At 40.6% G+C, this 72,089-nt stretch overlaps 3 protein-coding genes and 1 long non-coding RNA gene across 11 annotated transcripts; 1 reads left to right on the top strand and 3 right to left on the bottom strand.

The window, feature by feature from the left end:
- Positions 1–21,464: 21,464 nt before the first annotated feature.
- On the top strand, positions 21,465–45,824 carry LOC131228559 (DUF21 domain-containing protein At2g14520). 5 transcript variants are annotated; one of them, XM_058224309.1, is made up of 12 exons: positions 21,468–21,868; positions 23,893–23,969; positions 24,059–24,142; positions 25,001–25,114; positions 25,257–25,343; positions 30,855–30,994; positions 31,094–31,181; positions 32,030–32,103; positions 33,376–33,500; positions 44,898–45,166; positions 45,484–45,528; positions 45,637–45,824. In XM_058224309.1, exons 1-11 carry the CDS (start codon positions 21,691–21,693, stop codon positions 45,523–45,525), a joined length of 1,278 nt encoding a protein of 425 aa, XP_058080292.1. In that variant the 5' UTR covers positions 21,468–21,690; the 3' UTR covers positions 45,526–45,528; positions 45,637–45,824. The 5 variants fall into 5 exon arrangements, with proteins under 5 accessions (XP_058080295.1, XP_058080294.1, XP_058080292.1 ...); XM_058224308.1 differs by having other exon boundaries at positions 21,469–21,868; positions 45,484–45,824; XM_058224310.1 differs by lacking the exon at positions 24,059–24,142 and having other exon boundaries at positions 21,469–21,868; positions 45,484–45,824.
- A 1,945-nt stretch (positions 45,825–47,769) lies between these two features.
- On the bottom strand, positions 47,770–52,177 carry LOC131229803 (pentatricopeptide repeat-containing protein At3g49730-like). The gene has a single exon (XM_058225841.1). It carries the CDS (start codon positions 52,116–52,118, stop codon positions 49,635–49,637), a length of 2,484 nt encoding a protein of 827 aa, XP_058081824.1. The 5' UTR covers positions 52,119–52,177; the 3' UTR covers positions 47,770–49,634.
- A 3,206-nt stretch (positions 52,178–55,383) lies between these two features.
- On the bottom strand, positions 55,384–56,933 carry LOC131229806 (uncharacterized). The gene is made up of 2 exons (XR_009163604.1): positions 56,362–56,933; positions 55,384–56,091 (listed from the first exon to the last, which is right to left on the bottom strand). It is a non-coding gene; the product is annotated as an uncharacterized LOC131229806 (long non-coding RNA).
- A 1,039-nt stretch (positions 56,934–57,972) lies between these two features.
- LOC131229804 (uncharacterized) lies at positions 57,973–65,788 on the bottom strand. 4 transcript variants are annotated; one of them, XM_058225843.1, is made up of 3 exons: positions 65,512–65,788; positions 64,088–64,130; positions 57,973–59,939 (listed from the first exon to the last, which is right to left on the bottom strand). In XM_058225843.1, the coding sequence occupies exon 3, from the start codon at positions 59,892–59,894 to the stop codon at positions 58,143–58,145; it is 1,752 nt and encodes a 583-aa protein (XP_058081826.1). In that variant the 5' UTR covers positions 59,895–59,939; positions 64,088–64,130; positions 65,512–65,788; the 3' UTR covers positions 57,973–58,142. The 4 variants fall into 4 exon arrangements, with proteins under 4 accessions (XP_058081826.1, XP_058081828.1, XP_058081825.1 ...); XM_058225845.1 differs by having other exon boundaries at positions 64,088–64,127; XM_058225842.1 differs by lacking the exon at positions 64,088–64,130 and having other exon boundaries at positions 65,512–65,787.
- Positions 65,789–72,089: the final 6,301 nt, after the last annotated feature.

The raw sequence follows: 72,089 nt of genomic DNA, 5'->3' as shown, positions 1-72,089 counted from the left end.
GATGATCAACACCGTCCAAACATTGTCCATGTAAATCAACGATTAAAAATTGTTGGCCAGTCACACAGACATGATCTTGTGCTTGTGGCCCATCCGAGACTTGGAATATCATCATTTTCAAGCAAAGTATATATTTCGCCAGGTTTATTACAACCATTGTGTCAAACATTACATACTTTCACTAATTACATATATTAAAGTTAATTTAGTAATTAAATTCAAACCCATGTAAATATACCATGTATACTTTTGGATTAAAGTTAATTATGAATCTAGGGTGCCAAACACAATAGGAGGATTTCAAATAAGGGGGTTCCAAATCCACGCTCCCAAATAGGGAGAGAAGCTGGATTGAGGTTAGGCTGATGGGCTGTTATACTTAGCCTGAGCCTTGCCCATTTTAAAACGGACTTCAAATTCAGGCCTGAACCCAACTCGTGGGCCTGACATTATAGTCCTCATTGGCAGCTCGAATAAGGATCCACATAGACAGTGACTCCCATAGAGAAATAATTTATAAGTTAATGGAAGAACCGTGCATTTCAAGAACTCATTTTATGTACAACAAATCAAAACTCTTTCTCATCATATATTGAAAAAATAGTCAGGTTGATGTCGTTTCCATATTCTTTTTTATAGCCGTAGATCTCACTTCAGTCAAACGATGGTCCTCATTACCCGTTTGACTGATATACCTGCGTCTAGTATTTTTATATGAGAGCTGATCCGCTACTTCTGCATGCATGGGATAATCCATGTCTCACACGCGCAATACATGCATGAACTCAGAGCCGTTAAGTAAGTAGGCCCTGAATCCTTACCAGCCCCAATACATGATGGGCCATCAAGAGATTCTAACCCTTTAATCGAGGCATATCAGCAATGGCTCACGTTCAGCAAAGAAGCAAGTAATTTATTAGATGGTTTGGGGGGTCCGACCAAAGTTCTTTTCTTATTAACCGTCCATCAATGGCAGAATCCATCAGACACATGGTTCGGATAATGCATGGAACAATGTGAGAGAGAACACCCACCCTTGATTTGCATAGGGACACACCCGAATTGCAAAACAGCCTGAGTTTTTCCCTAAGCCTTGATCTAGACCAGATGAAGGACCAAAACGGCCTAGAGTTCATTTACACGGTGTGCTCTCCATGCAAATCAAGGGTGGGCATTCCCTTTCAACTTGTATCCCATGGTGTGGTCCACCTGATTCACGGATCACCCTAAATTTTGAGGTCTATGGGTAACATATATTGAAACATCTAATAGACGGTTTGGATTTCATCACGATCACACAATCCACACGATTGCTTTGTATCAACATAGCTTATGGTGGTAGTGGTATCACAACAGCGGACCGCACTTTAAAATATGATCCCAGAGATGATGACTCAAGAAAGCCCTTTTTAATTTTTATGCATACATTAAGACATGGTGTGATGGATTATCACCTTGCATCTATTTTTTAGCTTCTGTCGTCCACATTATAACCAAGGGATGAATATTTTAACTTAGGGTTCCTTTCATGACATCAGACGGCACAGATGTTAACAATATCATTATCCTAGTTAATAAAAGGAACACATTGCCCTCTCATTATCCATCATATTACCATTATTGTCCTTTTCGTCAATGATTTTGTTGAGGAATCATCACATACATCATAAAATCAAGCTGTGGGGCCCACCGATGATGTGTAAGTGCCATCCAAACCGTACATCAGATCATACACCAATGTTAGGCCTAGACCCTAAAGTCCATCCCAATCTATAACTCCGGTGGGCCAAACTGATGAAAGATGTTGTCCACCGTGTTGTCCATATGTCATCCAATGAAGTCATCAGGGACCCAAACAAAATCAAGCTATTCTAAAATTCAGGTGGACCGTGGGCCATGATAACTGAATTTATATGTTTTTAAGAATGATTGGTAATTATTTCAACATGAGTAGTTATACTAGATGGACGACCTGGATTCAACATAGACATCTCAGGTGGGGCCTGCACTGATCCAACATATGTTAATTAACAGGTGATCCAATGCCTCTCTGGAGATCCAACATATGTTAATTAACAGGTGATCCAATGCCTCTCTGGAGATCCAACATATGTTAATCATGTGATTTGTTTATTCATGTGACAATACATGTTGGGAATAGACCAGATCACTCTCCAAATATTGAAGTCTCCTACCTCTAGGATAGTGGGGTGGCAAAGGATATTTCATTTACCGGATTATCATGTAAAATAACAAAATCGGCAGCTTATGGATAACTGAAAATCAATGGTAGACTCGTGGCTAATTATATTTATGAGGTTGATTTCACGAGGATATCTACTCATGGCTCAGTTGTAGACTCCCAAGAATTTCAGCGTCCGAATGTATGTGTACGGATGAAGCTTATTTTTCTTAGGCCTTTGTACATTATCTCTCCCATCGTAGAGCTTATGTAAGGAGCATCATTGGTAGAGAAAGATGCGTCATTTTAAGGTATTCATTTTCTGATGTATTTCTTGTACATGTGTGAGAGATAAATCTAATATTTCTATTTCTCTTGTTTATAATGATTTTTTTTTTTTAATTGCTTGTGGAGAATGCATATTACTAAATCACATAAATCATTGTACATGTTATCTTTTGTTTTATTTTAGTTTTTTTGACTTTTGTTTTGACTCCTTTTATATTTTGGCCTTGTTGATATTGATCAAGTGCAAGCATTTTTTTTACAATAATTGGTATTATAGTCAAAGGTTGAGAAACCTTTTAGCACAAGATTAGTGTTGGCATTTATTTAATAATTGTGTATCAGATGGTTGGATTGAATTTTACTAAATTTGAGGTATCGAAATTTGACAAATTCAATTACGCATTTTGAAAAACTGAAGAGGGTGAAAGAAGGATATACAATTACAATTCAAGGAAAAAAGAAGAAGAAGAAGAAGCCTGAAGATATGTGTCACGCCCCCATACTTGGGATATAGAGTGTATACCCTCACACTCGAATTACGGTCCATGACTCATACACAATGTGTACATAGATCCATCCATTAAACATTTGCTTCGAAGCATGCTTTAATGTAATCTAAGTTCTCACCATACAATTATTTACACCATTACATAGTCTTTGTTATTACTTATCCTATCACATTCTCAAACACAATGTAAAACACCAAAATCAGCCATGTCCACCCATTTGGGACTTTTATTCAACTTATAATATCAACTATCAGCTTTAAGAAATCATAACTATAAACTATAAATTATCCCATATAACATCAAGGACTAAAAGAATAGAAAATTAAATCTCTATCAACTAATTTCATAAATATAATCATTCATCAATTGCGGCTAGTTCATCTTCCGCCAAATGGGGTCACTAATCTTGAGTTTCATCCACCAACCCGGTCTTGTTCTCTGGTACCCGATTTGATCATCCTACATCGTTCGCTTCTGTACAATTGTTAATACACAACAATAGCTGGTTAGGCTAGTGAGTGAACCCAACATGGTTCATACATAACACACTCAAATATAACACAAAAAACATGGATAAATATGTATGCAGGATGAGTTTGAATGCAGAGATGTCATGAGATGCATGTCAAGTGGGATGATCGCCCACTTGCTTAAGTTGGATATCCGTCAACTCAAAAATTGTACCCCTCAGACATCTACCATAGGTAGGCATGTGCAATTTGTACCCATCAAACATCCACCTAGGTAGGCACGGGCAATCATACATCTACTCCATGAGTAGGCTTCCACTATCGTGGGCGTCTGGCAATGAATATATCAAGCGTAACCATCCAAGGAGATCTCCTAGGAACCTATGCACAATATGTGCATGCAATCACGATGGATATATACAATGTGTGCTCAATATCTATGTATCAACATATGTAGTCTATATATACTTCTCTCTTCGAGAGGAACAATGAATTCTATAATATTAATGATTGGCATGTTGTCATGTTCAATATTAGGAATCTCTCAAAACATGAATCATAAAGCAATAACTATACAAGAAGTATAACATGGCAACCATATCAATCCAAACAATCATAATCATCAAACATTTATCTTAATCGTATAGATATGAGATACGTCGGGATTCACTCACCTATTCATATTAAAGTTAAAGAATGCTTGAGAATCTAGGCTCCGAATCCCTATTAATATCATTCAACATATTCTAATATTAATTAGACAATCTCATTAACTGGGGACTACCTTTTATCAAACTAATATGACCCACCATGATCCCTTAATGTTCTTATCATTTCATAAATTTTATTTGAAAGTCAAAACAAGGGACTGTCGATCAATGTTGTTAATTGATCGACCACTGATCGATGAATTTCAAATTAAGTGGATTAAGTCTCGGGACACTTTTGACCACCTTAGATTGATTGAACCCTACTCATTGATCAATCGAACTCAATTGGATTTAATTCAGTTTGCATACTGGACAATTTTGGTCATTCTCGATCGGTGTCCTCAATCGATGGACACTATTCGAGGAGATTCTGGATCGATCAAACCTGGACTTCGATCAATTGAAACTAGTTACGAATTTATCTTTTTGGTCGCTGGACAAAAATCAACCACATCAAGTGGTCGATCGAAGTTGGACGGGTTTTATTTTCAACACAATCCATTTTTCAAAAATTTTAGGGTTTCTTGTAGTTTCATGAATTTAATTGATTCTAGGGTTTGGGTCCAACCACCCAATGATTTTTCTCATCAATAATTTTGGATCAACCAATGGATTGCTCAGATCCAAACATTTAGAAATCTACGATAGTTGATGAAAATGGTTTTACAACATGGTCTAATATTATTTTTACACTATATAGATTACTGTGGGAAATCTCCCAGTCGAATCACATTAGGATTTGAAATTATGATACAATTTAACTTTATGATGCTTCTATTCGAGTCTTATTAGATTGATACGACTAAATTTCCCAGGGTCAATCTCCCACAATACAGTATTTTACTTGAAAATTAATTCTTTTCATAAAAAAAAAACTTCTCTACAGACCAAGCCAATGGGCGTAACACCAAACCATCACGTCCATTGGTTGGATCTAGGGATTTTATGTAGAGAAAACAAAAAATTTACAGAAAAAGAGGTGGAAATATTACCGGCGGAGCCTCCTCTTTCACAGGGCTTCTTTCTCTCGTAAAGTAAAAAAAGAAATACAGTATTAAGAGTTAATCCCTTAACTTATCCTTTCACCAAGGGTATCTCTACCGACTAGTCTAAGTGCTTAGTTTTTGTTGATGATTATAAATTTATTAATTTGGTTAGTTTGGTGCTCATATAGGTCTAAAAAATTAAGGTTGTTACAGTATGAAAGACGATGTATTTGAGGAGAAAAATCAATTAACCATGTTGGAACTTATTCTTACTATAAATAATTCGGTTTTATTTAACGTGTTTGATAAAACCACTGCAAAATGTTTGTGGGACAAATTCTGAAACCTATATAAAGGAAAATCGATGTCTGATCAAACAACTGTAAAATATTTGTGAGACGAATTGTGAAACCAACGTAAAAAGTTTGTGAAACAAACTGGGCAGTCTGCTATCACCAAGTTACAATCCCAAGATTAGATTGGTCGAACAATCCTAACCTCTGATTCACGACCACTTGTTCGTGAAAACATGAATGCCGGATTTTTAATTTTAACAGTCCAATAAATGTCCAACAATCCGTTGGTCAAATAGTCAAATGAGCTTAATGTTTGTTTCCATAGGGTACCATAATTTGGACAGTTTAATTTAACTACTTGTACCCATATGTGCAATATTTCTAGTAATTTTTAAGTACCTACTTATCATCCATCACATTCTACTAAAGTATCAAATTTTTTCTCATTATAGTACCTATCTCACTAGGTATACGCATGTGAGATCACCATATGTGGTCGATCGACTGTCCAATTTGGTTGCACATTATGAAAATGGATGCCGTAAAAATGGGGCTGATCCAATTATCAAGTGGGCCATCACATGAATTTGGAGGTTCTTGAATGGTTGTCCATTTAATTTTTATAATATCATCAAATCTGATGGTTGGATCAAACCGATTCTTAGGCCACCAATGTTTACGATGAAGCTGCCTAGATAAACGGGTTGGATACCATACATGTAATACCCGGCCTAACCAGAACAGTGTCCTGAGGCGTCCACGTGGGAACTGCCGTAGGACCGCTCAATTAAACCGTTCGTGTGAGGGATACCACCAATAAATTAAACAGGGTCATCCCATTAATGCAATCGAGTTGATTTATGGCTGGACTGAGTCCGGGCTGTTAAGCCAGTCAGTCTAAATGTATTTGGAAACTGTCAATGGAAGGTCAGAAAAATCTAAAACTTGGGGAGACCGTGGACCTCGCTGGGCTTGTGGTCCAACATGAAGTACAGACCCAGAGGGCGCCTGGAAGTGAAATATCCACTCTATCCACCGGCACTTGCCAAGCACGACTCACCCCAGCCTTGGCCCAAGGATTAAAATTTTAAACCACTAGCCCTTTTAATGAAACTGAGATATTAGGCAATGCAGCTGTCAGATCTCTTCTAAATTTATGTTGAAGGCCGAAAACATTTCTCTACGCCCGTCCACAAAATCCAAACCCTAATCGTAGAGCGGTGACCGTTGATTGCAAATCGGCCCATTACGGTAAAACCCCGCATCCGTTTGCCTTCAAATTTTGTACGGCCCTTCATCGGGCTATGGAGCACCTATCCTACAAATTTTATGGTCAGGGGGCCATCAGAGCAGCCCCAACAACCAGAAATGGACCCCACAGGGCCATTTAAAGATCGGACTCGTACGATAAAATCCCGCATCCGTTTGCCTTCAAATTTTGTACAGCCTTTCATCGGGCCATGGGGCACCTACGCTACAAATTTGCTGGCCGTAGGGGTGACAGGGGAGCCATAGCCGCAAAAGAGGGGTCCTATAGGGCCATTGAAGGGAAATTATGAGAACTTAAGGCCATTTGGCCCAAATTTAGGGAATAAAACCTTCAAACTCTCTCTCTCACCCACTCCCACACCAAATTCCAGTAATAAAAGAGAGAGAAGAGAGAAAGAAGAGAGGAAGAAGAGAGAGAAGGAGAGTGTTGTAGGAGGTGGGGCCCAAGGAAACTTGGAACCTTAGAGAATCTCCTTCCTTTTCCCCATATCCACAACTACAAGCGCAACTCCCAACCGATTGGGGAGGTAACCACTCATCTTCTCTAGGAATCCTTCGTGTTAAGCTAGGCTTTGCATGTAATCCTAACATGCAAATGCATTTGACTCAGGACATCGACAAATCGACCTGTGAGTTCGGCACTCCTAGGTCATTTCCTCAAGCTCTCAATGATCCATAGGTGCGAACCATTATCCTTAGGTGGCCAAGTACTAATTTTAGGATAAATTTAATGATTGTGAATGTTATAGTGATGTGTATGAGTGTTTTGGGAAAAAATCTAGCTAAAAACCTACAAATAGGTCCACCAACATCCATACAACGATAAATTATTGTTTGATTGTTCTTCAACATGTTTGTGCATAAAATTGGTGTTGCATGTTCATCTCACATATGATTCTTGCATGATTTTCCTTGTAACATGTATGATTGCATTGTTTCATGTTGTATTCTTGTACTATGAGTGATGTGTTGTCCTTAGTCTATTTGGTAACCCAGCACCACACGCACACACGTTTAATTCATGCTATTAAGAGTAGTTGCATTTATATTAACAGCTGAATTTTCATGCTCGATATATTGTACGTATGATTTCACTTATACTAGAAGATGAACTCTTAATTGTTGAAGTGTCAATGAATACAAACAATTTTCTAGGTTGGTCAAGGAACTGAGATTGGTGAAGGTGGTCACGTAGGTAGGACCATCCTGTGACTAGACTGACGGATTTGGGTGGATGCGAATGGGCGACAATAGTTGGACTACGTGGGTTGCTTACACCCAATGTCATCTGTTATGTACTCGCCTGAACTTGGACGGTATAGTCTACTTACTGATCAACCATGCTTGTTAACTATGCCTATTCAAGCCTGTATGGAACCTGGAACATTCCTCGTTCACTAAAGCCCACTGACAACTATTAGAAACTGATCCACTGTCTCGTGAGCTGGGCATGGTGGAATGAGACGCTGTGATCGAGTTGTCGGCCTACACGGAGGTGACGAGCCTCCCCATAGTGATCAGGAGCGATCCCACTTCTCAACACTCCTCATGTGCTTGAAATCGGGTATGGGAACCCTAATGGGATCAAGGATAGTGGAGTCCTGGCCTCGCAAATGGTTGAGAGTATTGATACCGTAGGGTGTACCAGTTTTTTCAATTTATTGGATGAATGAAATTAATTAAAGACTCGGCTAATACGATCACGATCGTATCGCATTAGTTAGGTTTGCGACTCGATAGTTGAGGTCACAATGAGAGAGCGTTGGTCATGCACGATCATTAGACAAAGTCGCTCGAGGGAGTGTTGGTACGAGGTCATGTATCATACCATAATTCATGCATATGTATTAACAAGATTAGTTAGAGATTTGTTAATGTATGTTTTTCATTAAATTCATCATAGAATTGATACTTGATGTAACTTAAGATAATGACGCGCACTGAGTTGATCACTCACTCCCACTCTGGGACGGTATTTTAAAATACTAACCAGACTCTTCAGTAGATGTAGGTGATGCTAAACTCGATGAGTCAAGCGGTGCGAGCATAGATGAGGAGGATGAGCTATCCTACTTCCAGCTGATGGGCGGGTCACCGTATATTGAGCAGGCTGATTATGGATTGCTGAGTAGTAGACTCAGCGCACTATTCTTTTAGACATCTAATTTTTTGTATTTTGTCGAGCGACGCCTTGTGCGGCTTATTGATATTTTTTGTAGACTCGTATACATTAGTCACTTTCATTTCAGTTGACCAGTTGTGATTGTGGTTTGTGTTCCAGTTAATTCCATACTGCTCATTAAATTAGATTTTATGCAAAATATTAAAATATGGTAATAAGTGATACCCGGAAAATTGGGAGTCAAGTGTATGCTCAACCCCCCAAATTTCAGGGTGTTACAATACATTACTCTAGCCTCACATTATTTAATGTGTTTACACTTGATAATATTTTTGTCATCTAGTACAGTTTATTTTTGGCACAAGGATGAAAGAATGAGGTATTTATAATGGGTCGAAACTCTTAGGTCCATCGGGTTGGACTACAAGGTTCACTCAACAGGTAACTCCCAACCTATTAATGTGAAATCCAACCCTTTCAATAGGTTGGCCCCCATCATGAAGATCATCTAATGAAAATATTAGCCATATCTGTAAATGCTGGAAAATTGGCGCCCACGTAGATTTATGTTTGTCTTGGTGTGATGTGGGATGATTTGGATTGTTGATGTAGACTTGGAGTCACCATTAGCCGATTAGCTCAAAATCCCGCAATTTGCTAGAACCTGTAGAATCTGTAAAAGCCACAAAATTCGAAGACTCTCTTGCTTTAAGTTGACTCCTGATCTGCGACTTGAGATTCTAAGTAAGGGACCTTAGTTACAAAGAGGGAAGGTGTTAAACACCCTCTTTGCTCGTATGGGTGTACGGTCTCTACTTTGTGTGGTAAGATGATCTTAGGGGATAAGATGATAAGATTGAAATGAGACTAGGTAAGGTCCGAAATTTCGGCAAGTCGCAGAGCATACGTCCAAATAATGTCTAGAGGAGTTTTTGAACATATGTGATGATGCTTAAATATCATTAAAAGATGACTAGACTACCATGACTTTCTGATGTGACAGGATCCAGTGTTCGGTAAGTCACAGAGCATACATTCAATGACAACTTAAAGAAGCAGGGGGGTTGAGAAGAGAAGTAATAATGCGATTGATGAAGTATAAATGCTAATAATGATTGCATGATCTTTGGTTTGCACTTGAAATGGCTTCGATGTTTGAATACACCATGATTGGGAATGATTGACCCAAGTAGGATTGTAAGGCTAAGAGATGGCTGGAGGAGGCTAGAGGGGACTGAAAAGATGAGAGCTTGAGAACTTAAGTAGTCCCTCTCCCTCTCACTCACTTGCTCTCTCTCTCTCTCTCTCTCTCTCTCTCTCTCTCACACTCTCACTCTTGGTGGATTGGTAGTTGATTGTTGGTTAGAAATGAAGAGAAGTGAAGGGTATTTATAGCCTTTTAGGATGGTCTTTTGGTAATTCTTAGGACCTTCGAGGATGAAGGATGATGTGGTGGCTTGTGATTGGTTGAGAGAAGGGTAATGCCACATGGTATTCTCTTATAGGCTCTTGAACTTGGTAGGATGGTAAATAAGGTAAGTTTTAGGGTTAATTGTATGGGAGAGTTGACTTTGGGAGGGAGGAACAGTTGTGTGCCTAGATGACACATTTGTTGAGATAGAGCGGTAATCGGATTACCTCCTAGCTCCATGTACATTTTTCGAGAGCGGGCGAGTCCGATTACTGCCCGGGTACAGTTGCTCCCACAGTTTGACCAGTGGGCCTATTTCAAGCTCAGAGAGTGGCCCAAAGCTCCCTTTTAGAATGGCTCGAAATTGAGTTGATTGTGACTAAAAGTGGCTCGAAAAATGGATTGATTATAGGTGAAGGTTTGGACATACTTTGACTTGGGTGATGGCTTGAGATCGACTTAGGTTTAGGAGATGGCTTAGGTTTTGGGTAGGGTGTGAGGTTTAGGTTCAGCTCCTAAGGATCATCCGTGCCTTATCAAGTTGCTAGCCTGGGGGGGTGGTGTCTACAATATCTACCCATCAAGTGGGCTACACCATGCAAAATAATGTATAGCCATTAATAAATAGAAAATAAAATTTTGGTCCACTCAATGAGTGGATATAACCGATTTTAATGAATCAAATCGCACCATCTCTATAATAGGTAAATGCCTCCTTTTCTCCTGAAGTTGTCAGAATACTTCCTTAACCTTCCGGCACTGGGCAGGCGTCAGCCCCCATACATGGTCTTACAGTCAGCTCTACCCCAATGGAGCTTCGGAGTCTGCCGACAACGCAGTTTCGAAATTGCCCCATCCGCCCCAAACCCCATCTTGAGGTTCGATCCTTTGTCATAATTCATCGAGTTGATGAGTTCTGATTTTCCTTTAGCCTTCTTCTTAGTACTCCTAAGGAAGATCGAAGTATTGAATTCCTCCTCATGTCCCTTCGGTCCAAATATTTTTTAACCCGTCCTAATAGAGCCCTGGTGTAGAGCTCGGTAGTAGTTTGACTTCGGGAAGAGAATGGTCGGAAAGCAGTTAGGGCAATCCTCATATGGTGTTGAACCTATTAGACGGGTTGGATGTTCCATGTGCTTAATAGGCTGTAAGTTTTCTTTTGAGTGAATTATAATTCGTGGTCCAACCGGTTGAACGTGAGACATTCTCATTTAAATATATATCCTCCAATTCCCAATATTATAAATACTTTTTGGATAATTTATAAATACCTAAGGCTAAGGCTACAGTAACTAATAAAGTATGGAAGGAGTTTCAAAAATATCACCAATGTATAACAAGCTTTCCTTTTCTTTTTCTTTTTCCACATACATTCACTCACACGCACATTCACCACATGAGCACTCGAACCCATGAAAAAACAATGTACAACAATTGATTATATATATATATATATATATATATATATATAAGTTTAGTCCACTCAATGAGTGGATATGGTTAATTTATGCACATGGTAATTCTCATGTGGTGATGGGTTGTATGTTGCATGGAGGTGCGCATCGAGTCGATTCGGACCAGATTGGATTGAACTCGACTCGATCCAATTTTTCCAAGAACCTGACCAAACTCGATCCGATCCGGGACCGAGTCGAGCAGGGCTGACTCGATCTGATCCGAATCCTTGCTGGCCTGACCCGAACTGAGTCCGACTTGGTCAGGGAAATCAAACCGAGTCAGATCGAGTTGAGTCTGTCCGGTCGATTCGGAATGGGCTGAACCAAGCCGAGCCGGAGAAAACATGAGGGAAATGGGGAGAGAGAGAGAGAGAGAGAGAGAGAGAGAGAGAGAGAAGGAGTGATGGGAAATCGAGAGAGAAAAAAGGAGAGAAAGGAGGAGAGAAATCGGGAGAGAAAGGAGGAGAGCCAGGGGGACGGTGCAACCGAGCCAACGAGGTCCCGAACTCGTGCGGTCCACCAGCGAGCCAGGGCGGGCCACCGCTCCACAATACACGATATATATATATATATATATATATATATATATATATATATATATATATATATATATATATATATATATATATATAAATGAAACCTACGGACTACGGTACCTACCTGATCAATGGAGAAGATGAACGAATGGTGCTAATGGGTCCCAGCCTGCTGAGTGGCCGGATCGAGATGGGTGGGTACGGGTCGTGCGACGCTGCTCATTCAGGTAGAGAAAGAGAAGGGATTAGGGCTTCGTTTGGGTAAGGGTAGGTAATTTTTTTTTTAAAGGTAAAAACATCTTATATAGGTACCCAACCGGATCAGATCAGATCCAATTGGATCGGATCAATCGATCAATCTGGATTGACCACTGATCCAAACTCGACTCGATGTACGATCGGATTTGAGTGGGCCTACTTGATCCGACATGATCATGGCCTTCAGTTAGGATCAGATCGGGTTGAATTATGCCCAGCTCTAATGTTGCACATGCTTGATAGGCTGTAAGGTTTTTGTCGAGTAAATTGTAACGCAAGGTCACACACTAGCACCGTATGAGCACTTGACTCATGACTTTGGTATTAAAATGCACTCTATCTACTACTGAGCTATAAATTTAAATAAAATATATGCTAAACTTATTCTACATTGTTACAACTGTGATTATAGGCCCAAGAAAAGGTTGATCCAACCTTCACATGAGCCACCAAATGAATTAGGAAGATTTCCTTGGATGTCGTTATTTTCTACATGCAAACAACTTAATGATTAAATAGACCTGAATTTTGGGGTACTCATCCACTTGATGCATGGGCTAAATCATAGACAATATGATCAAATAACATTTACATGCAAGTAAATGTCTCTTAAGTACTTGTTTCCAATTTTTGCCATGCTAAATCATTTCAACAAAGGCTTAGAGAATGCCAGACTCAATGTTTGGAAATATTTATAAATATCAAACTGTAGGGAGTTATTTATAAATGTCACGGACTAGAGGGTATATTAAATTGGGCCATCACATATGTCAGTCCAGCAGACAAGTAACATCCAATCCATCCGTCAGAATGTACCATTACATAGATTTCCTTGATCTAAGAATCCAGTCAGTCAACTAGTCAAGTGAGCTATAATTAACTAAACAAATGTATTATTATAAGACGTAAAATTTCAAACTTTTCTAACCTCTCAACTTATTTAATGATATCACAGCACCCTAACTAATGGACCACCTTTACCTTCGTGAAGTAACGTGTATAGGGTGGAGTACACAGAGTCGATTAAGTGTTACCTGTGTAATACTGTAAGTGAGTGTTTCTTTGACCTAAGGTCCCATGTTGTATATCCATAATGTTTATAAGGGTTTTTTTTTTAAAAAAAACCTTATCTTAGGGCATGGTCTCAAAAATAGAACAGACAACATCACATGAAACATTGGTTGCTGAAGGAGCATTAAAATCTTCCTACGACCCATCATAATATTTATTTGTTATCAACCTATTGATAAGATCACACTGACATAATTGAAAAGAAAACATAAATATCAACTTAATCCAAAACCTTTCCGGTTTCCAAAAAGGTTTTAATGATTGACATTTAATCCCTGCTATGTGGTTCACTTGAGATTTGAATCGAAATAATTACCAGGTGGAACGGTTCAAATAAAGAATGGTCTATTCGGAATCTGCTAGGTGATTAGAGGTGGGAATCTCAATAAGAGAAAATGAGGGACCCTATGCCTCAATATATGCATTGTATATCCATACCATCCATACGTTTTTCTATATTATCTAAGGCATGATCTCAAATGAAGCTTGTAAAATTTTCAGGTCGGCTACATCATAGGAAACAGGAAACTGTGGTCATTAAAAACCTTTTGTAGGTCACAAAAGTTTTGGATCTGGGCTTTTTTTATATAAAAAAAAAATTCATCCATGTAACCATTATGGTAGATCTTAATAAGTTTTTAAACCATAGGCATTCAATAACTTCTACTGTTTCATTTTTTCTAGTCCATGTGAGATTTCTATCCGCTTCATTACCGTAATCATCCCCTAAAACAAGTTGCAAAAACGGGTGAACGGAATGGATGTACAATGCACACATCGAGTTGGCCACGGTAAGACCACCTCGCCGGTTCCCGGGTCCAGATAAGTCGGGTCTCGTGTGATGCGGATTGCGAACTCACGGGTCAAGAGCAACGTGGCTACTCAAAATGCTTGTGGGCCCCGCATGATAAATCTGTTTATCATCCAAGCCGTTTATATATATATATATATATATATATATATATATATATATATATTCGGATTATTATAGAGCATCGAATCCAAAAATTAGGGAGATCGAAATCTAGAGTAGACCACGCCACAAGAAAATAGTGGAGATTGAATTCCCACCGTTTAAAACTTCCTTAGGCTCACCACAAGAAAATAATTTACGTCCGTTTTCTGAGCTCGCTTTAGGACTTGAGACCATAAATGAGAAGGATCTAAGACTCAAGCGGGCCGCACTAGAGTAAAAGGTGGATAGGAAAATTCCTACCGTTGAAAACTCTTTGAAGTAGAAAGTGACGCTAACATTAAATCCATATCGTTAATAATATCGTTTGGGCTGAGTTCAGTATTGGATATGTTAATTTTTGGCATATTATCCTAAAAATATCTCCGAAAAAAGGATGGGTAAGGGTAGATTTCTTAAAAACATCGTGTTGAGCGCCACCGAGTTTCTAGCACGGGAACTTCCTGCGAAAGGCTTCCTACAGAAATCCGCATTGCAGTGACGCTCCTCGAGCTACTAGCCGTACGAGGAAGCGGATTAGCTGGTCTACCACTATATAGCTAGTGTATGTGCGAAAACTAGTGTCGACGCTCCTGGAGCTCCGAGTTTTACCAAGGGCCTGTTTGATTTTCATCGTTTCACCTAGAAACGGTAAATACCATGGAAATTGTTGATTATTACCTTTTCACCCGTTTGAATATTTATGGGAATTTTATTCTTGGAAACCGGTTCAAAAGAACATAGTTTAAATTTTTGAACCCCATCTTGATGTATATGACATATTTGTTCCGTCCATCCATTTTACCACAACATCTTAAGATACGAGATAAAAATTGAGGTAGATTCAACACTCAACTAGCCCTTACCAAAAGAAACAGTGGCCCTGGAAAGTTTTTAACCATAAGTATTTGATTCACATTTTTCTATGGCATGGTCTACTTCAACTTTGGATATGCTTCATTTTTTGGCTTATATTATAAATTCATCTAACATAATGGATGAACGGTGTAGATATATGATATGCATCATGGTAGGACCCACAAATATTTTACAATATTTGCCTTTGTTACACCAAAAAAGTAGGCCATCAAATCAATTGTGGGGAAGAGTGTAGAAGAGTGCAGCAATTAGGGAGGGAAATAATTATTACCATTTAAGGGCATTTCCCAGGGATTTGGAAAATCAAACCGGCCCTAAGAGTTAAGAGGGGATCAAAGTTACATTAGCCCTGCAACGACGTATTTATTATATCCACATCGTTCATCAATTTTTCAAAGTTATTTTAGAGCATTCCTCAAAAAAATTAATCATATCCAAAGCTCAAATGGACCACACCAAAAATAGCAGTAGGATAATGATTTTCACCATTAAAATATTTATAGGGCCCACCATAACGTTTTTTTTCATCCAATCTTTTCATAAGATCACAAATACTTGTATGAAGAGGAAAAACAAATTTCACGTTGATCCAAAACTTATGTAACCTCCAAAAGGGTTTCAATGGTAGACGTTTAATCTCCCACTACTTTTTGTAGTATGGTCCACTTTATCTTTAAATCTATTTTATTTTTCATCTCAAGCCTTAGGACAAGCTCGCCAAATGGATGAACGGTTTGGATATAACACATACCTCATGATGTGACCCACAGAAATTGCTTACATCAATACACCAGCTATATGGCTAGTGTGTGGTACACCAGCCAATCTGCTTCGGTTTTGTTGTACGAACGGTTCAAAGGAGATCAAAGTTACATAGCCCCCACACTGATGTATTTATTATATCTAGACTGTTAATTTATTTTTAGAGATTATTTTAGAGCACTATCTAAAAAATGAATCACATCCAAAGATCATATGAACCACACCACAAATAGCAGCATTGGTAATGATTTTCACCGTTAAGCAATTCATGATAGGCCCACCATAACTGTTACTTTCCATCCAATCTATTCATAAGGTCACAAATAAAATACCTGAATGAAGAGCAAAAACAAATTTTATATTGATGACAAACTTTTGTAACCTAAAAAGTGCTTCAATTGTAGATGTCCAATCCCTCACCGTGTTCTACAGTGTAGTCCAATTGATAGTTAGATATGTCTTACGTTTTTTTATGTCAAGCCTTAATTAAGCTCACCAAATGGATAGAATAGTTTGGATATAACATATGCCTTACGATCGACCCACCGAATTAGCTGACGTCATTATACTAGCGACATTGACGGTGTGAAGTACACTAGCCAATCAGCTCCGCTTTTAATGAGAAGTGTTCCATCACCGCTCTTTCCTATGACGGGGTCATATGATATTTAGATACGTCTCTTTTTGGGATCATAACATAAAATAATTTCAAAAATAAAGAAGGATGGATGGCGGTGTGAATAGGACACTCATCCTTTCAGGGCCCACAGACCTCGCTACCGCTAATGGAATGTGAATACCTCAGCGGGAAACGGATTTGCTACTCCCCTGCCACCGGCTCGGTGGCGGGTGGTCATTGCTATGTGGGCCCCACCATGATGTATATGTTTCATCCATTCCGTTAATCCATTTTTAAAGATCATTTTATGGCTCTATTTTAAAAATGAAAGGGATATAAATCTCAAGTGGACCACACCACATGAAAACAATAGCGATTGGATTTCCACCATTAAGATCCTCCTAAGGCCCACTATAATGTTCATTTGACATCCAACCAATTGATTAGGTCATACACACCCAGATGAAGAGAAAAAACAAAGATAAGCTTGATCCAAAACTTTTATAGCCCCCAAAATGTTTTTAATGGTCAACCCTCATTCAACATTGTTTCTTATAACGTGGTCTACTTGAGAATTGGATATATCTTATTTTTGGACTTCTACAGTAAAATGATCTCTGAAAATAAATGGATGGCATGGATGAAACACATACATCATGATGGGGCCCACATAACACTGACCATCAGCCATTTGCCGATGTCAATGGGAGTAGCCAATCCGTTACCACCTCAGTGGGTGTTTCTCCTAATGTGTGGGCCACACTAACAATTTTTTTATGTATCCACACCGTCCAATCATTTTCCAAGATCATTTTGGAAAGTTTTCCAAAATTTAAGAGGGGTGTTTGGAGCATTAACAAATTTTTTATGTATCCACACCATCCATTCATTTTCCAAGATCATTTTGGGAAGTTTTCCGAAATTTAAGATGGGTGTTTGGAGCATGAGATTAGATGGGTTTAAGTGGGATGGAGTTACCAAAATGTAATGATTACATTGTGTCCGGGATTGTCTTATAATCCCATGGCTGAGGCCATCCCACTTCATGTTTGGAAACAGATTGGCTACTCATCTTACCACTAACGATCGGTGTTCTGTGGGCCTCACCATAATGTATGTGTCTCATCCATGCCGTCCACCCAATCTTCCATGTCATTTTATGGTGTGAGCCCAAAAATGAATTTGATCCAAATCTCAAGTGGACCGCACAATTGGCCCTAGGAGGTTTTTAATGGTGTAATTCAATCATTACTATTTTCCTATGGTGTGGTCTACTTGAGATTTATATTTACTTCATTTTTGCGATCTAGCCCTAAAAATATATTTAAAAATGGATGAATAGCATGGATAAAACATATACATCATGGTGGGGTTCACATATCACCGACCACTAGCCACGTAAAACTTAAAGTAGATTGTAGAAATTTTTGCCAAGGCATTGATTCTAAGAAAGGGCTTCACAACTCATACCTTATTTGAGTCCACCTTATTTGAGTCCCAAACAGGACATTGTAATGATAATCTTAAAACTTGCTCCCAATTAATCCCATTTAAACTAGGGGTGTACACTGAACTGGTAGAACCGTGGAACCGAATCGAAACCGACCAAATGGTCCGGTTTGGTCCAGTTCTAGAGTGCACCGGTTCCGGTTCCTGTTCCAAAAATCAAAGAACCGATTACATCGGTTCGGTTTTCAGTTTAGGGGTATGTAGAACCGAATCGAATCGTGAACCGATTCATATAATCGAACCGTGGATCCGAACCGCAGAACCGAACTGTGGAACTGAACCTATAACCGAACTTGGAACCGAACCAGGAATCCTTTGATTTTTTTCATATATTAACTCGTGATTTATGGTTTACAATGCACCATTTGATTGTTTTTATAAATGTATTTTTGCACACCTTATACAATATCTAAACCATTTATTAAATGGATCACAATACGTATGGACATGGGCTAGATTATAAAACAAAACATACAATTGGGCTAAATTATAAAAAGCCTAGAACCGTGAAACCGATCCGGAACCGAACCGGTTTTAATGGTATGATTTCGATTCGGTTATAGGGTGCTAATGGTCCGGTTCTGAATCCGAATATCCAAGAACCGTTAGGAACGGTTTAGTTCCGGTTTCACCCCAAAATCGGACCGAACCGACCCGTGTGCACCCCTAATTTAAACCCATGCGCCAAACGCCCCCTTAAATATCCCAATATCTGGTGGGCCACACCACTAGAGAAAGTGATAGATGACCATTAAATGTTTTTTGTCAGCAACAGAAGTTTTGGATCAACCTAATATTTGTATTTAATATTAATCTAGGTCTTTTTTTTCCTTATTAACAGTTTGGATGGAAAATAAACATTACCAAGTAGCTTATGTTGGGTCTTGGGAAGATTTTAGCGGTGGGCATTCAATCACTACTTTTTCCTCGGGTGTGGTCCACCAGAGAATTTTATCTGCTTAATTTTTTTTACTAATCCCTAAAATGGGCTAGAAAAACGGATGGTTGGCATGGATATATACCATATCATTAAGGTGGCCCGCACGGTAAGGGTAACACCTAATCCTCTCCCTTGCATAGCTCCGTCTTTTACCATCCGTGTAGCTCAGTGGTGATAGTCGGTAGGGAAACGGATTGGCTACTCCCCCTCACACCAGCCCCGTGGATGGTGGTCGGTGCTCTATGGGCCTCACCATGATGTATGTGTTTCATCCATTCTGTTCATCCATTTTTTAGGATTATTTTAGGGCTTTATACCAAAAATTAGAGGGATATAAATCTATTGTGGACCACACCATATGAAAAAAATAGTGATTAGATATCCACCATTAAAATCCTCCTAAGGCCTAATGTACTGTTTATTTGACATCCAATCTATTGATTAGGTCAGAAATCGATTGGCTACTCCCCTGACACCAGCCAATGGTTGGTGGTCGGTGCTATGTGGGCCCCACCATGATGTATGTGTTTCATCCATGCCATCCATCTATTTTTACAATTCATTTTACGATACAAGACCGAAAATGAGGTATATCCCAATCTCAAGTGGACCACATTACAGGAAACAGTGTTGAATGAGTGTCAACCATTAAAAACATTTTAGGGGCCATAAAAGTTTTGGATCAAGCTGATTTTTGTTTTTTTCCCTTCATCTGGGCGTTTATGAACTAATCAACAGATTGGATGTCAAATAAACAGTGCAGTAGCCCTTAGGAGGATTTTAATGGTGGATATCCAATCACTATTGTTTTCATTTGGTGTGGTCCACCTGAGATTTATATCCCTCTCATTTTTGGTATCAAGCCTTAAAATAATATTTAAAAATGGATGAACGAAATGGATTAAACACATACATCATGGTGAGGCCCACATAGTACTGACCACCATCACAGGGCTGGCGTCAGGGGTAGCAGCCAATCCATTTCAGATTAGGCCATACAGGCCCACATGAAGGGAAAAAACAAAAACCAGGTTGATTCAAAACTTCTATGGCCCTGAAAATATTTTCAATGGTCAACACTCATTCAACACTGTTTCGTGTAATGTGGTCCACTTGAGATTGGGATATATCTCATTTTTGGTCTCATGCCGTAAAATTATACGGACGTCATGCAAGAAATACGTATATCATGGTGGGGCCCAGAGAGCACCGACCACCAGCCATTGGCTGGTGTCGGGGGAGTAGCCCTTCCGCTGGTGTCGGGGGAGTAGAGCCCATCCGTTTCCAGTCGGTAGATGCATTAAAGAAAAAAGAGACAGACCCCAGCTTTTTTTTTCCTTGTTTCGCTGCATTCTTCATTTTTTATTCAGCATTAGAAGCTGACATCTTGGAATCATTTAAAAGATCCAAGCCATCCATCAGAAAGGAAACACTATTTAATTTATGTAATACAATTATCAGTTCTCTCCGTTGGTTATTTTTCCCACAATTAACTGAATATTTCTATGGTTCTGAAAAAAAACAGTTGAAATTTTCTAAACGATCCACCTATTTCTAATATCACGTTACACCTACTGAATGCACCACCTTTATCATTTGTCTGTGGAATATATACGGTGAGGTCCACGTGATGGATGGCTTGGATATTTTACCTTTCTGTCACGCTGGCATATACGGTGGCATGTGCATTCGCCAGCTTGTACATGCGTTGGACTTAGCAAAGCAAAGCCCTTTGAAATTCATCACATCTCCTCTCCGTAACGGAAGGCGACTGCGTGGTGTGTCACATACCACCGACTTCGGTGGTGTGCACCAAGTTCCGTGGGACCCATATGATGTATGTGTTATATCCCCACCGTCCATCCATTTTATGTGATTACACTACAGTGGGATTGAATGCTTACCCTTGAAAACTTCCCAGGCACAAAATTTTTGCATCAAGGTGATATTTGTGTTTTACCTTCATCCAGACCTGATGAACATGTTGGGAAGGTCTCAATGGTACGTATCGCTGCTCATTGCTTTCTACGGTGTGGTCCACTTAAGATTTTTATCTCCCTCATTTTCAGGATATTTAATAAAATTATTTATAAAAAATGGATGGACGGTGGGGATATAACACATACACCATGGTGGGCCCATAGAATATGGTGACGTCAACACACCACTGAGGTCAGTGTTGTGTGGCACACCACGCAATCCGCTTCATCAGCGCTCTTGCTCTTCTCAAATACACCGCTGCCAGAAAATTATAGAACCTCTCTCGATCCTTTCCTCCGTAAATTCCATCAAAATGAGGGCTAAAACCACAAGCTCCGCTGAATTGCAGAAAAATTCAGGAACTAGATTCTAATTCCGTCTGAGCTCCTTGAAGTAGAGAGGAAGTCCCTGTTCATCTGCTTCTTTATTTCTTTCCATATTCTGAGGGCATTTTGGGGATTTTTGGAGGCGAGGGTAGAATCGGATGGCGGTGGAGTACCGATGTTGCGAATCGGAGTTCTTCGTACACATACTGATAATCATATTGTTGGTGTTATTTGCTGGATTGATGTCCGGTCTTACGCTCGGTCTGATGTCGATGAGCCTCGTCGATCTTGAAGTTCTTGCCAAATCAGGAACTCCTCAGGATAAGAAGCACGCAGGTTTTTTTTTTCCTGTTGCGATGTCATTCAATCTTTCCGTTTCTATTGTTGTAATTTTGTTTTTGTTTTTTAAAAATGTTATTATGGGATTTTTGATTTTTTTTTTTTTTTTGGGTTTTTGTAGTTTTTTAGATTTAGTTATGTTGGTGTTTTCATTTTTAGCTGTTGATTTGAATTTTTGTGGATTTTGTTTTGGGGCATTTGGAATTTGGCATGTTATTCGGGTTTTGGGTTTTGAATTCTCTGTTGGGGGTTTTTTGTATTTTTTCTCTGCTACTTTGGATTTTTTAAAAAAGTTTTTTCCTTTTGTTGGGTGCTTGTTTTTCTGTGATTGTGGCGCGTAACTGTTTGATTTTTATTATGATTAGGTATTTGTTTTGGATAGTTTTAGTCTAAGTTGGTCTGCGGCTATGAGAAAAATAGTTTGCGATTTTTGAGAGTTCTATTCTTTAGTGAATTTCCCAAAAAAGAAAAGAAGAAGAAGAAGAAGAATAAGGAACAAACACTATCACATGATACTCGCTTGGATGGATTTGTAAGAGCGCTTCTCCTGAATGCAACACAGAGACTCATTTCTCAAATTTTAGGATTCCACCAGTAGAAGTTTGTGCATTGTTTTCCTCTTCTCTTGAAATGGCCATGGGTCAGTTACAGCCTTGGTTGGAATTGTGTATTCGTAATTCCCTTTAATCATTTTACATTGATTTCTTTTTTCCGTTTGAATAATTAATAGAGGAATAATCTGTAAAAATAAAAATAAAAAATAGAGGAATTTCACATCCATATCAATGGGCCACGAAGTTATAGTCCTTTGGGCACATATAACCAACCTGTCAGGCGGATACAGCATCGAAGCCGCAGAAAAGGTGGGCTGCTCCTTGAAGATAATTGGGCCTGAAAGTTAGGTGTGCACTCAATAAACAGTAACTTAGTGAAGGTAGTCGTCTATTGAGATCATTCTTTTTAATATAAGCTATTGATCAGCTGTATCCTTATTAGTGCTCCCCAGTACACAGCACAAGATTCCGATATGGCTGATATGGGGCCGTATCTATTGGTAAATGGGGGGCCAATACACCCCGGATGCTGATATTTGAAACATTGATTGAAATTGATGTGAACTTTCTTGTAATTAATATACTTCTTTGTGTAGGAATTACAGGGTGGCTTCTTTCTTTCTTTCTTCTTCTCTTCTTCTTCTTCTTCTTCTTCTTCTTTTTTCCTCTGTTCTTTGTTTATGGATTGTCAGAAGTGTTGATAATGCTTTCATGAGCCCATCAGTTGACATTTTCTTATCTTCATATCCTTCCACATGATTCTATTGCATTTGATTACTGAAACCCGGCTTTAATGTAATGTGTAGTTTGTAGACAATTTGGTATTTTGGTTGGTATAATTAGGGTGAACCTTTCCATGGCAAGGATGAAAAATCAGTTTTGGTGTATCGTATCGTTCATCACTGATATGGGGTTGTACCACCCCGTATCAGTTATCACCCTGTATCAGGCTGTTGCAGTTGGATATAGGCAGATACAGCTGTATCATTTCGTGGATGGTAACGGTACATATTGTGTGAGAGGTACTGGTTTCCGATGATGATTTCAACCTCTGTAGTTTTAATACTTACATAGAGATAGATTCATACAAGAATCAGGAGACCCGATATCCTAACTGCTACAGTCCAATGCCTGTTCTTGAAAGCTACAGTTGTTGCTTATGCTGTTATATAACTAAAGATACGGTAATATCTATCTGTACTTCTACACTTCTATTGGTAATTCAGCATCAGGATCACCAACATATCCTAACTGCTACGGTCCCATGCCCAGCCTGGAAAACTATATTTGCTGCTGATAGTGTTTTATAACTAAAGAAATGGTCCATTGGTTGAGAACAACTTTGGGTCTTTAAAATGTTTATAAATATAAAATTATGTCGGTTTCTGTATGCTATTGCTTTACAGTGAGTTGCTTAATATTATTGAGTACTTCACACGTTAAGAATCTTGTGGTTGCTTTTTGCAGCAAAGATATTGCCAGTTGTCAAAAAGCAGCATTTGTTGCTTTGCACACTCCTTATCTGTAATGCTGCTGCTATGGAGGTAGAATTACTTGTAAATATCTTAAGCAACTTATGGAACATATGGAAGGGGTTTTTGATGTCTTATGTCTTTCCTTATTTGCATTTCAGGCACTTCCCATTTTCCTCGATAGTCTGGTTACAGCATGGGGTGCTATTCTGATCTCAGTGACATTGATACTTCTGTTTGGCGAGGTGATATGCCTCATGTTTGGCTATGTTTTCATTGAAATGTATAAATTAAAGGGCATGTGCAACAATCGGCCCAAATTACTGAATTTCATTGTGCCTCAGCCCCCCCCCCCCCCCCCCCCCCCAATGGTCTAAACTGCTCATCTGGTGCTACCCACCATGGATGGATGATTCTGCACAAAATTTTCCCATTGGATCTTTGTGCTGCAGGTGGACAATTTTAAAAGAAAATGCAGCCGTCAGTCCATATACCACAAAATGGGTCCACCTGTTAAAAGCCTGGAAATCCATCAGTGGAGAGAACTGGTTTTACCAATCCCCCATGGAGCCCACCAGACATGGTGTGTTGTAACAGCTGTTACAGGGCTGTAAAGGTCGTTACGTAAATGTGACAGTAGCAATCGTTACACGTTACAGTTTGTAAAGACCGTTATGGAAAAAATGACCCGTAATGGTTATGGGGTCGTTATGGGGCAAATATAGTTTCTTTGGGTTTTTTTTTTTTTTTTTTCAATAAAAAAAAAAAAGAGACTGTAAAGGCTTATGGAGGGCGTAACAACCGTTACGGCTTGTATTGTAAAGTTAACGGTGGTGGACATTATGGCCACTGTTATCGTTACAAAATACCTTGCCACCAGATGCACAATCTTTGTCATTGAAGGAGGTGCCTATCTTTATGGAGTGCCTTGCTGGACTAAGAAGACTCTAGTATTCGGGCCAAGCATTGTTTAATACAATGATACCTCATAAAGTAGTGTGCGTTTGTATTAATTAATCATGACTGAAACACTTTAGCATGATTGTGATCTCTTTAAAGTGCTTTTGTATAAATTAATTGTCTGTTTTCACTCTTACAAACAGATAATACCGCAGTCTGTGTGTTCACGGTATGGTTTAGCAATCGGGGCAGCAGTGGCTCCGTTTGTCCGTGTACTTGTTTGGATTTGTTATCCTGTTGCATTCCCAATAAGCAAGGTGACATTCATCATCATCTTCTTCTTCTTTTTAACGAAATCTTTCACTAAACTTTTGAATCGAGCTTCATTATTCAATGTTATTAGTCTGCAATGCATTCAAAGAAGCAATTTTAACCAGTCGCATTTTCTGTAATTTTCAGCTGTTGGACTATTTGTTGGGGCATGGACATGTAGCTCTTTTTCGTCGGGCTGAGTTGAAAACCCTTGTTAATTTGCATGGGAATGAGGTCAGTTTTCTCTAAATTTAGTATTTAGAAGTTTAAATCAATTGATAATTATCGCCATATCTTTTTTAAGTTATTGGTGCATATATATTGGCTTTTGTGGCAATTCTTCCTTTTATATGTTGTTGGAATATTGTGCTGAAAATAGTAGATAGAAATTTGAAAACAGAAATAAAATTAAATAGAAAATAAAATAAAGTAAGAAGAACTTATTGTTCTGAGTCGAGGCATGACTGAGTCACTGGGCTTGGAACCAAATTTGCCCTCCTTGGACCGCGTCCTGAGTGCAACAGGAATCACGGGCAATTGGCCTCCAGGATATAACGACTATGACTTGATCCCAATGGTGCACTTGTCGTACACGGGCTTGAACTAGCATGAATAACTGAAACCGAAGTGAGTTGACTTGATGGCGAACTCAGTTGCAAAAAACCCAAAGACAGAGTTTGAAGGAGTAGAGAAAGAAAATATTTTTCGAATGAATCAAATTAGACCACTTGAACAAACGCGTCTTTGGTTTAAAAATTCTTGCAAAACAAAAGTGCGAGAATACTCTTAGAGCAAACTGTTAATGTGAGTGTACTCTCAATCCGCACATAGACCTGACTTGACGTGGCTCGGCGCATGCGTGCGTGGTTAAAAGCATAGGTTGGGGCTAATGGCATAGCCCCCAATTTACATGCCCCCTGAAAGAGGCTCAACTCCTATGCAAAAGTCCCTGCTTATAAAGTGACAATGAGAGTTTTCCTTGCTTATTTCCGATGTGGGACAATGAGAGTCACTAAAAGACTAAAAAACTTTTCCAAATTAAAAGAAACCAGGGGAGAAATTTGAAACACCAATTTTATTTTTTTAAAAACTTTTAAATACAACATATGTATCATTAGGTCACAGAATCACTATTTTTGGGCACATATGCTAGTTCACATTAGTAAAGGCCTCTCTCTCAGGGTGCATTTGGATCATAAGCTACTTATGTCACAAGTAGCTTATCTTGGTTTCTACTTATTCAACAGACAAGTATGTTTGGTAAACAACATACTTATCAACCAAAAAGTAGAAAAGCATGTTTGGTTTCCAACATCATAAGTAATTATCATTCAAGTTTGTTTGGTTCCCCTCACATCAACCATCGATCATGTGGGCCCCACCTTTGATGTGGGTTGTCCATCACACGGGGCCCATCTTGGATGTGGGCTATTCATCATTAGGGGCTGACCTTTAATGTGCACCGTTCATTATGTAGGGCCCACCTCTGATGTTGGTCATCCATCATGTAGGGTCCACCATCAATGTTATTGTCCATCATGTGGGGCACACCTTGATGTGGATCATCCATCATGTGAGGCCCACCATTATTAATTGCCCATCATGTGGAGCCCACCTTTGATGTGGACTGCCCGTCATGTGGGCTCCACCTTCAATGTGAGTTGCCCATCATACGGAGGCTCAACTTGGATGTGGGTCATTCATCATTAGGGGCCGACCTTTGATGTGGACTGTCCATCATGTGGGGTCATGCTTTAATGTCCACCGTCCATCATGTGGAGCCCACCTTTGATGTGGACCGCCCATCGTGTAGGCAAGCCTCACCTTTGAAGTGTGTCGTCCATCATCCATTTTATGGGCCCACATTAATATGGGGTCATTCATCATGTGGGGGCCCACCTTTGATGTTGACCGTTCATCGTGTGAGCCTAATGTGGGGGCATTTTCACACAGGGCTCAAGTGGGGTGGCCCATGGGATGCAGGGGCACACTCGGGGTGGGCGGCCCGTAGAACCCATGGATTTAGGGCCCATGGGATGCAGATAGCTCATGTGAGGCGGGACCTATGGATATGGGGCCCACGAGGAGGGTTCAGCCGAGGACCTAACCCATGTATTTGAGGCCTGGGCTATGAGATGAAGGGATTAATTTGCCATCCTCTATCAGTTCGAGCTTTTAGAGTAAGTGGTTAATTGTCTTGCTTCAAATTGGTATCAGAGCAGGAGGTCTCATGTTCGAGACTCCTCACCTGGGGTGATTAATGCTAGGCATTTTTGCTCTATCAGCTTAGGTTCTGTGTGGATGCATGCACCCCCCAATATCACTTGATTTTTGTGATTTAAGCAGGGTTACCTGGACCCACGCTCACCTGATGGATCTGATCCGGTTTAGGTGGTTCTGAATCTCGTCTTGGACCCATTTTTAAATTGGGGTAGGGTTTGGGGTCTGTATCCAGTTTCTAAACCAGGTCTATTTGGGTTGGGTCTCAAGTACCTAGCTAAATCTGATTCCATCAAATCAGTAAAATCCATGGGAGGCCGTGTTCATATTATCGGCGAAAAATCGATAATATCGCCGATATTATCGGTGTCGCTGGAGTTGCGACACCGAAACTCACTTTTTTCGTTTCTCTTCCTAATATCGGCGAATACTCGGCGATTTTATCAATTTTTAATGTAAAATACAGTTGTCAATCAAAAATCGCGTCTCTGTCAAGGGATAACTGTAGCCGACAACTCCTTGACGATAAAAGGGACGATAATATAGGGAGCTGCATAAATACCAAAAAAATCGAGAAAAAAAGGGAAAAAAGAAACTTTTGAAAGTATGTACCTGTAGAATAGGATCGTTGATCAGAATTAATGGGGCGAAAAATATGCGAAATCTTGAGAAATTTGGAGAGATTTTTCGAGTTTTTAGGGTTCTTTTTCGGAACCTCTTCTATCGGCAGCTTTTGCTCGAGTTTTTTTAGGGTTTCGGGTTTTGAAACCCTTTTACAGAATCGGATTGCGTATGAGTTACTCGGTACGCTTTTATCGTGCTGAGTAAACTCAGTTGGGCTTACTGTGAATGTATGTGGGTTATCCACACCGTCCATACGTTTTTCCAGCTCATTTCAGTGGTTGAGCCAAAAATTGAAGAATTCCCAAAACTCAAGTGGACCACACCACATGAAACAGTGGGAATAATGACTTCCACCGTTGAAACCTCATTAGGGCCCATAGTGATGTTTATTTATCATCCAACCTGTTCATAAGATCACACAGACGTGGATGACGGGAAAACACAAATAAAAGATTGATCCAAATGTTCTGTGGCTCCAAGAAATTTTGGACGGTAGAATTTCAATTCACACTGTTTCCAGTGGTGAGGTCCACTTGAGATTTGGATGTACTTAGTTTTTGGTTTAGAGCCCTAAAATTATATGTTAAAAAGGATGGACGGAGTGGATAAAATATTTAAATCATGGTGGGCCCCACAGACTTTACTCAGTACGCTTAGCGTGCTAAGTTACTCGGTACGCAATCCGCGTCCCCTTCTATTGCGTCCTACCCCACTCAGACGGTAATCCGTCCGAGTAGGGCTCTGTAGGGCCCACCATGATGTAAGTATTTTATCCACACCGTTAATTGCTTTTCTTATATTATTTTAAGATCTAATAATGAAAATGAAGTAGGTCCACAACTCCAGTGGACCACACCAAAGGAAGATACAGAGATAATGACACCCACCGTTGAAACCTTCCTAAGGGCCACCGTGATGCTTTTTTACCATCCAACCTATTCATAAGGTCATGTAGACGTTGATGAAGTGAAAGAACAAATATCGGCTTGATCCAAAACTTCTCCAGCTCCAAGAAGTTTTTAACGGTGGACGTTCAATCCCCAGTTTGTGGTCTACTTAAGCCCTATACCTGCCTCAGTTTTTGCTCATATGTTAAAATGATCTGAGAAAAATGCTGAACGGCGTGATAAAACACTTACATCATGGTGGGCCCTGTAGATCCCTGCCTGGACGGTAATACGTCCGGGCAGGGGTAGGCTGCAATCCGCGTCCCTTTGGAGTGAAAGCCGCGGGTGTGTTGACCTCGGTGGCTTGGATGTCACCAAGTTCCGTGGACCCCACCATGATGTATGTGTTATATCCACATGGTCCATCCATTTGGCGAGATCAATTTAGGTCATGAACCCAAAAATTAGACAGATCCAAATTTTGGGTGGACCACACCATGGAAAGCCGTGGGGACAATGATTCCTATCGTTAAAAACTTCCTAGGGCCCACAATGATCTTTATTTGTCATCCAAGCTGTCCATAAGATCGCATAGTCATCGATGAAGGTAAAAAACAAAAATTACATTGATCCAAAACTTCTATGGCCCCTAAGAAATTTTCAACGATAGATGTTCAAATTCACACTATTTATTGCGGTGTGGTCCACTTAATCATTGGATATGCTTCATCTTTGGAATCAAGCCCTATAATTATAGGGTAAAGTGGATGGACGGAGTGGATAAAAGTATATAAATCAGTGGGCCCCATAGAGTTGACTCGGTCCACAAAGTATTACATGAACTCATTTTAATTACAATTGGAGTGATTTTGATTATAGTGGGCCCCATAAAGTATTATATAAACTCATTTTGATTACAATTGGAGTGATTTCTTATGGCAACGCATGCTTTCTGAGCCCTATTAAATGAAAACTTATTATTTAATGCATTGTTTTGTAATTTTTTTTATTCCTAAATATGCAAATATGTGTATTTAGGCATGCCCTGAAGTTTTACTGAAAAATTCCATCAATTTCCCCATTTTTCGCCATTTTTCTTCGCATTTCTAGTTATCGGCGATATTATCGGCGATAACGGTATTATATCTTTATCTCCGGTCAGCGAAACTTGTAACGATACCGACAACTTGAACACTGACGGGAGGTACTATGATATCAATTCCATATCTTTCAAAAGAAAAGAAAAGAGAAAAATAAAAATAAAAATCAATTCCATATAGATAGGATGGTGAATCTTCAATTGAAGACTTGCCCAAAAGGGAACTTAGGCTGTCTAAATTGTGGTTCCCTCTTGTATTGCTTTGGTTATACAACAGCAACCGCTTGCCCCCGTACCTGCAAGCCTTTCAATTAATTAGTTTCAGTGGCGTGGATTGAATGGCCAGGATCATGCAATGATTGCAATCTTACACCATTCTCTACGCAAAGTGGACAGTTCTGATTGCAAAGTGCCAGACCATGTATGCTGGGCCCAGGCAGGTCACAGTTATGGGTGGTCCAGCAAGTGATGGGATGATTGTACCTTTTGCCATGTCCTTTCCCTTGCAAACACTCGCCAAAAGGAAGGGTTGTGAGACCCGATAGGTACATGATGGGTACCCGATCTCAACATGATTGGGTTTGGGACCTCAAATATGCTACCCAGTACCGGTAGGCACCAACCTGAGAGGACCCAAGGCCCGGGCAGTCAGGGTACAGGAATATCAGGACACGACCCATTGACAGCCCTACTGGGTAGCAACTGAAATGAGACCTGCTCTTATCTCACCTTTGGTTTGGACTCGTCACATTCTCCCTGGGAAGTGGGTACAACTGAGCTCACCCTAACTCATTTGTCAAATGAATAATCTCCTAGTTTCTGTTTGGAGTTACATTTTAATCTGTTGTTTGGAAACTCGTGCTTTTTGTTTCAAACCATCAAATATAAGAAGGTGAATGCTCCCATTGTAAACAGGCTGGAAAAGGTGGTGAACTGACTCATGATGAGACAACAATCATAGCTGGAGCTCTTGAACTCACAGAGAAAACAGCTAGAGATGCCATGACTCCTATATCCGATACTTTTGCAATTGATATTAATGCAAGGCTTGACAGGTATCAGAGTTCTTCATGAAGGCGAAGGTTCATAGAATCATCTTTTCCGAACTTTTTTTTTTTCCTGACCAGGTCCATTACACTTCTGTTGTTGTACAGGGATTTGATGAAGTTGATTCTGGATAAAGGACACAGCAGGGTGCCAGTCTACTACGAACAACCTATAAATATAATTGGACTTATTTTGGTATATATGCATTTTTTGTTAATAGCATCTACATTTAGATTGGCAATCAAGGTACTGTTTTGATGTCTGTCAAATGCGGAAGGGACTGCATTCACCCCCAGAATGAGAGTGGCTTGATAACAGTTCTGCTCCGTTATCCTTCCATTCTCATTTTGGAGCCACTTTTGGCAGATGGGAGTGTTTTCTGCATCCCATGTCTGCATTTTTGTGGGATTCAACAAATGGTTCTGCTTCTTCCGAATGCATGTGGTGTTCTGTAACGGTAACGGTAACGGTGACAGTAACGGTCACCACCGTTACCTTTACGATATGGGTCGTAACGGCTGTTACGTCCCCCGTAATGGACGTAACAGCCGTTACGGTATCTTTTTTTATTGAAATCCCCCCCCCAAAAAAAAAAAATCTGTATTTGCCCTGTAATGTTGATTAAAAAGTATGGAAAACCTGTATCTGCCTCATAACAGACAATTACGGGGCTGTTATGGCCTTTATAGGTACCTAACGTGCTGTTAACGGCAATTATGGGTTATTTTTTTCCATAATGGCTGTTACGGCCATTACGACCTCGTAATGTGTAACGGTTGCTACCGTTACCTTTAAGTAACGGCCTTTACGGCACACCACTACACATTCAGTTACATTCTGATTCTGGCAACATTTCTATGACCTAGAACCATCCTTTTTGTTATTATTTCATATAAATGATGAACCCTTCTGTTCGTTTAACTCATGAATCTGTTCAAGAAGGCCTCTATTTCCATCAACCATGTATCATACTAAAAAACAACAGCTTTATATTCTAATTTTCTTGCCCATCTGCCTCACATATTGTCTAATTTCAATTGCAGGTAAAGAATCTATTGTCCATACATCCTGCAGATGAGGTACCCGTAAAAAATGTTACCATCCGCAAGATTCCGAGGTACGTTACATTGTTCAAAAGGAAGTTTTGATTGTGGTTGCAATGAGACAATAACCGATCACTTATCCATGCATTGGTAAAGTAAAACCAACACATTGAAAGCTAACTGTTTGTGCAATATAGTCACATCCCGTACAATGAAACAATAGTCTAGCCCCAAAGCACACCCCCGTCCCTTTGATTTGGTGATAGGTCGTAACACAACCTAAAATTCAAGTTCATGGAACCTTGGATAAAAGTACGCTAAAGCATGCTTATGGGATTGTTGATTATTGTATATTGCAGTATTTAACCCAGGTATGAGACTGTTTCCCCTTTATAGTTACATTAAGTGTAAGCGAAGTGGCAACAAATTTGGGTGCTGGAGCGGGGAAGCACCTGTTTCAAAATAAATAGCTAGGAAGTGTGGGTTTCCAAGTCTTAAGCGAGATTCGAGCTAGGTTGTAACTTTGAAGGATCGTGCAATTAGGTTCCTCCCTTATTCATTTTTCGTGTCTTAGGAATCCATCACATTCACTGTTTTATATGGTATGTTCTATATTTTGGGAAGAATGCCTTTTTTTTTGTTCCATTCCTCCCCTTTGGTGGCTGTGATATGATTGGTAGATATGAACAACTGTCTTTAAACTGTGGTGAAGCCAAGTTTTGAAAATGATGGAAACCTAGTGAGAAGGGAGTAGATTCAAATTGCACTCCTGCAGCTCAAAAACCAACCGTCTTTGGTTTTCTTAGTCAACAATGTTTTATTTGACTCTACTCCTGAAGAGGTTTGCAAATCCCACACACACCTCAACATGCAGCCAGCCACACGTACCAGTTTGTCATGCCAATCCAATCATCAGGTGGGCCATGTGTATGAAAAGTGGAGGGTTTAAGAAAAATTGCCAATGTACAACGGTCTACATTTAATGTATACGTGGCCTGCATGATGAGTGGACAGTGCTGATGTCTTGGTCAGGTCTACATGGTTGGGCCCACCTGATGCACCCTACATGACCTTCAAAATCATGGTGGCACCACCCTATTGCTCATTCACCGGAGTATGATCTACCGCATATGCATGCACATGCATTTCCAACACTGGTATCCATTACTTGCTTGTGTTTTCACAAATGCTCGTGTCTTGCTTCCTTTCTGAATAACATGTCCTGATGTGTTGGCAATTCAAGCACAGTTTCTATATCTGTGTGTCTATATCCAATTTTGTCAATATACAGTGATAATTTACATCATTAGCAGTACACACTGATGTTTGGGTCTACTGTATGCTAGGGTTCCGGAAGACTTGCCTTTGTATGACATCTTGAATGAGTTTCAGAAAGGTCACAGCCACATGGCGGTTGTTATACAGCGCAGCATGTCAGGGGAGCTGCCAGTTAGCAAGAACTCAATTGATGGTATGTGTTGATATAATACTGTGGCACCTAATTCGGATATACCTGCATTGGGGGAAACAGAAAAGCTGTTATGACTTCTGCCTCATTGAAGTATTTGGTGATTGGGGACATTGATATGGTGTGGCACCATGTGGATGAGCCTTGGCCTGAAATCCAAGTGATTTGATGATTCTCAGCTTGCAGTTTGTGTGAGTTTTCCCTGTCGAATGTGGACAGTTGCTCATTTTCACCCATATCATTGATTTGTGGGCCACTGATAGGATGGCTTCCATAATCTGGTCGCCTTAATATGTTTGTAACAACCCAGCTACCTGATGGCCCATCAAATCAGCAGCCCTGTCACCAGAAACAAGTGCCATGCAAATTGTGGTATGTTTTTTTTTGAAAGAGAACAAATTTTATTTAAAAACCCCAAAAAGAACAAAAACAGAAAGAAAGACAAGGACGCTGAGACAGCGACCCAACTAAAGAAACAAGAAATCCAGATTATGTCCCTTTATTTTGGCGGCAGAAGCCGCCCAGTCAGACAACAGCAATCTGATCCTCAAAGAGATTCCGTCCGCCAGCTTTGATGTGTTGTTGAAATACCTATCGTTTCTCTCCTCCCAAATTGCCACCAAATAACAAGGGGTGCCATTCTCCAAAGAATCGTATTGGACTTAGGAAGATTGACACCATGCCACGCAAGCAAGGGCCAACTGAATTCGGCATGGACCAGCAAATCTGAAAGCGATCCAAAGTTTCTGCCCACATCGGGTTCAGGAAAGAGCAGTGCAAAAATAGATGATCAACAGACTCCATTATTCATGCACACGCTACTGACGTTGGTGTTAATTATAGGTCTTTTCCTCAGGTTGTCAATTTTGAGGACTCTGTTCCTTCCCACTAACCATCCAAACGCTGCCGTCTTTGGGGGAACGGGGTAATTCCAGATAAATCTAGTGTACCCTACCTCAACTGAAGAAGTGGGAGCTAGCCAATAAGGAGAAAAAGGGCTTAACTGAGAACTGGCCCGAAGCCTCAGCCTTCCAAACACATTTGTCTTCCTAAGCATCGTTGGGGGAGCATAAGTGAATGTGATCCAGGAGGGCGGCATAGTCTTCCACTTCGTCGTCACGGAGATAGCATCTACAAGGGGGGCTCCCAAACCACCATCCCACCAATGCAGGAAAGGCAATTACCAACAAGAATGGAAGGATCCGGCGCCAGGTTGAATATGGAAGGGAATTCATTCTTTAAGATGAACGGACCCACCCACTCATCCTCCCAAAATCTGATTTTTTTTCACCCTTGCTATGGAAAAACCCACTCCCTCCATGAAGGCCTCTCTAACGGACGACACATCTTTCCACAAGGGTGAAGACCTATAAAGCAATGAGTTTCTAGTCCACCGGCCCTCTCTTGAGAGACCATATTTGCAAGTGAGAACCTCTTTCCAAAGAGATCCGTCCTCCCCAAATCTCCGAATCCATTAACCGAGCGACGTCTTGTTCATAGATTTGAGATCCTTGATGCCAGCCCCTCCCGCCTCATAGGGTTTGCAAAGCTCTTCCCATTTAAGAAGATGGAACTTCTTATCCTCCGCACCTTGCCATAGAAAATCCCGCCTCAGTTTTTCAATTCTTACAATCACCGACCCAGGCACGTGAAAAGAGACAAAGTACATAGGGAGATTGGATAAGGCCACTTTAATCAAAGTAATTAGACCATCAAGGGAGAGATATCTGCTTCTCCATCTAACGAGCATCCTCTCAACTCTTTCTACCGTTTTGTCCCACAGATGCTTAGGTGGTTTGCCCACACAAAGAGGGAGCCCTACAAAGGTAGCCGGAAGCATACTGGCTGCACACCAAACCAACCCAACCAACCTCTCCACTTCTTGAGGCTCCATCTGCACCCCAAACATCTTGCTTTTAGCCAGATTGATTTTTAGCCCCGATAGAACTTCGAAGCATTTAACAATAATGCATAAATTCTCCACCATGACCTAGAGGCATCACAAAAAAGAAGAGTGTCGTCCACAAAATGAAGATGCGAGATTGGGGATGACATGCCTTTAATCAAGAAACCGCGAAACAGGTCTTCTTCTGTACCCCTCCAAAGCATATTGCCAAGTGGCTCCACTATCAAGAGAAAAAGGAATGGAGACAAAGGATCTCTATGCCCAAGGCTGAATCCAACGCCTCCATTTCAGGCCGAATCCCATCCGCATCATCATGTAATCAAGGAAGCTCCAGTCAACGTGATTGTAAGCCTTTTCGATGTCTAGCTTGCAAATGACGCCTTTATCTCCCGCTTTATGTCTAGAATGAAGACATTCATGCGCTATCAAGGCACAATCAAGAATCTGACGTCCCAGTATAAAGGCACTTTGATTTGTAGAGATGACGCTTCCTATTATATTCCGAAGCCGCATTGCCAAGACTTTCGCTAGAATTTTGTATGGGCCCCACTGGCAGAAAATCCTTCAAAGATTCTACCCCTGAGATTTTGGGAATGATAGCACTAAAGGAAGCACCCAACCCTAAAGATAAGTGGCCCCTTTCATGGAATTCTAACATGAATTGCATTACATCGTCCTTAAGCATCCCCCTAAAAATCTGATAGAAGGCTAGTGGGAACCCATCCGGACCCGGCGCTTTATCCCCTTCTAGCGCATCAATTGTTGCTTTGACCTCTTCTTCCAAAAAAGAAGCCTCAAGCAAGGCAGCCGCTTGAATTCCAGGTAGTCCAACTAGGGTCTTTTCCAATCTTCTCCCTTTAGAAGATTCTCGTAGAACTGGGGAATTTCTGCGGATATATTATCCTTGCCCTCTTGATGTAGAGCGGGTCGTGGACAGCTTCATGGCCAAGATGGACCAGAAGAGGCCCGATTGCAAGCAGAAGTGATCCGGACCGTCAGAACTCAAAACGGACGTATCTCGCAAACCGGAATGAGCTATCGAACGTACCATATATGATTTTGGGGAAGGACGAGCTACTTTAGCCACCCAGCCCGGCTATGCCGGGTTACCCACGCTGAATTTGTGAAATACCATCAGATCGACAATTGAAATCTCGTTTTATTTTTGTTTTTACTATTTATAGTAAGTTTTAGTTTGAGTATAACTCTTCATCCATAAGGCTTTAGGAGTTGCGTCCAACATGAAGAGTGCTTACAATAATTAGGAGAACATCATGGTTCGGCTAAATAGGACACTTACCATTTTTGGCCGAAAACCATGCGCACCAGTAGACATCACGACCGTCTATAAATACTAAGTTTACTATTTATGGTAAGTCGCGATATCTAGGAGTTTTAGTTGTAGTTTGATTCTGAAACTTCTCCCATGGCTTAATATCCCTATTTAAAGGGTTGTGAACTCGTTTATTTCATTCATCAATCAAATTATGAATTTTATAGAATTTATTTATATTTTGCTTGTTTTTTTTTTTTCTTTCTTTTTCTCGTGGCTTCGAGAAGTCTCTGTGTGGAGTCCAGAGAAGTTCTGTGGATTCTGAATAGTTATCCCCTTGAGGAAGATGGTGCTCAACCTCACATCCTTCCCCGCGTCACCTCTATATGACAACCATTAATAACCACACTGCTGATCTTGTTAACCCTTGCATGTGCACTTGCAATACTGTGGATTTACTTCGTATTTTTATCTCCCTCCTTAATCCAAGTACTCCTGGAACCCGCTATTTCCAGCCAACTAAGTTCGAACCTAAAGGGCTTCAGGCCCCAATTCTACTCATCCACTTCAAGAAGAAGCGGTACATGATCTTAAACTGACTTTGGGAGGGCTCTTCGGCGAACAGTGGTGTGATGTTTTGATGCAGGACATGAAATTCAAGTATGATGTGCAAGATTTCAGGCTTTAGATCACACTAGTTTAAAAACAATTACACAAAATTCCATATCCCACACAAAAGTTCAAACACTCAATCAAGGGGAATCTTATGCGGGTCTAGGCCCACACATGTTAGGGCCGGATCAATCAAAATTATAGACCAAACAAGAATCAAAGGAGGGTAAATTAATCCACACATGCACAAAAATAATTCCCCTAATCCAAGGGATTCAGAAATTTCAATTCGGGGAACCCTAAGGTTGAAGAAAGGGCATAAAATTGGAGATTTGAGTAATTTAGGGTTAAGTTTAGGGATTTTGGGTAAAAGAGGAGTGAAAGAGGAGAGAGACGAACTAGAGAAGTACTGCATGTGTGGACACAAGCAATGGCCCAGACGCACGTGCGTGTGATCCCGGCCGCATGTGTGTGGGGCTCACTATTCAGAAAAAAGGCCACCTTGGCCCTAGTCGGCCAGTGATGGACTTCAAAACCCCCAAATCTCAGCTCAATCCGATGCATGGTTTGTGCGTGGTGCTCCGCCGAAGTTTCAGCCCTCCTTTAGGGTCAGATTCTGGAAAACTGCTGTAGAGAGAAAAACGGCTGCAATAGAGGATGAATTTGAAGCGTTGATGATTGTAAGAGGAGAAATATGGATGGAAGAAGGTGGGGGCGAATTGGAATAGGTGTAGCTTCGCACCACGGTAGTCAGCCCTTCGAGGAAGGGAGGGTTTCGCACCTAATTGAATCTCCACAACTCAGAAATTTAGAGGAACAGAAAAACGCAGTAATTTTATTAATCTTCATTGATTAAAAAGACTACAAGGGGTGTCTATTTATAACAAAACCCTATACCCCAAAACTCACACAATGTGCGCAACCTATTACTTGGTGACGAAGTAATACAAAATAATAACTAATTAAAATAATCTAAACCGTCCATGATATTCTAAATAATATGAATAAGCAAGACCTAAAATATGAGATTAATCAGACTAGTGGGCCACGATTATGAGAACTTGATGGGCTTTACTTGACTATCGAGCCCACTCCAACGAATCAAAACTCAGTCTTCTAACTAAGAGGCAATCCCTGAACGTCGTCATCGACTCAGATCGACAGTGGGGCTCTCCTCCTTGCGTACATGCGAAGGGGGGGCGTGCGTGTGCACGTGATGTCCCCATCAACTCTCCCCGGCTGCGAAGATTTTGCCACTGGCAAAACAAAACTCCTGAACTGCTCCAAGATGTCAGGATCAAGTCTTTGAAGCTCCTCCTCAGTGAGCCACGTATTGTCTGAAGCTGGGCGTGACTTCCACTTAACCAAGTACTTCTGAAACCCGTCGTCCGACGTTGATGCCATCTGATGGTCCGGAATATCCCCTATTTCCTCTGGGTGTGGGAAGATTATGTATGAGAGGTAGAGGCTGAGAAGAAAAGTTGAGAAGAGGCCATAGGTTAAGGGACAGATCGGGGGAATCAGGATGGGTGGCCGAATGGTTGGACAAGGTATTAGTGGTCCCCTAAAAAGTAACTAGATCTTCCACATTGAATGTGGAACTAATTCCCATGAAAGGTGGAAGAACTACCACATACGCATTGAGACCGTTTTGTTTTATAATTTTAAAGGGTCCAGCACTACGTGCATGTAATTTACGAGCGGCCCCATGAGGATACCGCTCGGGCTTAATGCGGACCATCACAGAGTCCCCTACATAAAATTCCTTGAAACGTTTATGCTGGTTTGCAGCAAATTTGTAATGTCCATTATTAGTAGTGATATTTCGTTTGATTTCTTGATGCAATGAATGAATGTGATGTGTAAAAGACTGCAGAATCTGACGGCCTATGAGACAATGACATAGGGACAAGATCAATAGGCTTCCTAGGCTTATAACTAGTAACGACTTCAAAATAACTTAGACCTTTAGACCTATTGACAGAACTATTGAACGCAAACTCGGCTATAGGTAATACAGTGTCCCATGTCCTGGTGTGCTCCTTCACTAAACATCTGAGCAAACTTCCTAGGCTCTTATTGACCACCTTAGTCTGACCATCGGTCTGAGGGTGGTAGGCAGAAGAAAATTTGAGCCTAGTGTTCATCATGTGCCATAGTGTCTTCCAAAAGTAACTCATGAATCGCACGTCCTGGTCCGACACTATGGTTTTTGGTAACCCATGCAGTTTGACGACCTCACTAAAGAACAACTTGGAAACATGAGATGCGTCGGAGGTCTTAGAACAAGGAATGGAGTGGGTCATTCTAGAAAAACGGTCCATGACAACAAATATGGAATCGTGTTTTCGAATAGTCTTGGGGAGTCCAAGCACGAAGTTCATACTGATGTCCTGCCAAAGGATGAATGAAACTGGCAAAGGTGTGTATAATCCTGTATTTTGTTTCTTTTGTTTTGCTAGTTGACAAGTACGACATTGCCTTATAATTTTGGCTACGTCTCGCTTGAGGCTTGGCCAATGAAACCTATCCTCCACTAGGGTAATGATCTTGTCTCACCGAAATGACACGCGACCCATCCTGAATGTAACTCATAGACAAGAAAATCACGGAGGGAGGTGCGCGGTATGCACAAGCGGTTACTCTTAAACAAATATCCGTTTAAAATTATGTACTCACTGCTAGCTCCTGACGGATTCTCTAACAACGACGCGTACACAACTCCAAAATCTGGACACTCAGAATAATCTTCTTTGATGCGCTCGAGGCCCGTGACCACACTCATGGAATTGAGTAACGCGACTCGACGACTCTACGCATCGGTAGATTTATTCTCTACATCGGCCTTATGCTTAAGCATAAAAGTGTACTCTTGAAGGAATTGAACCCACTTGGCGTACCTAGGGTTTAATTTCTTCTGAGAGTTCAAATATCTCAAGGCTTCGTGATCTGAGAATAAGACGAATTCTTGAGGCAATAGGTAATAACGCCAATGGTGCAGTGATTGCACTACCGCATAGAACTCTCTGTCATAGGTGAAATATTTTTGTTTCACCTCATTAAGTTTCTCACTAAAAAAGGTGACAGAGTACCCTTCTTGACTAAGTACTCCTCTTATGCCAAATCCTGACCCGTCACATACGACTTTAAAAGCTTTTGAAAAATCCAGAAGTCGTGTGACTGGAGCTTCGGTCATCTTAACCTTGATCTCCTTGAAGGCCTTCGAGGCTGCCTGTCCATTGAAACTCTCTTTTTTATGCAATCCGTGATGGGAGCCATAATGGAATTGAAACCTCGAATGAACCGCCTATAGAAGGTAGCTAAGCCGTGAAAGCTGCGCACCTCATGAATATTGCGAGGTTCAGGCTAATCTATGATGGCCTTAACCTTCTCGGGATCTGCCGATACGCCCTCAGCTGACACAATAAAACCCAAGAAGATAACACTACTAGACAAAAACGCACACTTCTTTAGGTCGGTGTACAATTTCTCGGCTCTAAGGATCCCACAAACCTGTCTCAAATGGTTGAGGTGTTGTTCTTTGGTCATGCTATAAATCAAAATATTATCAAAGTATCCAACCAGGAACTTCCCCATGAAGGGCCTCAACACTTGGGTCATCACACGCATGAAAGTACTTGGGGCATTAGTTAACCCAAAAGGCATAATTAGCCACTCGTATAGCCCATCCTTCGTCTTGAAGGCCGTCTTTCACTCATCACCAGAGCGTACACGGATTTGGTAATAACCACCTTTGAGGTCAATTTTTGAGAAGATAGTAGTATTGGCCATCATATCCACATGTCATCAAGATGCGGTATGAGAAACCGATACTTGACTGTAATTTTGTTGATGACCCTACTATCAACACACATCCTCCATGTGTCATCCTTCTTAGGTGTAAGAAGGGCGTGCACAGCACATGGGCTCATGTTCTCTCGAATGAAACCCTTCTCTAGGAGTTCATTAATCTGCCTCTTCAACTCAGTTTGCTCCTTTGGGTTCATTCTGAAATGCGGGAGGTTTGGTAGAGTCGCCCCAGAGATTAAATCAATGACATTGTATATCCCTCATAGGGGAAAACTCATTCGGTAGATCATCAGGAAAGACATCGCGAAACTCATACACTACTTGAATGACCTCAGTGGGCAACTCTACACTAGCCTCTGGTACACTCTCCCTAGCTAAAAAGGCGTATACCATCGAGTCCGCCTCCGTTGCTCGCTCAAAGTCTTTGGCATTTAGAATATGGAGAGGCTTGGATTTGGACTTCGACTCCTTCAATTCTTTTGAGCCGCTTACACCACTTTGCATGGTAGATTCCTTTCCAGTCGTGTTCTTGGGTGGCAGTTGATTTAGCTTGACCTTCTTGCCTTCGAACTAGAATGTACACACATTTGAACTACCAAATATGGTAACATCCCTGTCATAGTGTCACGATCTACCCAGAATGATATGGCAAACATCCATGGGAACAACACCACACCAAAATGTGTCTTTATATGATTCAAACTGAATAGGAATAAGACAACGGTGTGAGATTGGAATGGAAGTTTCATCAACCCAGGAGACTATAGGGTTGAGGATGGGCTTACAACTTTAAGCCCAAACGGCTCACAGTGCTAGTTGATGCCACGTTGGCACAACTACCACTATCCATGATCATCTTACAACTCTTTTTCCCCACACTTTGCATAAGTATAGAAGATCGTGTTGCGGTGCCAATCGTCAGTATTCTTGTCTTGAGCAAAGGCGCAACGCACAACTGTGAGGGTCGCAGACTCTTGCGCTCCCTCTTCCTCATCATTAGGGGTTTCTACTGGCTTATATTTTTCCTCATCACCTTCACTCTCTGGGGACGCTACTTCTATTTGCCCATCAATAAGGAATACTTTGGTGCCCTCTCTTGTGCCGCACTGGTGGGCAAAGTGACTAAACCCCTGACACCTAAAACACCTAGTTACCCCACTTCCACGTGAGCTAGACCCGACAATTTCTTTACTCTTATCATCATTGGGCCTAGACTGAGAACTGTTGGAAGGTTTGTTTTGGTATCCAGTGTGAGGTTTAGCCCCAGAGGGGTTGACCTTAGCACTAAAATCACGAAAGTCAAACTGCCTTCCCATAGATGCTTTGAGGTATTGCTCGACGTCTAACACTACTTGATACAACTGTTCAATGGTGTCTATGTCTATGACGAGCAATTATCTCCTAATGTCAGGACGGAGGCCCGTTTTAATGCGAGCAAGGGTGAGTACAGGGTCCTCACCAACCTCGCAACGGGTCAAGTACTCTTCGAATTTCTCAATATATTCAGCAACACTCATGGAACCTTGTCGAAGAGAGTGCCATTCCTCAAGCAACCGTAAGTGATAAGAGAAAGGGAGATACTTCTCTTTAAGTGTTTCTTTTATCTCTCCCTAATGGACTATTGGAAGCTCCCTCGCTCTTTTTTTTTTCGCTCTACCGTCGCCCAAAACCTCTTTGCTTGGCCCACAAGCTTCATTTTGGCGAATCAGATTCGACGAACATCCAACATGTCATACCACTCAAAATAGTGGTCCATATCCGCCAGCCAATCTAAAAAGGATTAAGGGTCCAAGTGGCCATCAAACGTAGGGGCGTCTACTCTAACTCCCTTGAGGAGTTGCGCATCTGGGTCATATTGATCATGATGTCCCTCGCGGTGTGGGTGCATACCCATGAGCAATTCCTTGGTCGCCTCCATTCCTTGGTCTAACCTCATGATCACCTACCTGAGATTGGACATCTTTCCCAATGGTGGGGTTTGCTCTGAGGGAGGTTTCTAGTTGGGTAGCGCGTTCATTAAATTGATCAAGGCGTTGGTCCATACGTTGTTCCAAGCGCTTACTCAAAGACTTAACCTGCTCGGCCAACTTGTTCACTGATTCTTGCAGTTGCTCCATGTTTAGTGTAGGGTGCAAACCAAAACCAGGACCTGTACGTGTGAGCATACAATTACTAACTCAAGGACCTTCTACTGCGACTATATGCGTCTAAATAAAACTAAATGATTCTATGGGACTCTATATGAGGGCAATTACACAACGTCACTGAAATTCAGCAAAATAGCTGTCAAACTAAAGGGCTAATAGAAAATAACAACAATGTGAATTGCTAATTTTCTGATAACAGAAATTCTAACAGCTTATATCAGGATTTATGGACCTCTAAACAACTATATATGATGAGAGTGGATGCATAATGGACATAAACAACCTAAACCCTACACATGTAAATGCATTTCCCTATAAGAACCCTAGGCTCTAATACCAAATTTGTTGCAGGACATGGAATTCAAGTATGATGTGCAAGATTTTAGGCTTTAGATCACACTAGTTTAGAAATAATTATACAAAATTCCATATTCCACACAAAACTTCAAACACTCAATCTAGGGGAATCTTATGCGGGTCCAGGCCTACACATGCTAGGGCCAGATCAATTAAAATTATAGACCAAACAAGAATAAAAAGAGGGTAAATTCATCCACATGCACAGAAATAATTCCCCTAATCCAAAGGATTCAAAAATTTCAATTCGGGAAACCCTAAGGTTGAAGAAAGGGTATAAAATTGGGGATTTGAGTAATTTATGGTTAGGTTTAGGGATTCTGGGTGAAAAAGGAGTGAAAGAGAGGAGAGACAAACTAGAGAAGTACCACACGTGTGGATAACAGCAATGACCCAGATGCACGTGCGTGTGATCCCGACCACACGTATGTAGGGATCACTATTCAGAAAAAAGGCCACCTTGGCCCTAGTCGGCCAGGGATGGGCTCCAAAATCCCTAAATCTCAGATCGATCAAATGCATGGTTTGTGCGTGCTGATCCGCCGAAGTTTCAGCCCTCCTGCAGGGCCAGATTCTGAAAATCTGCTATAGAGAGAAAAACAGTTGTAATAGAGGATAGATTTGAAGCGTAGATGATTGTAGGAGAAGGGATATATGGATGGAAGAAGGTGGGAGCGAATTGGGATAGGTGTGGCTTCGCACCACGGTAGTCAGCCCTTCGAGGAAGGGAGGTTTCACACCCAATTGAATCTCCACAACTCAGAAATTTAGAGGAGCAGAAAAACGCACCAATTTTATTAATCTTCATTGAATTAAAAAGACTACAAGGGGTGTCTATTTATAATAAAACCTTATACCTCAAAACTCTCGCCATGTGTGCAACCTATTACTTAGCGACGAAGTAATAAAAAATAACAACTAATCAAAGCAATCTAAACCGTCCATGATATTCTAAATAACATTAATAAGCAAGACTTAAAATATGAGATTAATCAGATTAGTGAGCCACGATCATGAGAGGCCATGATGGGCTTTACTTGACTATCGGGCCCACTCCAACGAACCAAAACTCAGTCTTCTAACTAGGAGGCCCTCCATGAACGTCGTCATCGATCCAGATCGACAATGGGGCCCACCTCCTTGCGTACGTGCGTAGGGGGGTATGCGTGTGCGCGTGATGTCCCCATCATGTTTTAGTCATGGTCGCATTCCACGCATTTGAAATCCCTTTTTTTGGCATTTCAAAATCATTTTGTTCATATTGAGTTGCTCCCTCACAATACATTCCCATGCAGGATCTAGCAAAGACGTGAGGTTGGACATTGATGGTGAAAAGCCGCCTCAGGAGAAGAGCACAAAGGGAAAAAAGCCACTCCAGAAGTGGAAGAGCTTTCCCTCCAACATGCAAAATTCGAATAGGGGAACTCCAAGAAGCAAGAAGTGGGCAAGGGACATCTTCTCCGATGTTCTGCAGGTCGATGATACCCTTCTTCCAAAGCTCACTCAAGATGGAGAAGCCGTTGGAATAATAACCATGGAAGATGTTATTGAAGAGCTACTGCAGGTATTGGAAATCGATGCAAATACTCACACCGGTCTTCATTCGGACAGTGTACCTTTCCATGTTGTTATTAATCTAGATTTTCATATAATCAATCAAGAATTTGGACCGCTTGCTGGTTTGCTGTCCCTCCAAATCAAGATGTGGGATTTTTCTCTTTGCAAGGTAACTTCAAACATCTCAATTTGCTGGACTTCCTCTGCAAACAACAGCAGAAGCTGGTGTATGGAAATCAAGATTTCCAAAGACACTCTCCAAATGAACCCATAGTTTTGTTTCACTTACCTTGTTGGTAACCAGATGTTGTTTCTGGAGTGTAGGAGGAGATCTTCGACGAGACAGATTATCATGAAGATTTATAACAGGTTCCTTCCCACGCTGTATACATTTCTGAAATTCCTTTCTTTTTTAGATGGCAGTGATATACGAAGAGCCTGGTTACGGATGCATGAACTTGTTCAGTGCTAATTCAGGAGATGCAGCTGGACAAGATTAACTTGAATGGGCCAAGGTTTCCTATTGTGTGTATGATGCATTTGTAATTAGTGATCTTGTATGGATTAGGAAAGAATTTTATGGATTTTGTTTGTTGGATAATGTGAGTTGTAATTTGTTTAAATGTGGCCATGAAGCGAAAGAATCAGAAATATCAATACTTTCAGAGGCTGGCTTCAGGTTCTCTCTCACATGGATACATATGCACATGCATGAGATGCTTCAGGGAGTGACAGTAAGTGAATGTAGATGGATGGTTGGAAAAGATGGTCCGGCTCAACACTCAAATTCAGAAAACGTCGCGCAGATGGTCGATTCACACAGTGTCACATTTGAGAGTCTCTCTCTCTCTCTCTCTCTCTCTCTAGCTGGAAAGGCAGCTTGCATAAAGGAGTTCCCATGGGATTTGCATTCCAAAAGCTTCAATAAATCAAGATTGATGTTGAGCTAGATCTTCCATGTCGAAGAATCCAGAAATCCCAAAGAAGAGAAAAAAGTTATGGGATCCCAGTGATGCATGTTGTCAAGACCCAGAAAGCCTAGATATTCATATGCAGACAATCAACATGGTCTTCTATCAGTTGGACTGTCCAAATAACCAGATGAACTAGGAGCACTATAACTTAGGGTGGTTTGAGAGCATCAGAACATTTCTAAAAAAAAAATAGGATCCCGAACTCCCAGGGGTTGTTTGGGGTAGGGATTTGTGAAATCCATGGATTTCAAAATTTTCCTATTTGTTTTTTGTTGGGGATTTACCATGTCCATGGATTTCCCAAATCTATACCTCCATAAATCAATGGATTTGGGTCAAGTTCAAATCCTTAGAAGAAAAAAAGAAGAAGAAGAAAAAAACACTAAAAAGGCTTTGCAAATTTTCAAAGTGGGAAACTAAAAAAGAAGGTAATACTCTGCAATAAATGTTCTACAACGATGTAAATGCTACCAAATTTCTCCATTTGTAGTTTGATTGCAATAAGTGGACTTTACCAAATCCAAATCCAATGTAAATCCATGAATTTGATAAGTTTATAGATTTACCAAATTTGCATTCTTATTTTTTTGATCAGACACGACCAACGGAACAAAAGTTCCTGGTACAAATGAGAAAATATCAGCTTGTTAGTTGAGTTGGAGAAGATGTAGTGTGTGAGAGTGAGGGTCTGTTTGGTTTTACGGGAAAAAAGAGAGAAAAATGGTGTTTTTTTTTTTTTCGGAAAACATTAGTTTTAGAAAAACAATGAGAAATGAGAAGCTGTTTCCATTGATTGTTTTTCACCAGGAGAGATTTTCTCGAAAATTTTTCTTCATTTTCAGACCTATTATTAAAAAAATTTAAAAAAAAATCATGAAAATTTTACTCCAAAATGAAAGGTGACAGTGACACATGTAAAGATGAAATTATGGCACATGTCATATTGTCACAATTGACACATTGGCACCCTGGGACATTGGAATGTGTGGGATGCTAGAAGAAGTAATGTGGCACATGTTGTGTAGGTAACATGTTGACATGTGTGGTGCGTGTGGAGTGCTAAAAGATAGATGGCAGCACATGTGGTATGCATGGCACATTTAGGGTTCATGTGGGATGTATATATTACATATGTGGACATTGGCATGTGTATGGTGCTTAAAGATGAATGGGTCATGCAAGGTATTCGAAGATGAGGATGACACATGCTGCACATGGCAAATTGGGGTGTGTGGGACATTGAAACATGGGTGCTAAAACATGGTCGATGGCACAAATCACATGTGGCACAATAGCACGTGTGATGCTATAAGGTGGATGATGATACACGTTACATATGTGCACATGTGCATGTGGGGCACTTGAAGATGGCCGGTTACATATGTGCACATGTGCATGTGGGGCACTTGAAAATGGACAGTTGCACATGTCAAGGGACTTAGAAGATGTAGCGGTGGCACATGCGACTAGTATGAGGTACACTTTATAAAAAGAGGGGTCATTTCTTTTAATTTCTTGGAAATGATGTTTCTTAAACCTTAGCAAACAAATGAAAAGTGGGTATTTTTCATGAATGAGAGGGACATAGAAATTATGATTTTAAGAAATTTACAAAAAACAAATAAAGAAAATGCCATTTTTATGGAAATGACGTTTCTTCGTTTCATATTTCAACTAATCGAAATGGGCTCTTCATAAAATTTCAGTTTCTTACTAAAAAAGAAAAGAAAAATAGGACGAAGAAGAAGAGGAAGAGGAGGGAGGAAGAAGAAGATGAAGACAAAGAAGAAGAGAGTCCTCAACCATTCATCCCTTGAACTGCCGATCTGCAAGGGCTCAACTGATCATCCTAGATGAGATACATGAATAAATATGTGATCCACCATTTCCAGCCCTGACTTGTACATAATGTAGTGATTGGGAACTGCCATGTTGCACTTTTGAAAGCTATTGACTGTATAATTTTTTTTTTCGTTAGCCAGTGCCATTAAACAAAAGCTTTGATTCTCCGAGGAGCTGAATGGGGGCCAAAAACATTGCTAGCTACGATTTTGCTACAAAACTGCCCGTCTGTCTGGAGCCCATTTCCAGATCTTCCTATCATCCATGATGACTGAAAGCCTGCTCAAGAGAAACTCAGATGTGACAACCTCCTCATCGACCACATTTCTTCTCAGTCTAATGTTCCATACATGGAGTTACCCAAGAATTCTTAGTCCACCTGGCCGCCACCTCATTCACCACATTTCTTCTTAGTCTCTAATGTTCCATACTCGGAATTACCCAAGAATTCTAGCAGTCACTGATGAGCTCCCAATATGACACCAATAAAGGAGTATCTTCCAGCCCAATATCCATCCAAAACGAGATTTTATCGCCTTTGCCCATTGAAAAGCTAATGCCAAACTGCCCATTTTCGCTGCAGTATACATATCCACATCTCTACTCTGCTGACCAATTTTACTCGGTTCTTTCCATATCACCAACCCATTCCGACTTACCCCCATCCACGGAAAACAACTCCCATGCGACTCCCCATACTTGCAATTCGGTTCATCCATGAATCTCCACCACCATTTGCCAGGCAAAGCCCAATTTTTTCCCTTAATGTCACCTATACTGAGACTCCGTATGCTTGAATGGTTTTTGCACCTCCTTCCAACTAACTAGGTGGTTTTGTGACCCTCTTGGCACCCATCCCATAAGAAATCCCTTTGGCTACTATAAATTCCCAAAGCCGCCGCCACCACCACACAGGAATTTTGAATAGAGACAGGAGTAGACCTGGATATTGGCCAAAGCCACCTTAATTATAGTTAACCTAACCCCCAAAGAAGGGGTATTTCCCTTTCCATCCAGCAAGCTTCACGCCACTCCTCTCGATAATGGAATCCCAAAAAGATCCAGATCTTGGATTCCCTTCAAGGGGGTGGCCAAGATGGATGAGAGAGAGAATCTTGTCAATAATGAAAGAAATCCTCCACCCATTGGAACTCGCGCCATCCACTAATGTCACAGCATTCTGAAGAAAATGGATTGAACTTGACTATAAATCAGAAGAATGGCAACATAAGCAAATGATTTAAGTGAAATTTAAGAGATGGTCCCACTCCTAATTGAATGGAATTAGGAGTGCTTGGGACGTGACTTCAGGGTGTCAAGTACAGCGGAATGGTGTCTGCAGATGAGCACTATAATCTTAAATACAATAGCTTGACTGTCGAAGGGTCTTGAGAAGTGCCATTACACTTACTGGCAGCAGGAGGCATGGAGGACGACGGGATGATTTCACTCAATTCAGGGTGGTGCCACTCTTGGATTTCATTTCAGTTACTGATTATTTCCATGTTATCTGATTTCACTTTTCATCATCTTTGGGTGGAGATTGGATACTCATTAATCTCCCACATACAAGGTCTCATTGAACAACGTCATCACCCATCCATGTCCTTAACTTCATGTGGGTCATCAGCAGAATCCTTTTCTTTTTCTTCATCCAAATTAGGAAATGTCTGCTCGACTGGCTCGGCCCCATTGGCGCTTGCGACCTCTTCTCTTCCTTCCATCCTTCTTCGCCTTTAGCTTCTCCTTCTCATCCCTCACTCCTCGCCGTTTATAACTTTTGAATGTGACCCCCCTATCCGCAGCCATCTGCCTAACCTTCTCTGTAATCTCCGCCGCTATCTGCCTATTATAGAGCTTCTTTAAACCCCGCATGAGCTTGGCGAAAGTATCAGGCTGTGGCATTAAACCGTTCTCGAGCATATCCAAACAGTATGAGCACGCTTCCTTGACGTGCCCGCTTGTGAACAAAGCATGTATCCATATAGTCCATGCACAGACATTTAGTTGACATCCCTTGTTCACAATGCTAGCCCACACATCTTTTGCCAATTCGAGCTTTTCGGCTCTCAACAGCGAATTCAAGAGCTCCTTCAAAGTCCCATACTGTGGCGTGGATAGAAGGCCTCTCTCTACCATCTCTTTGAAGTATTTACAGGCATCAATAAGGGACCCCTGCCCGAGAAACCCATGTATCATGATCGTGAAAGTGTCCACCCCCGGGCTCAATCCATTCGTTTCCACATCATTCCAGGCACTTACAGCCTCCTTCAACTCACCCAACTTACAAGCCAATCGGATCACGATGTTATAGATATTGAGATCAGGAACACAGCCTGCTTTTGACATTTCGCTGACAAGCTCCAAACATTCCTCCAATTCTTCCTTGTTCTCATGGGCTGCCAAGATACAGAAATATGTAGTCTGATTCGGGTTGCAGCCATTTCGAATCATGCTGTCCAAGAGATCATAAGCTCTATCAATCTTGCCCCATTTGCAAAACCCGCTGATCAGAGTAGTATAAGTCACAACATCTGCACGGCATCCATTTCTACACATATCTATGAAAACCCTCATTGCTTCTTCTGTTTTCTCATTCGCACAGAGGGCCTGGATCAAGATAGTGTAAGATGTAGCATTTGGGCCACACCCTTTCCTCTTCATCTCATCCAAGAGATCAAATGCGTCCCGCATTTTTCCAGCAGCCGCATATCCACCCAAAAGGTTGTTGTAGACAACAACATCTGGATCAAAACCTGCCTCTCTCATCTGAACCAGAACAAATTTTGCCTCGATGAGCTTCCCTTCCTTGCACCAACCGTATAAAAGTGACGTGAAATGCTTCAAATTCGGTGGGAATCGAATCCTCATATCTTCAAACAGCAATGCAGCTTCTTTTACTTTCCCATTCTTACAGAGAGCATCCAACAAACACCCGAACACATGCTCATCGGGTTCACACCCGAACCTCGGCATTTCATCCAAAACGCCAATTGCCTTCTCAACCATTCTTGATGAAGCAAATCTCCGCATCAGGATAATGAAAATGTCAGCTGTGATCAGTTCTGGATTCTCGTTCTGCATCTCGTTGATCAATGCCCAGACTGCCCCAAATTGCCGCATCTTGCCCAAGATTTTGATCATGGATTTGTAGACGTCATAGCTGTTTCTGTATCCGGGTTGTTTTGACGCCCATGAGAAGAACCTGTATCCTAGATTCCCGGCATCACCACAGCGGTTTAGAACGCGGGAGACTAGAGTGGGTGAAACAGGTATCTTGGATTCTTGTAAGGCAAGCTCGAGTTTGGGAGCTCTGGAGTGGAATTTACGTAGAATTCGGTAGATTTTTTCGACATCAGCAGCGTATTCAGGGTCTTCATGGTTCTGGTGATGAGACTTATGGAGATTTGGACTGTTGTCATTTTGATAGAGGAATTGAGAAGTGTGTACCGGAAACCTTGTGGCAGTAGAATTTTCTTCTTCTTCTTCTTGGGTGTGTTTGTTTGGTGAACTTGGAATTGAGTTTTTTGGGATTTGATGGTCGGAGTTGGATATTGAGGTGATCTGGGAAGGGCCGATTTGAAGGAAAGTAAAATGAGGTGTGGGTTTTGGAGCATTTGGATTTTGTTCTTGGGTGTGTTTGTTTGGTGAAATTGGAATTGGGTTTTTTGGATTTTGGTGGTGAGAGTAGGATTTTTGGGTGATCTGGGAAGAACCCATTTGGAGGGAAGTGAAATGGGATGTGGGTTTTGGAGGGATTCGATTGTGCTGTTGAGAGTGTTTGTTTGGTGAAACCAGAGCTGGGTTTTCTCGATTTGGGTGGTCGGAGTTGGATTTTGGGGTGATTTGGGGAGAAACCATTTGGGGGGAGGATAAATTGGATATGGTTTTTGGAGATATTGGATTTTGTTCTTGGGTGAGCTTGGTTGTTGAGACTGACATAGGGTCTTTTGGATTCGGGTGGCGGTAGTTGTTGGCTTTCTGGGAGATAGAGGAATGGGATGTGGCTTTTGGAATGATTGGAGAATAGATTGTGAGATTTTCCTGGATTGGGATTGGTTTGAGGGAGGGTTTTGGTTTTGATGATGGAAGAAAAACCGTGGAGTTCTTGAATAGACAGATTGTGGAAGAAGGCCTTCGCATTTTTTGTTTCCTCCTCTTTTTTATTTTTCTCTCTTGAGTTTCGGCTCAGAAAGACCTCGGAGTTGAGAACTAGAGACAAGGAATTATCCGACATGCAAGGGCTTATCTTTCATGGTATACACGAGTTTCAGTTCTGCCAAATGGGACCCATGGATCCGTAATCCAGGCCATTTAATCTCTTGTGGTCCACCTTAGATTGTTAAATCTTAAATATATTCTTGATAGGAAAATCGTAAACTTTCTATTTATGACTTACATACAGACGGTTAAGAAAGAAATAGAATGGTACATGTTCAACTGAAAAAAGGTTCCAAAATGGGAAACGGATGGGCTGCTCCCCCGGCCACCAGCCAATGCTGTGGCCGGTGCTCTGTGGGACCCACCATGATGTATGTGTTTCATTCATGCCGTCCATCTATTTTTTTTAGATCGTTTTATAGAATGGGACGAAAAAAACGAGGTATATCCCAATCTCAAGTGGACCACATTACAGAAAACAGTGTGGAATGAACGTCAACCATTAAAAACTTTTTGGGGCCATAAAAGTTATGGATCAAGCTGATCTTTTCTTTTTTTTTTTTCTGCTTCATATGGGTCTGTGTGACCTAATCAACAGATTGGATGTCAAATAAACAGTACAGTGGACCCTTGGAGGATTTTAATGGTGGATATTCAATCGCTATTGTTTTCCTGTGGTGTGGTCCACATGAGATTTATGTCCCTCTAATGTTTTGGATCAAGAACTATAATGATCTGTAAAAATGGATGAACGGAATGGATGAAACACATACATCATGGCGGGGCCCACAGAGCACTGACCATCAGCCACCAGGCTGGTGGCAGGGGGAGTAACCAATCCGTCTCCTCCAAAATGACTGTAGGTACCTTCCAATTCTCAACAGACCAATGGTTAATCACTTAGCCGTTATGATCATTTTTACGCTTCTATAGTATATGGTCAACATGGAATGAATCTCTCTGGTTGGAGATCGTGGCCGTTCATGATAAGGTGATTGAGAAACTCATCTCCTGAGCAGATGTTTCTTATTTGATGGATGATGAGACCTACAAGTAGATTTTTTCCGTCAGGACTTCTAGATGAACGGTCTGGATCATCACATGGCGGGGAGAAGGTTAGCAAGATTGGTATAGTCTCTAGGCGAGGAGCAGTCAATACTAAGTTCGATTCATATGGGCCCATGGTCTTGTGACCCTGGTCGTTCATCTGATTGACCCATCATGGATGGGGGATGTCGCAAGGGTCTCCCAATTTGGAAGATCTAACCCTTCAATATTTGGCTTAGGCTCCAATGAATGTAGACCGTTGATGTTATTGAGTGTGCTCTACCTCTGTAGGTGAGACCATGCTTTATTGATCGAGATCACTGACTTGATGAACTCCAAAATGAATGTAGATCGCCCCAAAATCTCTTGGAGCTGCCAGATCCTGATCCCTTGATCAGTGACCTACAAATGGACAGTTGAATAAATGGTACAGCTGCACTAGTTAGTATCTTCCATTCTTCAACAGTTTTTCGGGCATCCCTTGTTTTGTTGGTGTCTATTAGACCAACGGTCCTGATCATCAAACCAAGTGCCGGATGCGGACCGAATGGCCCATGTAGACACTACATGCATGCCCAGGACCCATAACTCCTCACACCGTCGTGCTGCAATCACTCTCAACCGGTTTAAGATGCGCACACTCTCCAAGTTGCTACCACGCCTGCCATATTCCAAAATCTCATGGTCTACCATGCCTTAAGATGGCTGTTACCCATGGCACGGCACCTAATGTGGATTGACGATTACATCTTAGTAATGATGCTACACATGACTCAAAACCAACAGTCACGGGTCTATAGCCAAACATGATTAGTAAGACAGTGATCCAACCACTCTCACTTGAATTCTCCAATCACAACCATCTCAGCATGATTAATGAGACAGTGATCCCACCACTCTCACGGGATTCTCCAAAACTGTTACCATGTCCATAACCAAAATAATTTTACTGTTTGTCGATGTGTGCGTCTTAAGGGTGAAAATATTTGAAGTAATGACTATGCTAAGTTGGCCTTACATCACGGTGAATTGTTCACGTTCAAGCGGAGAATAAGATGATTATTACCATTATATGGTAGCACAAGAGAAACTCTCATCAACGTAATAAGGGTGGAAAGTGCACATAACCAATGACCAACCTATGATGAAAAACCAACATTAGTGGTATTGTCCGAAAGGCCACGACTGTCTTCGGGTCTAGATAGTTAATCTCCACATCAACAAACAAGATAAATAACTACGAAGATCTCTCTCCATACAACCATCTTGAAGTGCTATAAATAGGAAGAAGATTGAAGAGTTCCGAGCCTTCCCCAACACAACACATCAAATCAAATCAACAACATAACACTACTTTTCTTTTCTCTTAGTTTATTTCAGAATAAGACAACTCATCCACATTAGACCGACTTTAGCATAAGAGTAGTGTAATCCCGTCCATCCATGCTACTACATTAGACCAACCTTGACTAAGAGTATATACATCTATTCCATATGTGTGAAGCCTTACTGAATCTGTAACCCACATTAACAGTTGGATTGCAAGAAGACTTTATTTTCTTTTCAATACTGTAATTTTCTTCATTTATGCCCAAGTCGTTGAACTTAGGAAGACTTAGATCTAGAGTTTCACCATCTACACCTCAGACGTTGGATTGCTGAGAGATACTTTTGTAAGTTTTTTTACTTTTATTTCAATTAATACAGTTGAGTTTTTTTAGTCATTACATTACCTGAAGTGAATTATCTCTATTATCACAGTGAGAAAAATTCGTTAAAAAAGATTCATTAGAAGGATGAATCCCCCTTTGCAAATTGCGCATATAGGTAGTTGAATAGACAGCTGGTCATAGACGACTGCTCACGGTCTCTCTGTCTATTTTGACACTTGAGAGTCATGGATATTTGGTTTGGATCAAGCTATAAAAGGCTCTGGCATGCCCAACACAATACACATGTACCAATGATTGATTTTTGAGCTAAACAGTTTCATAGCTTAAAATCACACCATTCCAACAATCCTAATCATCCAACTCTAGGACTTTTGCTCATTCAATGGGATCATCAATAATGTAACTTTCACAATCATCAAAGAGCATTTTGTATTAGATCTTAAGCAGGTAATTAGATTTTACTTTGAAATTGCTCGTGGCATACAAGTGAAATTAAAATTGTCCAAATTATGATTCCAGTTTAGATGTATCATGAACTATTTAATTATCTGATTATCAGATTGATAGACATTCATTGAACAGTTAAAAATGAAACACATACAACAGTCCTATTTCAACAAACAAGTGGCCCAAAATGAGAGGTTAGGATTGTTGGACCCATCTAATTTTGGGACTGCTGTGGGAACAGTATGTTCCGCAATATAGTCGGTTAATAAATTTCAGTAAATGTAGACTCCATGTACAAATTTAAGAATCAGTTTCTAAGAACCAGTTTCCCAAGCACAACAAACTGAATGGAAGTCTCAGGAATCTGGATTTGGAGTAAAAATCCAAATCCAAGCTGCCAAAGTCCAAACTACTGGTAAGTCACTTCACCTGGAAGGTGAGATCCCCGCGAAGTGTGAATTTTGACAAAAACCTTCTGGATGAATGTGTTGGATCCTCGCATGCTGCTGCTAGGCCCTTGGTGTTTCTCCAGCAATATAAAATTTCGACCCACAATGGAAAACACCCAAATCAAAGAGTAATAAAAAGAACCCTGTATCTTGATTAGCAGCCATGAGCAGAAGCCTTTTTTGTTAAAGGACCCTCAGAACAAATCCCAACCCTCGAGATTGCCATGAAAACTGTAGCCCATTGAACAATGCTGGATCAAAACTGACCATGGATGCAGCTTGGACAATCAGTAACAAGACTTGTCATCTTCCAGTGAAAACCCCCGTGAAACCATCTGACTGCTGCAACATAACAGAGAGGAGTTAGATAACAATAATCAGAAACTACTCTAGAGATTTTTACCCATATCAAGTGCATGCTTGCATTTGATGAATTTGTTGAACTGGTAACCTGCCCATATCTGGTGCTTAATACATGCCCGGGACATCCCAATTCCACAATTATGTCATACCTGCCAGGTCACATAGGGCGGTACCACAAGCGGCATGTATCTGACCAATCAGGAAGAAGAATTGCATATGAAAGAAAGAGAAGAAAACCCATCTTACCTTTCCTCCCTGGTATATGAAATTGCAGTAACCATGCCACTTCAACACAACCAGATCAGAACATCAGTCCAGGTAAAAACACATTTCTTATTAAAATAGGCTTCATATATGCATAAAAGCTAAACCTTTTCGAAAATCAAGCAATCCTTGTATTGTTGCAGGTGCATGATCAAAGAAATGGTGTCGGGTATCTTTCGAATCTAACCAATAAAGGAAACATTATGATCCAGAAACAGGGAACCACCTCCACATCAGTACGTATTGCTTCAAGGCCACCTACCAACCAGAGAGCAGGCCATTACCCAGTACAAAACCATATCCCAAAGCTACAGATTGGAGTCCAGAGCAGTGGGCCTTACAGATACCTGTCATCTAAAATGAGTATTCCTAGCATACTAAAAAGTGAAAAATCTCGTTCTCAGTAATTTCTCGGCCCAGAGATTTCTCAGGAGATTTTCAATGTTTGAGGTTTTTTCTCAGGATATTATCATATCCCAGAAAAATCTCACTGAAAATAAAAACATTTAAAAATATTTATTGTAAATTATTAAATAAAAGTTTATATATATATATATATATATATATATATATATAATATAATATAATATAACAAATTCCTTAATATGTTAATATTTTTCGGGTTAATATCGCAATAAAAAAATGCAAAATTTAACAATCTGCTGAGACTTCGACAATATCCTGATGCTAACATTGCGTATTTTCCGTTATATTATCGCGAGATTTCAAAATCTTGGTGATATTTGTCACACTAGTACATCATTCCTGGGACAGAAATACTAATTTCACGTGAGGAAAAAGGACATCTATGCATCATGGATATGTAGGCGGGTATAAAATAGAGAAAATCACTTTAACTGGCTCCAAAATACTTAAAAGGCATCACTGGAAAAAAAGAAGAAGAAAGAAAACAAAAAAGAAAAAAGAAAAAAGAAAAAAGGGGAAGATGGAAAATTGAAATTATACAAATGTGTGAAGATAAACTCATTTGTCCTTCTGATACCTTGGGCTGCATATACATGAGGCGAGTATCATGCACAGGGTTGCAAATGTGAGACAGGTTTTGGGCCAGATTTTGAATTTATCAGGCCAAGCCTAATCAAAATCGTGATTTAGCTCAACCCAACCCGGCCCATTCCCTGCCCTGAATTTTATGCATGGCAGTTTAAAGGGAACAGAGTTTCTTAAAAGCAAAGAGCAAGAAAGAGTTTGAAAATACACCTAGTACAAAATGCTCCAAGGACTCCCATCAATAGCATTGAACCTCTGTTGGACCGGAACAGTAACAATTTTGTGCATCTTCCTGCAATGGCAACAGCAGAAGTCAGCCTTGTTAAGCAGAAAAAAATAAAGAACTGAAAAGTAAAGATATGATCTCATGAAATCCAGTTAGACGAGGTCCCTGTGCTGCTTACCTGCTTACAGGATAAAGAAACAGTATTACAAGGTATGCCAGATGGCCCAAAGTTCAGTTCCATATTGGCTGGAGAAAAGAAAAAAAGAAAAAAGAAGAACCGTGTGGTATGGATATGGATGAAAGAGGAGAGAAACTGCTTTCGGTGATGATCTGATTAGAGAGTAGTAGACATGATCTTCCCCATTCCTGAAGTTTGTTTCAAACACGGTACATTAAAATACAATACATAATTCATATTACACTCCATGATAAGACATGCCTCCAATATGCGATGCTATTCTGTGAGATGATATATAAGAACTAATTTTCTAGGGAGATTATAGACTGATAATACACAGACAGAGATCTAGAACTGTTCTATCCTTGGTATGATATCTGCTTTGCACGTTGTCTTATAGTGTCCTGTTTGGTTGCAACGACTACAATGCACGGTATGCTTTTCACGATTAAGCTCCTCTATGCATAGCCGCTTCTTTTCAGGGCGCCCTGGAGGACGGCGGAATTTTGGTGGCCGCACAACTCTAATGTCTTCATCCCCTAGAGTGTCATTTCCCTTGCTCCATTCACTTTTATCCGGAATGGGGTGTATTGCATGCGAGTACGTCTCACGGTAATTAGCAACAGTGAAACACTTCTCAGAAAATGCATAGACATCCTTTCTACATGAGAGCAGTGCTGCAACAGCATGTGAACATGGTAAGCCATAGACTTGCCAATCACGACATGAACAAGAACGAGTGCCAATATTCACAATATTCGAGCGGTCAGCGGATATAACTTCGAATTCTACTTCATCTGAACGTAGCACTTGATAGCCGCTTGCACGGGCAATTGCTTCTGACATGCGCTTCTCAGCTGACGGGGCAAGTATCGATGTCCATTTCAAACCTTTCTCATGCCGTTCGCTGAACTCGGCCATCAGCTTACTATGAATCCGTTCTATTACTTGGATTATGGGAAGTTCTTGTGCTTCAAGGATCCATCTATTGAACTCTTCAATATTTGAAGAAAGATGGCCAAATCGTGCTCCATCAAAATATGCTACAGCCCAACGTGAAGGTGGAACCTGTTGAATCCACCTGGCTGCATCTGCAGAAACTTCTTCAATCTCTGCCATTCTTTCTTTAAATCCTGTAGTAGTAATGGAATAAGCTGCCTTCCAAAGAAGCTGGACGAGCCTTGAGTTCTTGAACTCTTTGCCTATGTTTTCGCTTAGATGACGCATACAAAACCCATGGGATGCACTCGGAAATTTCCTTCTAACGGCATCTACAATGCCCTTCTGTCCATCAGACAAGATTGTAAGGCGAGGTATCCTTTCAGTGTTCATCTCTAGCAGCTTATGTAACTCTCCTAAAAACCACATCCAGCTATCCTCAGTTTCTACATCAACAATACCAAAGGCCAATGGAAATAAAGCGCCATCCGCGTCAAAACATGTGGCAGAAAGTAAGGTGCCAAGGTACTTGCTTTTCAATGGCATTCCACCCAGCCCAACAAGGGGTAAACAACCATTTACGAAGCCATAGATTGATGCATGAAAAGCGACAAATAGTCGTTGAAATCGATGGTCGGATCCTACCGTGAACACTTGCGCGACACTTCCAGGGTTGGTTTTCTTTATTTGTTCACAGTATGCTGGAAGAAGGCAATATCCTTCCTCGGAAGATCCATAAATTGCAGCCAGGCCCCTTTCCTTCGCCCGCCATGCTTGCTTGTATGGTATAGTGATCCCATACTGTTTGTGAATGTCCTGCAATATATCCTTCGGCTTGTAATGTACATTGTCTCGCAGACGTTCCCCTATAAAATTCACAATCCAATCTACTGATGCCTGATGATGGCCAAGCTGCGCATTCTTGCCACAGGTATGCGTCCCTTCAAGGCTCCTTATTGTGAAGGTTGGAGCATTGGGTAGTTTAACTGCCCGTATGTGCCATGGACAGCCTTCCTTAGCACACTTGGCAAAGTAACGAATCAGATCACTCTTTATTATCCTAAGCTCGAAGTGTTGAGCAATGGCAGCCTCTTTAATCGCTCTTCGGAAAGCCTTGACATCGGGGAACTCTTGCCCAACGAAGAAATTGTAAGTCTCCATAGCTCCTTCAATGCTCTATTAAGATTCCTGCCTTTTGCCCATGTCCTGTACAATATTTTCTTATAAATCAGTAAGCTAGCTTCTGAGGCAAGATATGACTAAAATCAATTTTCATGAAATGACAGTGTGGGGAAAACACTGTAGGGGAAGATACTTGGAGTCAGTCAAGAGCAGCAAATAAATAATTATCTAGGATAGCAAATTAGTAGAATATAGGATGAAAATGATAATTTTAGTGTAATCTTAGAGAAATAGTAATTCGTGGAAAATAGGGTGGCAATGAGTCAGGCAGCCCAGCCCTATAAGGCCAGGGCCTGCACCTCTGAACAGAAGTGGATTGGGTGGTGACTCCAATGGGCGCTGTGGGGCCCACTGTGATGTATGTGTTTTATATCTACACCGTCCATCCATTATGCCAGCGCATTTTAGGGCATGATCCCAAAAATGAAGCAGATCCAAAGCTCAGGTGGACCACAGCACAGGAAACATGGGGATAATGACACCCACTGTTGAAACCTACCTAGCCCACCATAACGTTTATTTTCCATCCAACCTGTTGGCAAGGTCGCACAGGCCAGGATGAAGGGAAAACACAAATATCAGCTTGATCAAAACTTTTGTGGCCCTAAGAAGTTTTTAATTGTGGGCATACAATTATCACTGTTTCCTGTGGTGTGGTACACTTGGGCTCCGGATCTGCTTCATATTTGGGCTCATGCCCTAAAATGAGCTGGCAAAATGAATGGATGGCATGGATAAAACACATACATCACACTGGGCCCCACAGAACCCAACACCACCTGGCTGGGTGGTGTTGGGGTCACCATCCAATCTGCTTCCCCCCCTACACTTGATCCAAGGACCGGAAATCCAAGCCTGGTAACTGGGCCAGTGATAAATGGCCTGGCCTGGGCACCAGGGCATGCGTAACGTTCCACACAAGTGCAATATCCAGTCCATCCATCTTGAAGGTCCCACTATGTAGATGACTTGGCCTGAAAGAAAGGCCTGCCCAAAGATAGGCCACAGTGTTAGAAACAATTGGACAGCTAAAACGAGCTGGCAAAACGAATGGATGGCATGGATAAAACACATACATCACACTGGGCCCCGCAGCACCAAACACCACCTAGCTGGGTGGTATTGGGGTCACCATCCAATCTGCTTCCCCCCACACTTGACCCAAGGACCGGAAATCCAAGCCTGGTAACTGGGCCAGTGATAAATGGCCTGGCCTGGGCACCAGGACATGCATAACGTTCCACACAAGTGCAAGATCCAGTCCATCCATCTTGAGGGTCCCACTATGTAGATGACTTGGCCTGAAAGAAAGGCCTGCCCAACTCAAAAGATAGGCCACAGTGTTAGAAGCAATTGGACAGCTAAGAAGAAATTGATCAATTTTTTCTTGACTGTCTGCTGGTCTTGTAAACTGAAGCCCACCTAATTTGTGAATCGGAGTGATTTTTTTGGCAGGACATCTAAACTATGGGACCCACTTCAGGAATGCCTAGGCCCGCGCACCCAAAGGGGACACCTTTTTCTTACCAGGGTGGTCTGTAGCACCAGGGCCTTCTCAGCTCAATTACGGCCAAGGCTTAGAGGACCAAGACCAGGCTTAAGACTAAACCCCTACCCAACCCTGGCTCTGCCCATTGGCACTCCCAACAGAAAAACTCCGACCCCTATAAAGGAGAACAATACATCTCAAGATGTGGATGTATACTCATCATCCAATTCTTGATTCAAAACAGGGGAACTATAAAAATAGCAGCTACCACCGAAATATGGAAAGAGGTTTGTTATGCCTGCGTGCATGTGGAACCTGGCCCATCCACGTGCAAGCACACATGCCACAAGCACACATGCCAATATGGTACAAGGTATCCAACAGATGGGACAAACTTTTAGATCTTTTGGCCTAACAATCTGGCTCCTAAGGCTGTGGACAGTTGCTTACAAAATAAACAATGGCTAAAACAACTTTTGTTAGCCATCCATTTGTTTTGTACTGAGGATATGGTCCTTGTCAGTGGTATGGCAGAACAAGATTCACATAGCTGATTCCATTTCGTTGGGATAAGGCCTAGATGATGATGATGATGATCCATTTGCTTTGTACGCCGACCCACCTAAGGAGTGAAATTGCCTGATTTTAGGCCAAAACGGATAAAGAATGGCGCCCACCTAATGAAAATCTCAGATTCCGGGCACGTGTATGTACCATACAGTGTTTCTAATAGCACCCGTAGCGTACACTACGTAGCGTCCCAAATAGCATAAATCCCTTGTCGCGCACACTACAGGGGTCGTAGCGTACGCTACAGCTACGTAGCACGTAGCATCCGTAGTGTAAGCTACAATGTATTTTTTTACTATTTTATTTTTATTTTTATATTATTTTTTTCACGTTTTCTTTGTTTCTAATGTTGAGGAATGTGATACTTGTATTATACTTGATACTTTTAACCTATGGGATTTTTATTTCTTTTCATAATTGTGACCTGTGATTTCAATTAGACATTATTAATTAAAGTGGTTTGCTTAGAAAGTTGTTGATGTGATAATTATTTGATTTGGCTTATATATGTGGATTGACTTTCGATAAATGATAACTAATAAATTTTTTGAACATGCTTATAATTGATAAAATGAATCATCTATTAGGCATTTTTATATTTTTTCCCTTTTTTTCACTATTTATTATATGTCCTATTTTTAAATTAAAAAATAGAAGTATCGTGTAGAGGGCTTACGCTACACACTACGTATTTACGCTACATGCTATAGAGGGCTGAGCGCTATGCATCACGCTACCGCTATTTAAAACACTGGTACCATATTGGCATGCTTTCTTGTGTATAGAAGGGCATGGCACCAGCATGTGTGTAGGCTCGACAAACTTCTGGAAATGCATGACAACTAGAAAACTTTATGCTTAAACATTGTATTTTTATTGCCCCCAAGTTTTTGTTAACTGATAATGACATCATCAAACATTAATGATACATAAGACATACTTATTTTAGTAAGCCATGATCACTGCAAACATTGATTCATTTGGATGCATTGAATGAGAAATTAATTTTCTGAGGTTATTCTGTGTTGTTATTGTTTGTTGGGATATGGCTCTTATAGATACAAAATCAAGATCTGTGTTTCCTAAATCACCAACCCCCTACCTTTTCCATTCCAAATCACGTGATCCGGATTATGAGTCATTTACAACAGATCGCTTTTTTTTATCAACTCAAAATTATGATTTGTTTTCATATTGTTAATTAAGTTGTAATTTAAAGTTATATTTAAAAGGTAGAGGATCTTCTCTTTGATTTATTTATATAATATGGGCATGCATAATTTATAATTATAACTTTCATCATTTCATGTGTAACTTATAGTACAGATTATGGACAAATAACTATATGATGTACACTTGGTAGTACATACTGTAGTGACGGACATGATGCTGGCCCTAGCACCACATACTAGAGGAAGTAGCACACGACACCTCTTACCATACGTACAGGAGTGACCCATTGATCAAGTTCTTTATGAATGTGTCTACGTAATTAATTTTCACAACTCAACAAGAGAAACATAATCCATGGAGTAGTCCCAGTAAGGGATAAAATGACGGAGAGCAAATTGGGATGGCTTAGTCATGTGCAGTGAAGACCAGCAGCAGCTCAGTAAGGAGGGGAACATTGATTGGATTGAGGTTGTTAGAGGGATGATGGCCTATCCACTTACCAAGGATAGGGCCATAAATAGGGTTAATTGGCAAAATGTGATTCTTAGACCCAACCCAAGTAGTATTCTTAAAGTATGAGATCCTTGGTGCTATCAACATTCTTTAATCAGCCGATCTAACACTAAATAAAACTAGACTAGATCCTCATCTTCAAAAAAGAAAAAAGAAAAAGAACAGGGAAAAAAAATGAATAAAAGAGAGAGAAAGAAAAGCTCAAGAAAAAAAAAGAAGAAACTGAAAAAAAAAAAAAAAAAAAAAAAAAGTTTTTTGCATATCAAAAAGCTTTTTGCTGGAATAACACCAAAGAATTCCAGAAAAGACATGCCACCAATTTCATTCACAGAAATAACTACAGTTATCTAGAATTAGGGGTTATGATTGCAATACCCAAGAAAGCATGGTTAATTTCAGAGTAAATTTGTGGCAATATCAAAATTACCCAAAATTCACTGCTTTGCATCGAAACTCGCCGTACCTGCCTGCTGCACCCACAGGATTATCCCAAATCATATTTTAAAAAATAAACTCTGTTTGAAAATTTTTACAATAAAATACTAATAAAGTAAATAAGTAAATATTGAATAAATAGCACTCGTGCATGAATGCGAGTAACACAGCTCCTAATCATAGACATGGCATACACAGACAAGATCCAGATTAGTCATTTGGTTGGTGCCACCATCAACGGGCCATGACCAAATACCACACCGATCAGGTGATCCTAACCATCTAATCAGTTGTGATACCATCGAATGTTAAAAGGCAAACAATTGCAATGGTTCCCATTCAATGGAATGAAATTCCCTTGAACAGCCAACTCAGAATCTTATATTGAACAACTAGCACTTGTGCATAAATGCGAGTATCACAGCTCCTAATCATACACGCGGCATACATGGAAAAGATCCAGATTGTTCATTCAGTGGGTGCTACCATGAATGGACCATGACCAAATACAACACCGATCAGGAGATCGTAGTTGTCTGATCAACTGGGATACCAGCCGGCATTAAAAGGCGAATAATTGCTATGGTTCACATTCAATGCAATGAAATCCCTTGAAGAGGCAACTCTTAATCTTCTGATCAAGGTATCTTTTGTCAGTCACCAATCTCTGGTGGATCCACTGGATCATCAAAAAACGGATGCCCCATGTACCATACATAAATGCATGCATAGAGGCATACATACATAAACCATGACTGTCAATGACCAATCACGAGATCCTAACTGTCAAATCAGCTGGGATACTAGTGGAAATTAAAAGACAAACAATTGCAATGGTTCATAATCAATGCAATGAAATTCCCTCGAAGAGCCAACTCAGAATCCACTGACCAATGTAATTTTTGTCGGTCACCAATCCATCCATCAGCGGATCCCACTGGATCATCAGGCATGGGTGCTGCATGTACCATACATAAATACATGCACAAATGCATACATACATAAACCATGAGTAGGCCATGACCAAATAACAAGCTGGTCAGGAGGAGATCCTACGCGCCTAATCAGCGACAATTCACATTCAATGGAATGAAATTCTCTCAAAGAGTCAATTTAGAATCTTATGATCAAGGTAAATTCTTTCTCAGTCGGTAATCCTCTGTAGATCCTACTGGATCATCACACACGTGTGCCACATGTACCATGCATACCTACATACATGCATACATGTACATAGTACGCATGCATGGAAACACTCTGAGATTACGTTTATGAGAATCAAACCGTGGAAATCTAAACCCAGAAACGGAAATCAAAACGAGATTGAATGGATGAAAATCTGCATTTAAGCTCGAATTTCGATGGGAAGCATCGAATCGACTAGAATTGAAGATTTCTTTAAGAGAAGAAAATCACCAAATCGAGAAATTGAAGTTGGGATCAGCTCATTTCAGCTCGTCCGCTTCTGAGATCTCATCATCTAGCGTTAAAATCCGATCTCTGGTTCAAGTTCGAAGCTGGAAAGGAGAGGGTTTCCGATCTGAAAACGCCCTGCGATTGCACAGAGAGAGAGAAGGGTTTTGGGGATTTTGAGGAAAGATTGGGGTTGATTAGGTCATCGGAAGGGTAATTTGGGGATTTGTGAAAAAGGTTGGGACTTGGGGGGAATTTGGGTCATTGGGAAAGGATATTTCCGGTACGATGGCTGAAAGACGAGACGCTACAGTGCTGTGGTAGTTTTGCCAAAGAGGAGTTGTGGTGTATTGGATGGGGGGTTATTCGATACTCTGCTAGAGTGTGATGTTGATACGCAGGCACTCTGAGATCCGATACTTAGTATAACTATCTCAAAATTAAACGGTTAAACGGTTCAGATTTACCATGGATCGATAATTACCTGGACATCAAATGGAATGAATCATCCTACTCTGATTTTTGCTAAAACCGTCCATTAGATGTCCACCAATCGCATACAACGCCCAATCAGCGAACTTTTGGTTTATGATCCATCGAACTTAGGATGCGGTTTGGGTTGTGATCCCAACACCTGGCTAGCTGGTGTCAAAGTTACGTGGGCCCTACAATGATGCATGTGTTTTATCCGCACTTCCCATCCATTTTTCCTGCTCATTTTAGGACATCAGCCCAAAATTTTGATGCACTGTTAAAAACTTCCAAAGGCCACTGTGATGTTTATTTGCCATCCAACATCTATAAAGTCACATGGACCTAAATGGAAGTAAAAAAATACCAACTTGAAAGCACTCGGATCCTCTATCATCCATTTTGATTGAGCCACATCATCACTGCCAATAATAATGTGGCCCAATCTTTGCCATAATGCGCACTCCACCTAAGATGGGGATCTGCCTCATTTTTAATTTCATGCCCTATAATAAGCTGGAAAATGGCTGGATATTGTGATAAAATATGTATGTCATGGTGGGGGATAATAAAGATTTTACACAAGCCAGCTGGTTTGCGTTGGGGTCACTGGGCAAACCGTGTCTTTTCAACTTAACTGTATTCTATATCTGTACAATTTTTTAATGTCCACCTATCACCCATCACACTCATCCATGTATCAAGCAAGTATGTGAGGGCCATGGTCCCATGATCTAGACTGTTGATTAAGGCGGCACACAATGGATTCGGATGTCTAAAAAACTTTTAAGATCATAACGTGTTTAAACGGCTTAGAAAATGCCACGTGGTAATCATGCCACACGTGGTGCAGATAAATTTTAAAAGGAGGAGTTAGAAATGCATACATTTGAAAGCATTAAATGTTAGACTTAGATAAAATAAAAATAAGATTTTGTACAATACAAGAGTCACATTAAACAAATTTATTTGCAAGCATTAAGTATTAAAATCAGTGAATATTTACTAAACATTGAATGCGTTTATGCAAGTCCTGTAAAAAACAACTCTCTTAAATGTCAAAACCACGTGACATAAAGACTCCAACAAGTTTTTCATACAGGAGTTTAGTAACTTGAGGACTCCAGTCGACACACAATCTGCAAAATTCTCTCTTAAACATATGAATATATATGATAGGCTACATTTACATATAAAATCAATGAGATTTGCACAACTTATCATTCAAATCTTTCGCAATGCTGAAGACTATACAATATCATTGTTTCCTATAAACCAATATAAACAGCATTAAGAGTTTAAGAAACATATCAACAAATACCAACACAATCAAACCCAGCTCTGTGCCACTTCATCTATCCATCCATTATGAATACTTTTTTTTTTATATACTTAAATTTAATTTAATTTTCCATCGCTGCTCATAGCATTGGGCCTTAGTTTTTAATCCTTAGTTTCTCTCCACCCTTCATCCATTGTGTTACATTAGATTATAAGAAAGATTGTTCAATTTCAAATGAAATACTACGGGGCTTTCCTACAATGTGATAGGTGATTCCACATACCATTTTGCCACGAAGTTTGGTCCACACTAGATGACAAATAGATAGTCAAATTACGACTATCTTATCACCTGCTTGGTTCCCACTAAGACCATAAACACACTGTCACCCTACTGGCCATCTTACCACGAAGTTCAATTTTTCACTAAATAATGAACAAATTGTCGAAGGTCTACCCTCCATTAGTCATCTCTCCATGAAGTCGAGCTTTCGATTGAGCAATGAACAAAAAACTATCCCACACATTATAACCGCCTTGTTATAAGCTCAATCCACGCTAGGCGACGAATGGATTGTCATCCTTCAAACTGATTGTGCATATCAATATTATAAAAATCATCAATGAAATACTTTCATTTTTCATCTTCTTCTCTATTGTTCTATTGTTGAATTATGGTTGCAATTTTGCGCTTGGGGTAGACTTTGACATGCTCGCACTATCCTCATCGCACACGTTTGATTGAATTCAGGCCTTTGTTAACACATGTGGCCTCGTATTTGATTAAATAAATAACAAAATGTTGCTGATTGGAGGGTTCAGATCTTACACTTTTAGAGAATTTGATGGAAGGGGATTGCTTGCGGTACCCTGTTTCAGGAAGTTCCTATCGTGAGAAGCTGCGAAGCTATTGTGATGTTTGTGAAAAATCCACCATGTCCATCCGTTATTCCAGCTCATGTTAGTATGAGCCTAAAAATAAGGCAAATCTAGAGCTTAAGTGGGTCGCACGACAAGAAAAAGTGGGTAAGGAAATGCCTACAGTTGAAACCTCCCTGGGGCCCATTGCTGATGTTTAAATGCCATCCAAATCTTTCATAAGGTCATTTCTACTAGGTGAACGAAAACACATAAATATTAACCTAACCCAAAACCTCAATAGCCCAACAAATATTTCTACAGTTCAATCCTCGCTCTTTCAAATGCACGATCCACTTAAGTTTTTTATCTATCTCATTTTTAACCTAGCTTCTTACCATAGTTCATGCAATAGGTCATCTCATGCAATCGAGTTTAGGGCTGTTAGCGGGCTAGGCCTAACTAGGCTTATGTCCTGAATTTAAATTGTACGCATAGACCCAAGAAGCCAATCATGTTCAAAATTTAGATTTCGCTTGGCTGCTCGAGCCCAGCCACCGATAACCCAATCCACACCTTATGATGAGGCCCTTCCAAGAGGAGGCAGATCGCCTAGGAGAGCATGGCCTTGTCACGATGCTGTTTGTGAGAAATACATTGTGTCCCTATGTCTCTCCATATCATGTTAGTACATGACTCAAAAGTGAAGTAGATCCAAAAACTCAAGTGGGTCCCATGACAAGAAAAAGGGCCTATTGTTGGATATATTCCATCTATACCATTCATAAGGTCATTCCTATTGGGATGAACTAAAAAAAGAAAAAATATTAGCTATATCCAAAACTTATGTGGCCTCACAAATGTTTTAATGGTAGACATTCAGACCTTGTTGATTCCTATCATGCGGCTCATTTAGGTTTTGGATTAGCCTCATTTTTTAGCTTTTGTCCTGACATGATCGAGCAAAACAGATGGACGTGTAGTTTTTTTTTGTAAACATCACATGGTCCCCACGTAGTTTCTAAGTGCAAGACCTTGTTATTCGCTCGATTCAATTAAACACTAGGCTACATGTGTAAGCGAAGGCCTGTATTTGGTTTATGTACATGTATGATTATGAAGTGCAGGCGTGCTAGAGTTGTACTCAACTCAATATTTAATTGAACGGTAACCCCCATGTTGAGATGGACCGATTAAGACTAAGTTATATAACTCAGCAACCCTCATCAGTCACTCAGGCGAGGGGTAAGTTCTTCTTGATGAATTCTTTTTATCTTGTGTTTTAAGTGTTGGTGCACTGATTTGTGCATCTTGTTTTTCAATCACGTGAGTCTTTATGTCATATAGTCGATTGAGCTTTTGAAAGCTGAAGACTGAAGACACAAGAGTACAAGAGTATCAAGGAGTGAAGAATAGGTAAATGATGTGCCCTCCTGACCTAACCCTTGACCCAAAACAACATTTGAACTTGTAGAAGACCTTGGCTTAATAAGTAAACCTTATTGATCATCCTTTAGCATTAGGAACCTAATTGAAATAGATTAATAAGGCTAGAAGATGTGCGAAGATGCTGTGAAAATATACGCCCAAAACAGCAAACTTTGAGTAATACTCGATCTCATTGAGCAGATCTTGAGGGGTCTTCGATGGTATCGAAGATCCCTTTGATGGCATCAAAGGGAAGTCAAATATAGGACTATTATTTGTGCACATGTTTATTCATGCTTATGAGTTTAATTGATTGAATTATATAAATGCTTGAATTAATTGAATGCTAGGCAGCTAATTGATCACATCTCACACACAAGCTTACTATTTTTATTAACTAGTTGCTTATAATATTACATCTATTATAATTTATGTGATTGGACCTACTTTAACTTAGAAGCATAAGTGTTAATTATTTTATTAGTTTAAATTAATAATTAACTGATTTAATTAAGTAATTGAATTTTAATTGGCAAATATTTAAGTGATCCTATTCAACTCTCCCTCTATAGGACTTCCCTGTAATTTTAGGCTCCGTTAAGCTTTCACACGTGATGTGGTAGACAATCTATACAATTTTAACTCAAATCTAGAATTTTAATTGTTTTTAATGATATGCATTTAATCCCAACAATTTCAATGGTTTTTAATAGCACGCATTCAATCTCCACTTGAGCTTTGGATCTATTTCATTATTTGACTCATGCTCTAAAATAATCTCTTCAAATGGATAAACGGTGTGGATACAACACATACATCACGGTAGGGGCCACGTATCTCACTACCGCAGCCATCATTAGCTAATCATCCATGCTGAAAGTTGACGGCAACAAACCTGTGGACCTTCTTTCTGACAGCCGTCCGTTAAGACCACGGATACAAACAGTACTGTCATTAGGAAAATCTCCACACTGGAAGGGTACCATGGGCTGACACCGCCAATTCGCTATTAGACGGTGCCATGGGCCCCACCATGTACGTGTCTCTTTCCACGCTGTCCATCCATTTACCATCTCAATTTAGGGTATGATCCCAAAAATGAGTCGGATCCAAATCTCAGGTGGACCACGTCACATGGAAATAGGGCATGATCCCAAAGATGAGTCAGATCCAAATCTCAGGTGGACCACACTACAAGAAAATAACGCTGATTGAACGCCAATCATTAGAAACCTCTTGAGGGCCACAGAAGTTTTGAATCCTGATATTTGTGTTTTCCCTTCATGGGTGTCTGTGTGACCATATCAACAAATCAGATGGCAGATATAAATCACAATGGGCCCTACGAATTTTTTAATGGTGAGCCTTCAATCACTACTGTTTTCCTGTGGTGTGGTTCCCTGGAGATTGGGTTCTGTCTCATTTGTAGCTCATGCCTTACAATAAGCTGAAAAAAAATGGACACCAGATGAAAAAATATACATCATGATAGGCCCCACAAAAGCACCATCCAGTAGCAACCTGATAGAAGTCATGCGGTAATTCAGGAAAGTTGTGTGCGCGTAGAGCATAGGCCACAACGCGAGACTCATTCACCACTTGCACAATAAGCCTTTTTTTTTTTTTTTTTTTGTTAACACACACCACACCCCACACACATACACCCCCACTTACATAGGCAGTTGATCTCTAGTCTCAGTGTTGAAACAGAGTCTGTCTACCACTAGGCCATGGAGCTGGACCCAACTTACACAGGAAGCTTCTTCTACAGCCTCTTACTCAGCTGTAGAAGTTGTTAACATGAGTTGAAACTTTTTCACCTGTGTATATATGTTATTTGACTGTCTGTGTGGGTCCATGATGCTGTCTACATGCCATCCAATCAGTGTATAAAGCGAGCTCCACTTGTGATAATGGGTGCCACAAAAATCAAGTTTATACAATTATTAAGTGAGCAACACTACAAAATAATAATAAAATACAATGGAGATCTGATAGACTTCCAAATTCACATGCTGGCTCATGTGATGCTTGGGTGTCCCACTTTCATGGTGGGGCAACACTTTCAGATAGGTTCACTTCCAAACACTGGCGAGTAGAGTTGTAAAATGAGCTTATTCTACAAACTTCATAGCCAGGATGAGGCCCAGGATCAATGAGAGAATTTATCATTAAAAAACAAAAAAGCAATATTCCCTCTGAGGTTTGTAGAATAAGCTAATTCTATAACTCTACTTGCCACTGTGTTTATATTTTGAAGTCAGCCTTGGTCCTATCATGAAAGTAGGACGCTTTGTAGAAGATATAGTGTCAGATCAATATGGGCATTTATCGATTTAAAAAAAGAGAAGATTCCTTTACAATTTTTATAAAATATGCTTATTCTACAATATGGCATGTGAGACCCACAAAAACATGTCAATTCCATATCATGTGAACCCAACCTAAAATCAGGTTGATAGAACTTTAGGTGGATCACACAATGTAAAACCACGCTCAAGACCTTTAAATTCACCAAAGGCCTGGTAAGCGTTGGAGTGGTC

Source organism: Magnolia sinica, chromosome 16 (genome assembly GCF_029962835.1).
Source record: "Magnolia sinica isolate HGM2019 chromosome 16, MsV1, whole genome shotgun sequence".
Lineage (NCBI taxonomy): Eukaryota > Viridiplantae > Streptophyta > Magnoliopsida > Magnoliales > Magnoliaceae > Magnolia > Magnolia sinica.
This window is presented reverse-complemented; position numbering and strand designations above follow the sequence as displayed.

Coding starts and splice junctions, on each gene's coding strand:
- LOC131228559 (XM_058224309.1), top strand. CDS start 21,691: ATGGCGGTGGAGTACCGATGTTGCGAATCGGAGTTCTTCGTACACATA. Junction 23,970..24,058: donor GTAATGCTGCTGCTATGGAG/GTAGAATTACTT, acceptor TTTGCATTTCAG/GCACTTCCCATTTTCCTCGA. Junction 24,143..25,000: donor TGATACTTCTGTTTGGCGAG/GTGATATGCCTC, acceptor TCTTACAAACAG/ATAATACCGCAGTCTGTGTG.
- LOC131229803 (XM_058225841.1), bottom strand. CDS start 52,118: ATGCGAAGGCCTTCTTCCACAATCTGTCTATTCAAGAACTCCACGGTT.
- LOC131229804 (XM_058225843.1), bottom strand. CDS start 59,894: ATGGAGACTTACAATTTCTTCGTTGGGCAAGAGTTCCCCGATGTCAAG.